Genomic DNA, 70,935 nt, shown 5'->3' on the forward strand with positions numbered 1-70,935 from the left:
ATGGGCTGTCGCTTGACTCCCCCAGCTGTTCCTCTCAGCAATTCATTGAGCGGGATCGCAATCTTAGCGAAGTCTTTAATGAATCTGCAGTAGTATCCAGCAAGCCCCAGGAATGCCCTCAGTTCCCTTAGGTTGGCGGGCGTGGGCCACTTCTGCACGGCAGCTACTTTCTCTGCAGTGGGGTGTACTCCTGCACTGGACACAATGTGCCCCAGATACTCAATTTCTCGTTTGAAGAGACGACGCTTTCGAGGCTTAATTTTCAGGCCGTGTCTCTGAAGCCGTTCTAACACTTGTTCCAATCGGCGGAGATGATCCTCAAACGTAGCGGAATAGATAATTATATTGTCCAGATATATTAAAGTGGCTTCAAAGTTGAGGTCCCCCAAGCATCTCTCCATCAGCTGTTGGAAGGTCTCTGGCGCATTTGTTAGTCCGAACGGCATCCGATTGAACTCAAACAGGCCCATAGGGAGAATAAAAGCGGTCTTCGGATGATCCTTCTCAGCTACTGGGACCTGCCAATAGCCACTGGCCAGGTCGAGGGAAGAGAAGAATTTGGCGCTCCCTAGTGCAGATAGAGACTCTTCGATTCAGGGGAGTGGATAGGAGTCCCGGACTGTACAGGCATTCAGCTTTCGATAGTCCACGCAAAATCTCAGGGTACCATCCTTCTTTCGGACCAGCACGATCGGAGCTGCCCAGGGGCTCTGACTTTCACGGATCACACCGTTCCGCAACATGTGGGCCAACAGCTCTTTCACCTCCTGGTACATTTGAGGCGGGATCTGCCGATATCTCTCTCGGATGGGAGCAGTATTTCCAGTGGGTATTTTGTGCTGAATGTCCCAAGTGCACCCGAAATCATCTTCATGCTGTGCAAACACTCCCTGATATCGCTGTAGAAGTTGTTCGATCTGCCTTACTTGTCCAGCAGAAAACTCAGTCAGATTAGCCTCCATTTCTTCCAGAAGGTGGCGTCCAGCCAAAGGTTCTCTTCCATTCTCCTGGCTGTTGAGGGACACCTCCAGGGTACATGGTTTTCCTTCCACAGGTGCCAGCCCTATAGCGTCCGCTCTAGTAAGGGCCTCTGGCATTATGTACACTCGCGCCACCTCTTGTCGGGGCAACAACTGTAAACTGGTGCCACCTAAATTGATGCAGCGCACGGGTACTCGGCCGTGCCGCACGGTGGCCAGGGTTCGAGCAATCAGGAGTCCAGAGGGCGCTTCTTCTCCTTCCATCGTTTCAGTTTGAATGTCCACGCCCTCTAAGGACACATGTGCCAGCACCGGCAACGTGAGTACAGTCTGTCCCACCGGCAGTGTCATTGTGGCTTCCGGCGGTATCGATACCTTGCCAAGGTACTGAGAGGTAGCAGGCAATTTTTGAATCTGGCTGACCCGCACGAGGTGTTGGAACACTCTCTTGCTAGCTGGGTCTCGAGTGGTGCGGGTCCAGTTGTTTTTGCTACAGCCCTCAGCCAGGAACTGTCCGACTTCTTTCAGCACATTCATGCCCAGGGTTACAATGGGCCCATCGCCTCCGGGCCCTGTGGTTAGTACGATCCCTTTTCGACCGAGGTCCTTTCCACATGCCCGCATGGACATCCATACTACTCCCACTACTGGGATAGGTAGTTGATTGACCGCCACCAATTTGACAGTGGGTTCCCGGCAGGAACGAGTGACTTCAGGAAAGTGACTTTGGAAATACGTCTCAGGCATAGTGGTCACTTGAGACCCGGTGTCCATCAAACAGCGGATCCTCTGCCTATTGAATTCAGCCCAGATGATGGGCCTCTCGGAGACAATGTCTTCAGAGCTCCCTCTTCTACTCTCTGAAGCACGAGACCCCACGGTATGTTCCACAACCGTGGGGCATTTTAGTTTAATGGCTGTCCCCTCCTCCTCCTTTCTCGGTTGGGACAGTCTTTGGAGATATGTCCCCTACCTTCGCAAGTCCAGCACTCCGGTCCTCTTTCTGCCGATAGGTCAGGTACATGCCGTGCTGGGGCCGGGTAGGAACGTCACTCTAGTTCTGGTCTCCGTCCGCGTTGAGCAGTACGGTCCGTCGGCAAGGGGGCAGTAGGGGGCTTTCTAATAGCATTCAGCTCACCCCGAATGTCTCGAATTTCCTGACGTATTTGCCATACCCAATCAGGCTCTTGGTTGGTGAATCTAGGAGCAATTGCCTCTTGACTTCTAACTGTGGCTTTGAGAACAGGAACTTCTCTCTCCAGGACTATAGCTTCAGCCCCTACCTCCAGGAAGCCCATATCAGGGCTCAATCGCAGCCGCTCCTTCAGGATCTGCCTCAGGGAAGGGTCTTTCAAGCCGGCAATCAGTTGGTCACGCAACACCTCATCCAATGGTCCCAGTCCTCGGTTCCCATCTCGAGCTTTCTTAGTGATATGGGCAGTCACTTCCTGCAACGCATTAACATACTGATTTACTGTCTCATTTTCCCTTTGGACCCGCTGGAACAACCGTAAGTGCAAGTATCCCAAATCTGTAGTGTCACCGTGCATGTCCTCTAAAATTTTTATCACTTTATCCACGGTGTCACGGTCCCCAGGTGGGCGGTACATCACAGTCTGTCGGGCCTCTCCATCAAGGGTTAGGAGGGCCAGCTCCGCCTGGGCTAGGGGATCAAGGGGGTACATCCTTAGCATACTTCTCAGTCTTTCTACCCAGTCCCACAGTGACATGCCATCCTCTGAAAACTTGGGAAGATGGCTGAGCATAGCCCCCAGGGGTATATGGGTCCGACCGGACCCAGCCACAGACTGATCCCCCATCTCTGCATCTGAATGTTGCATCCTGCCGACTACGCCAAATGTAATGCAGGTGCGGGAATGCAATGCACAGAGACACAAGACGAGAACAGTCTGAGATGAAGATAAACAATTTTATGCAACAGGTATTCTGAACAAGGGATTAGTAATAAGGGTAATGAACAGTAATTCAATATATCAGCAAAAGGCAAAATCTCTCAAAATAAGACGCAGTCTCTCAAAGTAAGGTGAAGCCTCTCAAAGTAAGGTGAAGTCTCTTAAGTAAGGTGAAGTCTCTTAAGTAAGGCGAAGTCTCTTAAGTAGGGTGATGCCCTCAGTCATGGGAGACACCACGTAAGTTCTTTAACTGTACATTTGGCCCTAGCGGGGGTCATCGGTTATTCACGCTAGGCCGTGAGTCTCTTCCGCATAAATTCAATTAGATCACGTTGTGCTCCTTTAGTCCCAACCGCTTCCCTCCCAACCTGAGTATCTAAACCCAATTGTCCCCGGTACTATGGGTGAACAGTGGAAGTGACGGCCCTGTTCACGTACGCAGCTCCTCCGCTTCCGCTGGCGTGACTTTCCTGGGGCAACCGTCTCTCAACTCCTCTCTGCTTGGCTGTTGGAGGCAGTCTCTCGAGCCTTGGATAGGGGGGTCCAGGCCTCGTCTGTCGGTGGGCGACGTCGGGTTCCGCGAACTCACTCAGCACCGCAATTAGGTTCCTAGTCTCCTCAGCAGGCACAGCACTCAGGTAACATCCGCGAGATATCCGGAGCTCTTTTACCGGTGCCCGGCTGTGGCACCTCACAGGCCTGTGGCTTAGGCCTGTCACGCGGGGTTTCTCAGGACGCAGGGAACACATCTGCTCCTTTCTGCTGCTTGGCGCCAAAGACCCCTCAGGTTTGGCGCGCTGGCCTCTTATTTTCCGGAACTCCTTCCTGGAAGTCACCTGATCAGGTCCAGCGTCTGAACTTGCTCTCCCTGCAACTTCCCTTGCATATCTTGGCTCCGCTTGACTGCGTTCGGCCAGTAGATGGCAGTCTCTTTCCATCCTTGAAACATCATGCAGAAGTTCTTTTACAAGCTCTCTTGACTGGGCTACAATCACTCATCACTCATGTCACCTGCACCTTAAAAACATCTCCAGAACCCCACATTTTCTCACCTTTGATACTGCAAAAACTCTTACTGTCGCTCTTATTCACTCTCGTCTGGACTACTGCAACTCTCTTCTAATTGGTCTCCCTCTAAACAAACTCTCTCCTCTCCAATCCATTCTGAATGCAGCAGCCAGGGTCGTATTTCTTTCAGGCCGCTTCACCAACGCCTCTAACCTGTGCCAGTCATTGCACTGGTTACCCATTCACCACAGAATACAATACAAACTCATCTCTCTCACCCATAAAGCCCTCCACAGTTCTGCACCACCCTATATCTCATCCCTCATTTCTGTCTATCACCCCTCCCGTGCCCTCCGTTCTGCAACTGATCTAAAACTAACATCCTCCTAAATCCCAACCTCGCAGGGGGAGGGGATTTTACCACCTACCTCCACCCTTTCTGAGATAAATTCCATACTGGAAATATTTTTCAAAATGCACAATATACATCTCTACATTATCTGCTAGAGGAGGTAGGCATAGTGGACCTATGGAGAATACGGCACTCTGATGTCAGACAATATTCCTGTTACTTCGCCTCCCATCATTCTTTGTCAAGAATAGACCAAGCTATTGGCTTTGAATCAATCATACTTACCATGGTACCAGCATTGTTAGCAACCCCGATGAGCTTTTTCAGCATGTGTTTCTACCTTACTATGACATTTCAATGTTACAATTCATTGATGATGAAACTGCGACCATTAACTGGAAATATGCAAAAGGCCATCATACCGTCAACAAAAACACAAACATTTTTATAGCGTGTTTTACAACCGCGTATGCCCGGCTAGAGCTCTATTCTCTGCTGGACCGGCTGCAGGAGAGGTGCCTTTATCACGACACAGATTCGGTTATTTTTGCGCAGAGGGAAGGTGAGTGGCAGCCGACTTTAGGCGATTACCTGGGCGAGCTGACCAGTGAGATACTCGATGACACTCACATCACAGAGTTTGTATCTGCGGGTCCCAAAACTTACGGATACAAACTCAACACTGGTAAAACGGTCTTAAAAGTTAAGGGCATAACACTAAATGTCGGTAACACTCAATCTATTAATTTTAGCAGTCTGAAAGATTTAGTTCTGGACTACCCGCGTAATTCTGACACAGAAACACAGAAGCGTATTGTCGTACAACAGCCGGGCATTGTGAGAAATAAAAAGTTCTGGGACATTGAAACAAGACCGCTGCGCAAAACACAAAAGTGCGTTTACACAAAGCGGCGCCTATTAGACGATCTCACCACCCTGCCATTTGGCTATTAGTTGGGGATTGTGATGGATCCGCGGCTACAACACCCATTCTCCTGTATTCTAGCCGGCCCGTCTAATTCTGGAAAGAGCTATTTTGTAAAACAGCTGTTACATAATATTGAAACTCATTTTTCTCACAAACCCAATAATATTGTTTGGTTTTATTCGTGCTGGCAAAAACTATATGATGAAATCTCCCTCTCTTTTCCCCACATCAGATTTGTGGAGGGTCTGCCGCATACATTCGTAGATGATGGTTTATTCCCTCCTGTTGACTATTGTTGATGATCTCATGGAGAGCGCTAGCGAAAACTGCGAGATAGAAAAAGCATTTACCAAGTACGTTCACCACAGAAATCTCAGCATTTTCTACCTGGTACAAAACATATTTTGTCAGGGTAAGAAAAGCCGCACAATAACTATAAACACAAAGTACATGGTGCTTATTAAAAATCCACAAGATAAATTACAAATTTTAACTCTAGCCCGTCAGAAGTACCCCGGAAAAACACGTTTTTTCTTAGAAGCTTTTGAGGATGCCACGTGGGAACCTTATGGGTATTTGCTGTTAGACTTGAGAGCTAATACCCCTGAGGAGCTTCACTTAAGGACGGGGTCGTTTCCACCAGTATTGCCTGCTGTCTATGTTCAAAAGAAAAATAGTTCTAAAAAGTGAATTTTACATGGAATCAGGCATTCTACACTGCGGCCATAGTGTTGTAAAGATGTCTGAGAGACTCCGTCGTAACTGGGCTCTTCTAAAATGCTGGTGAAGGCAACACCCGCTGTCAGAAAATCTATTTTGCGCAATGCAAGCAGATATTTAATTACAGCCATAGGTGAAATTGCTTTAAACATTTTAAAAGGCCGAATACCCCTGAAAGAGCAACAAAAAAATATACTAAAGAAGTGGTGTAAAGCTATAAGAACCCTGAGTGATAGATCGCAGCCCATAAAGAAAAAGAAACACCTACTCAAGCAGACCGGCGGGTTTAGGTTTTGCAATACCGATAATAACAAGTCTGCTCACATACAAATAATGGAGCATACAGAGAAAATGTATCTCGTTCTCAAACAGGATCTAGTCAAACTAAGACCCCCTAATACAGATAACATACGAGAGAGTGTTATTCGTCGTCTTGATGATGAAATTAGCACAGTTTTACAACGTCGTGACATACCCGATGACGTGAAAATTAAAATGTATAGTTCCGTGCTACAACGATACTTGGTACATGCGAAGCACAGCTCAAAAGAAGTAACCACTTTAAATCTCGTCAGCACTCCTGAATCTGATCAGCAACAATTGCCAAATACAGGCCCTGATAAAAATCAAGAGGTCACTGAAATTGTAAGCCATGTAAACCAACGATAGAAAAAGAAGGCTGAATTTTTACTAAACCGACTACTGCAGAATAAAAATGTTACATCCTGGAATGATAAAAGTGAATTTATTTTCAAAGGAACTGTAATACCAGGATCTAACTTGCTGGATTTGGTACGTAGTACAACACAGAGTCATGCCCTGACCAGCAGGAATCTGCCTCGGGGTTGGGATCCATTTATGCAGGCAATGGCCGAGCTAAATATTCCATCTACAGTTGTGGGCAATCCCGCTACTAGACAGCTTTTAGATGGATTAAAAATCTCCATCAGTGAAGGTAGCGATGTATCTACACCCCGGACGCCATCCACACCAACCCGCGCTATTCAATCTTTACACTCTCCATCATTAGGTATCACACAAGGAACTTCGCTGCCTAAAAAAAGGTCTCTACCATTACTACAATCCATGTGGCTCACGATGTAAGTGATGTATTGGATAAATGATCTGACTGAATTGTAACACTCTATATTAATCTGCAAGAAATGTAATGATGTATATTATTATTGTTAAGCAGAAATTTTTATATTATTCTGTAAGGATTTTTATATTATTGAAATGTCTTTGAGATGTATTTATTTTTAGAACAATAAAATCTTTTAATACTTTTACTGTGTCTTTGCTTTTTACATCCGTATAAAACACACACTTTATATACTTGGGGGTAGTTGTAACTTGGCCATATAGATAATATGCCCAAGCAATAAGATCCACACTATCAAATAAACAGTATGGGGATATAAAACTCATATAAAATGATAATTGTAACTTGGCCATATACATAATATGCCCAAGCAATAATAATCAGCCTATCAAATAAGAATAAACTCTTGGGGCTATAAAACTCATATAAAATGAGAATAAAATGTTGAGGCTATAAACTCATATAAACTCATATAAAATGAGAATCTTCATCAGTGAAATGTGATCAGTGCTTGGTGATTAGCAGTGTTGGTTTTTACAAACGTATAAAATATATGATCTAAGAATCACACTATCAAATTAGAGTAAATAATCTGATGGAATTATAAAATTCATATAAAATGAGAATTACACTATCTAATAAGAGTAAATAATCTGATAACAACAACAAACTCATATAAAATTCTGAACAAGATACAACACAGGGCCTGATAGGGAGGGGGAGGACGGGCGTGGCACCTGTCAAATTGAGTTTGACGATACACAGGACTGCTACATTACTTATATACAGTACAGACCAAAAGTTTGGACACACCTTCTCATTTAAAGATTTTTCTGTATTTTCATGACTATGAAAATTGTACATTCACACTGAAGGCATCAAAACTATGAATTAACACATGTGGAATTATATACTTAACAAAAAAGTGTGAAACAACTGAAAATATGTCTTATATTCTAGGTTCTTCAAAGGAGCCACCTTTTGCTTTGATGACTGCTTTGCACACTCTTGGCATTCTCTTGATCTGTGGGAAATCGCCACCCTAGAACGCTATCTAGCTCTTGACAGCATTCCAGCTGGATTACTGGCATCTAAACCACTGTCAGGGGATATAGGTGACCCGGATACCCTACTAGAATGGGATAACCTCTTTAAATCATTTTCAAAACAAGCGGTCTCCTTCATCATCAACAAAAGGAAACAGCATATGATGGAAAATAAAGTAAAAATTACGGAACTCTTTAATGACATTAAACCATACAAAAACATTCAGAAATCACTAGCCTCTCTAATAGTATCAGAAATAGGATTAATCAAAAAGAGATTATAGACAAAAAAACAATGCAAATTTGGACGTGACGCTATCCCTCATATTGAAACACAGTACTGCACATGAGTAGGATATGCCTATGACATCATTGATGAAATCTCACCCAGCCCCCAACCGTCAGACACTCTTTTGTCCGAAGAAGGTATCTCCATGTGCCCTACCCCAGACAGAAACTGCTCAACTCAGCAGAATGAGTACAGGACTAACACCACCAGCCCACATCCCCCGGCACGAGCCCCACCAGCAGTCAATTCATCCCCGACTCAACCCCAGTCACCATCCAGAACAAATTTGACCCACTTGACACCATCACTCTTTGATACCAGTGAACATCCACACACATCCCAAACCACAAACGTCAGAACGAGATCCCAATCTCAGCACCCACAGAAACGGAAGAGGGCTAGTAACTAATTTTTTTCAGGTGGTTCAAAAAATAAAAAAATGCCAGAGAGGCTGTAGGGGAGAGCAATTCGCCAAAAAGAAAAAGCAACCAAAAGAAATGAGTAGGAAGGATGACTCTATATTTAACCTGAGCAAATACGACCTAAAACCAAATGAAATCCACCTACTGAATAAGGGTCTAAAATATGCCCCATCAACGGGTCTCAATAAATTCCAAGATTTAATTAGTGTTAAACAATTCATGAGGAAACTGGCCTTCAAAAAATACTATCAGAAAAAAGAGACCCAACAATTAACACTAAACCCCTCAAACCCACCAAATATGTTCACACTAATCTTAAAAACAAATCCAGTTTCCATCTCCTAAATGAATACTCAGCAGCATTCGACAGCTTCAAACAAAACGTAATCAATGACTTACACAAAATCAGTGATAAAAAATTTGCTAATTTTAAAAACAACCTCAACCTTGCTGAACGGAAATCCCTCCAGAGGAACCAAAGAATAATTATACGCCCTGCTGATACAGGAGGGGGAATCATCATTTTTGACAATGAACAGCACCAAGCAGAAGCCTCCAGACTCCTCAGTGATAAACATACATATAAGCTCCTAGCCAATGATCCTACCACCAATTACTCAAACCAGATGAGATTACTTACTAAAAGGGGACTTGAAGCAGGATATATCAGCAAATCTGAATTTGACCATATCAATATCACCTCTCCAAGACTAGCGGTTTTTTACTACCTTCCCAAAATACACAAATCCCTGACAAATCCTCCGGGGAGACCCATAATCTCTGGCATCCAATGCCTCACCTCCAACCTATCAAAATACATGGATACTCATCTACATGACCTGGTCCCACTGCTGCCAGCCTACATTAAAGATAGCCAACATATCCTGCAAATACTCAAACAAATCACATGGCAGCATAATTATATTCTGGGTACCATTGACATCACATCCCTGTATATGGTAATTCCACATGATAAAGGGGGCCAAGCAGCCATTCACTTTCTACAAAAACAGAAAAAACTCCCAGATGAACAAATCTCCTTCATAAATGAATGCTTACAATTTATTCTCTCACATAACTATTTCAAATATGAGGAGCACTGCTACGCCCAGTAGTGGGGCACAGCAATGGGGACCAGGTTCGCGCCCAGCTATGCAAACCCGTACGTGGGTAGATGGGAAGAGTCCACCATCTACCCCAATGGGTCTCTGCGTGTGATCCTGGTCCTCTGGTATCACTTTATTGATGACATTGTCTTTATCTGGTCCGGTAACCAAACATCACTAGACATGTTCCTTTACAAAATCAACCAGAATGACTTCTTTCTCCAATTTACCTCCACCACCAGCACAGAACAAATGAATTTCTTGGATCTCAATATACACATATCCAACAACCAAATCCACACCCGTACCTACACTAAACCTACAGATTCCAACAGCTACATTTCCCTAGATAGCTGCCACCTCCCAAGCTGGCTTCTTAACATACCGAAAAGCCAATATATGTGTCTACATAGGAACTGCTCACAAATTGATTATTTTGAGGAGGAAGCAGACATCTTTTCTTTTCAAAATGTAAAGATTCAGATAATATGAATACCAATATAACGTAAACTGTAATACAGACAGATAAAGCAGATAAGACAACGGTGTAGCCTGTCGTAGGGATGAGGTCAGAAGAATCATGGATTGTCTACTTAGCTGTTCTCATTAGGTTAGCCTTAACTGAAAAAAAAAAGAAGAATAGATACAGTCCATTCGATATTTATAACTAACATAAGGAGGGAACTTCACACTGGGCATGGGGCTCCTTATTAGTGCGACCAAACAGATAAGTCCATCCACAGTATGCTGTGGTAGCATAGTCCAGCTTGGTGGTATTCACATTGTTTTAAAACCAGTAATAACAGAAAGTAGAGAAAAAAAAAAAAGGGGGGAGAGAAGGGAGAGAGGACAATAAAAGGGATGGCGAGAGTAGTGGGTGGTGGGGGGCACTTGGAACTGAAGTTTGTCGATGGATTGGTGTTTTTTCTTTAGAGATGTACTGTCTATGTAGTAGAGATAGACTATCCAGGGGCGCCAGATATTGATGAAGGTCGGTCTAGTGTAGTTCACATAAGCTACTATTTCGGCTACATGATATAATGAGTGGATTTTCTCCCATAGTTGTGTTTGCGTGGGTAGAATGGAAGATTTCCAATGTGTTGGGATTAGGAAGTGTTGTGCTAGTATTGAGGCCAACCTATGACTCGGCCAGGTCGGGAAGTGTAGTAAGGCCATTTCTGGACTCAATGTAAGGTCTCTTCGCAAGACTTTCTGGATGAGAGACTCCACCTGTCTCCAGTATAGAGTTAGAGTAGAACAAATCCACCACATACGGAAATAATTCCCAGTGGGTGCTCCGCATCTCCAGCAAGCTGTGGAGTGGCTGATGTTCCACGCATTAACGTGGATGGGCAAGATGTACCATCTCGTTATGATTTTGTGTGAGTTTTCTTGCGCTTTCACACATTGGGTTGGGCCATGTGAGTTTTTGTAAAACAGTATCCCAGGTCTTTTTCCCAGAGCGAGATGTGTGCCCTTTTGAGGCAGATATCTGCAGTTAGCAGGGCTTGATACACAATAGAAAATACTTTCTTAGGTCTCGTGGTTGCTGCACAAAGAGTCTCGAATACGGTTAGGTTTCTAGAGAGGTCTGAGGGTTTTAGGAGTTGGCGTAGTAAGCTCCTAATGGAATTTTGCTGTAGGAAATTCAGTGTTGAGAGGCCAGGTAATTTTTGAATTTCCTTCAAAGAGAGGAGAGCTCTCTCATGGAGAAGTTGGTCAATAGAGTAGTTAGAGAGGCTGTTATTCATGTTTAGTCCAGTATCAGGTGTTGTTATCAAATGTGCTAAGAGGTCTGATAATTTAAGCAGCGGGGAGAGGGTTGGCGACAATATTTGTGACGATTCCTGCCAAATTTTTAAAGTGGCTTTGGTATAGGGGATTGAGTGGGGTTGTTTATGTTCTGAATGAGAGGGTACTAGGAATATAGATCTGATATTTTGCGATGCAAGGGCTTCCTCCACCTCTATCCATTGCTTGTCTGCTGATCGTCTAATTACGTCCACTATTCTAGTAAGTAATGCTGCTCTGTAGTATATCTTAATGTCTGGCGCCCCCATTCCTCCCAGATTTTTAGGAAGAGTCAGAGTGCAGTAGGATATACGTGTTTTTTTTCGATTCCATATATATGTTGAGAATAGAGAGTTTACATTAGAGAGGAAGGTAGAGGGTATTGATATGGGTAACATTTGGAACAGATAGTTGAACTTGGGCAAAATTAGGCTTTTCAGTATATTCTTCCTCCCCATCCACGAGAGGTATTTATCTTTCCAAGTCTTTATAAGAGCTGATGTGGACGCAAGTAGGGGGTGGACATTAAGTTTAAATAAGTCAGCATAGCTTCTGCCCAGTTTCAGTCCTAAGTAAGTAATGTGATGTTTGGGCAAAGCGAAGGGGTATAAGTTTTTTAATTTCCAGAGGGAGGGATTTGGATCTCCAGGGCTTCTGATTTGGAAATATTGATTTTAAAGTTGGATAGGGTGCTATACTTACCCATGAGGTTCATGAGAGCAGGTAGTCCCCTCAACGGGTTCGTCATGAGTACTAAGAGGTCATCCGCAAAGGCTGCTGTGTTAAAGTGGGACTTATTTATTTCAATGCCCTCTATGTCTCGATTATGCTGGATTGCCATTAAGAGAGGCTCCATTGCCATTATGAACAACAATGGGGAAAGCGGGCAGCCCTGTCTAGTTCCATTTTTAATGGAGAATGTGTCAGTTAATGAGTCGTTTATTTTAATATGTGCCGTGGGTTCACAATACATTGCCATTATGAAGGAAACGATTGTGGGAGGTAGTTGAGTTCTATAAAGCGTCTCTTCTAAATAGGTCTAGTTCACCCTGTCAAACGCTTTTTCCGCGTCCGTTCCCAAAAGAACAAGAGGGATTTTGCGGGATTTGGCGTATTGAATAAGATGCAGTACTTTATGTGCATTATCCCTTCCCTCTCTACCCCCCACGAAGCCTGTTTGATTAATTGATATCAAGTTCGGCAGAAATTACGCTAATCTCCGAGCAATCATACTAGGCAGCAATTTCAAGTCTACTTTCAATAGAGAGATAGGCCTGTAGTTGCTGCACAGAGTCGGGTCCTTACCTTCCTTATGTATCAAAGAAATTCTGGCCTCAAGCATCTGATGAGGTAGTGGCTGGCCACCAAGAATGGCATTGCATAGTGTCAAAAGGTGTGGTAGTAGCAGAGAGGAGAAGGTCTTATAATAAAGGGCCATGAACCCGTCAGGACCGGGGGCCTTACCCTTAGGACATCTTGACAGGATGGACTGAAGCTCCTGGAGCGTAAAAGGTTTGAGTAGGTTTTGTTGGCACTTCTTCGAGAGGGTCGGGAGCCGGAGCCCTTGTAAAAAAAAACCTTACTTCCGACCGTCTCTGGAGGATATCACGCTCTGTATCTTCTGAGAGTAAGTTGTAGAGTTGCGAGTAATATTCAAGAAACACTTTTTCGATATGTGATGGGTTTTTGAAGTCACTCCATTGTTATTTTTAATCGAATAGATTTGGGTACGAGTTTGTCGTTTGCGTAAGAAAGCGAGTAGAAATTTAGAGGCCTTATCCACATGTGCATATATTTTGTGTTTCCACGTTGTGTAGTGTTTTGCAGAGTTTGAATTTAGGAGATCTTTGAGCTGTTGTCTTTTAATTGTAAGGGAATCAAAGGTTGCTTGGTCTAGTGTTTTTTTGTATTGAAGCTCCAATTCCGCTATCTCATCATATAGTGTTTGGGTTTCTGTATGTCTCCTTCTATTATGAAAGGACGAGACAGAAATCAGTTCCCCCCTGATCACAGACTTGTGAACTTCCCACAGAGATTATATGGACATTCCCTCTGTTTGGTTTTGGGAAAAATATTGTTGTAACTTCTCAAGGAGTCGCTTTTTAACGTCAGGGAGGGCCAAGATAGATTAATTTATTTGCCAAGATTGGCAGAGTGGGCGCTGTCTGGAAGTGGAGATCGTCGTTAGAACTATTGAGTGGTCCGAGTATATGTTAGGTATTATGGTAGATGCTATCAAGTCGGGAACGCTCTCCTTGACACGAACACATAGTCTAATCGATTATAAGATTTGTGCGGAATGGAATAGTAGGTATAGTCCCGCATGGAGGGATTCATGAACCTCCAAGATTCAACAAGCTGCATGGATCTCACACAGGTTTGGATCCTCGACAGATCTCTATGTGAGACAGCACTTTTTTGTTTGGTGGTGTCCAGAACAGACTCCATTGCTAGATTAAGATCACCCTCTATCAGGACTAGACCCTCTCCAAACCTCTCTATTTTTTTCAGTAGCAGTCAGCCACTTCAGTAGTTTTTTGTTTGGAGCGTAGAGGCTACCAAGTGTCATCAAGGAGCCATTAAGTAAGCCCTTGATCAGTATATTTCTATCCAGTGGGTCTACAAGGGTCTCATGGGGCTGAAATTGAATATTTCTCCTGATAGCAATTGATACACCTCTTGAGCCCGTTTGGGTGGTAGTGGAGTGATACCACTTGTCATAGATCGATCTGTCAAAATTGGGGATTTTATTTGATTTAAAATGAGTCTCCTATATGAAGAGGATGTCTTCCCCTCGTTTTTTAAGAGCATGCAGTGTTGGGTGTCTGGTGCGAGGTGAATTAAGGCCATGTGCATTTAATGAAGATATCATGAGTACCTTATTAATTAACATTTCCGGATGTAAGAGATTGCATCGGTACTGGTATTTGGCAGTAGATGCCAGCTTGGGGTTATGGAGCTTCTGTAAACAAAGGGAATCCATATAAGATTGGGGGATTAATGGTGAGCAAGCAAAAATGACTCATGTAAAGTAAGTTCAGGTGGTGTCGTCTTGTCCTTTGGAAGAAGGGGATTTGGCTGCCTTCTGTTTGAAGCGCTGTGATCTCGGTGTCAGTGCTTGCTGCCATGGCGGTGGACTCGGAAGCGAATGCAGTAGCGTTGCGGAGTGAAAAGTTTCAAGGTCCGGGTATGAGTCCAAAACAATGTCAAGGGAGGTGCAGGCCACTTTAATATCTGCAGAGGTCCTGGCTACGATTTTTTTTAGCCCTAGTGGTGATATGTATGCCAAAGGGATAAAGCCAGCGGAATTTATGTCCCTTTTTAAGGACTGCATCTGTAAAAGGTTTCAGCAACCGTCTTTTTCTCAAAGTTATAGCTGAGAGGTCTTGGAAGAGCAATATTTTCGTGCCCTCATATATGATTTCCTGCTGCTCCCTGGCTTTGCGTAGGCTCAAGTCCTTCATTCGGTAGTCAAGGAAACGGCACAGCACATCACGGGGGGACTCTCCTTGCGCTGGTTTAGGGTAAAGTGTCCTGTGCACTCGAACAAACTCAATATCATGAGGGTCGTCTTCTCTTAGTAGAGCTGCAAATATCTCCAGTGCCGCCTTGCCTAAAGCTTCAAATGCCACTGTTTCAGGGAGGCCCTTAATTCGGATGTTATTGCGGCGCTCTCTGTTCTTGTGGTCTTCGAGGGTGGCGTGGATCATATGGAGCTATTGCTCATGGGAGTTTAGGCAGTCTAATAGAGAGTTAGATTGTTGCATCATTGGCGTCTGAGTATTTTCTAATGATTCGATCCTGTGTCCCTGGAGGTTAAGATCTTGCTTGATTTCAGCCAGTTCTCTCCCTATGGGATCGAGGGCTTTAGCAAGGATATGTTTAATAAAGGACCTGGTAACAGTAGAATCTATTGCCGTGGCGCCAGTGTCGGATTCGCTCTCCATATCTGAGTCTGAGTCCTCTATGTATGGTAAGCCAGGTTGTTTGGTAGATTTTGGGGTCTCTGATGGATCACATTTCTTCCTTAGGAATTGGTCTACATCGGCCTGGGTAACAGACAGAGGTTTTGGGGGCACTTTTTGGGGCCTTATTAGTTGCTTTTCCCATGTTATATGTGGACTCCTGACAAATGAATCTATGATATACGACTTAGTCGCTCCCCCTGCTGGCAATGCGGTAGTTTAGCATGCCATGAATAGGAAAGAGGGTGAAGGGGTTAATCTGAGAAAAGGAGGAGGAGATCCTACTGATACTTTAGATGTTGTGCACCAGGCTAAATGGAGTTAATTGTAACCTGTCTCTAATACAGGTAGCTCTGAGGGCTGATGGTAGTACAGTCAATGTGTCCCTGGTTATCAAGTGCAGAGACTCCCTGCGGGTTATAGTCCATTTATGTCAATTGCCACCCGCTTATGCAAGCACCAGTATGCACTTTACAGAACTCAATTTGGGGTTCTGAATGTCCTGCCCCAGCGACCAGCACTGTATCGCTGCCTTGTGGCTCCTATTCTGTCAGACATCGCTGTTATTAGGGTCGGGACGTCAGTGAGGAGGCCCGGCTCTTCTGGCTTAAATGGCGGCGGGTACTGGAAGTAAGCGCTTTTCTCCTACTATCCCGTGCTCCGGTAGTCCTCGCTACTCGGCGGGTGGACTTTCGGGTCTCGCTTGCGCCAGCTTCCGTCGGGATAGATCTCCAATGCAAAACAGGGTACGGGTCTCGCTAAGAGCGGAGGCGCAAGCCGGCCTCCCGCTCCGCCCGTCACTATGGCGAACACATTACCGCAGCTATAGCAGGGCCTCAGTGTGGCCGCCGACGGGATTAAGCAGGATCCCGGTGAGCGGCGACCGTGGCAGGGAGGCGGGTGTCGGTCACAACAGGAGAGAGTCCGCAGCAGAAGGACAGGCAGGCGGCATATCAGGCCCAAAATGGCAGAGGCTGGGGGCACGTGAAGAACCCACCTGCAGAGTGCCAATGAGGGTGCAGTGGGCTTTCTTGTTGGAGTCTACTGGTTCTCTGGCGCTGTGCACAGTTGTTGGTGGAGGATCTATAGCAGATTGTTGGTGCTCCAAGTGTGGATGGCTTGGATGCTGCTGCTTTCACCAGGAGCTGTGTTTCATGTAGCCTCCTAGGTAAGCGGCCATCTTGGATCCCTGAACTTGACTCAGGGAGCAGACATCTTAACCAAAAAATTTTTAAACAAAGGCTATGACCACCAATTTCTCACAAAAACTAGGGACCATGTGAAAACAATGACACACGAAAATACTTCAAAAAAATTTCAACACAGGTACCCAAACATCTCAAAGTGAGATCAGCATACCAGTTATTACACCATATAATGCCAATACTAATCTATTTAGGAAAATTATTAAGAAACACTGGAGTTTTCTGGAAGGTGACAAGATCATCGGTGAAAAACTTCCAGACAACCCCCGCTTTATATATAAGAAAGCCTGTAATTTGGGCAACTTGATTGCTCCAACAGTCCAGAACCTTGCCCCCCAAAAAAGCGGCACCCTTTCCTATATGAAAGATATTTCTGTTTTTTACCCGTGTGGAAAGTGCAATGTATGTAAGAAAACATGTATGAAAAACAAAAAACCATAAAAAGAGAAGACATCATACATAAAATATCGGATTTTATTACATGCACAACTAAGGTGATAATTTATTGTATTGCCTGCCCCTGCAACAAGATGTACATAGGCAGAACAAAACGCCCCATGCACACTCGAATCAACGAACATCTACGTAACATTTCTAATAAATTTGATGAACAACCCTTGTCAAAACACGTCGCTGAAAACATGGGGGTTCTATACTGGACATCCAGATTACAGGTATTCAAAAAGTACCTAAACAATGGTGAAAGGGCGACTATCTGAAGCAAATGTCGAGAGTGGAAAGTAAATGGATTTTTATTTTTGACACCCTTAAACCTAAGGGTTTAAATTCCGAAATAGAGCAATATGCCTTTAACAATAGTGTTGAGACATACCTTCCGATATCGGGAAATATCGGATCGGATTGGATCGGACCGATACCCAAAAAGTATCGGATATCGCCGATTGCGATACCGGAAACCAATGCAAGTCAATGGGACACGAATATCGGAATAAAAATAAACCCTTTCTTTCCTTGTAGGTTAATTCTACATGAAGGAAAACAACTAAGAATGATGTAGAATGTATTACGCGAAAAGCCGGAAATTCAGCAGCGGCATACACCGGTACCCGACAATTTAGAACAGAAAGAATAGAACATCACACATAGATTAGATAGATAGAAACATGTCAGTCACATATATATGAAGTACAGTGATAGTGTTGATTACTATACTTGTCATTTAGTGTTAAAATAAAGGATTTATTAAAAAAAAAATTGGAGTGGGGTTCCCCGTAATTTTAGGCTCTAGTGGAGGTTAAGCAGACAGCTGGGGCAGATGTTTGAAGCCTGGGAAGGGGGTAATACCCACAGAGCTTCCCAGGCTACTAATATCAGCCCCCAGCTGAATACCTAGCCTTTACTAGCTATTAAAATGGGGGACCCCCCAAAAAATGACATGGGGTCCCCCCTATTTTAATAGCTAGCAAAGGCTAGGCAGACAGCTGGGGGCTGATATTAATAGCCCAGGAAGGGTGCCATGAATATTGGCCCCCTCCCAGGCTAGAAACACCAGCCGTCAGCCGTCCCAGAAATGGCGCATCCATAGGATGCGCCAATTCTGGCACTTAGCCTCGCTCTTCCCACTGCCCTGTAGCGGTGGCAGTGGGGTAATAGGGCTGAGGTTGATGTCAGCTTATAATGCCAGCTGACATCAAGCCCAGGTTAGTAATGGAGTGGCGTCTATAAGACACCCCCATTACTAACCCCATAGTCAAAGTTAAAAAAAAACACAAACACCCAGAATAAAGTCCTTTAATTGAAATAAAGACACAATTCTTTAATGTTCTAAATTAAACCATACTTACCATCACGCCCATTCCACCTGAAGCCAACGATCTCCTGCAATAAAAGTAAAATAATAAAGCAACATCATCCTTACCTTTCCATGGTTCCCACGACGGCTCCAGCTCTGCTACATTCACATGACAGGCTGGATCGCAGCAGAACGCTGCCATCCAGCTTGCCATGCTGCACACACTGAGAAGCGCAGGCATGCTTGCGCTCCTCAGTGTCTGGCTGTGACGGCATAAAGATGAGCCGAGGTCATGTCCAATGAACTCAGCTTACCTCATGCACGTCACTGACAGCGTGGGAAAATTCTCCTGCACTCAGCGCTTCAGCGTGAGAATTTTCCCACGCTGTCAGTGACGTGCATGAGGTGAGTTCATGTCCAATGAACTCAGCTGACCTCATGCACGTCACTGACAGTGTGGGAGAATTCTCGTGCTGAAGCGCTGAGTGCAGGAGAATTTTCCCACGCTGTCAGTGACGTGCATGAGGTGAGCTGAGTTCATTGGACATGAACTCGGCTCATCTGGATGCCGTCACAGCCAGACACTGAGGAGCGCAAGCATGCCTGCGCTTCTCAGTGTCTGCGGCATGGCAAGCTGGATGGCAGCTTTCGGCTGCGATTCAGCCTGTCATGTCAATGTAGCAGAGCTGAAGCTGTCATGGGAACCATGGAAAGGTAAGGATGAGGTTGCTTTATTATTTTACTTTTATTGCAGGAGATCGTTGGCTTCAGCTGGAATGGGCGTGATGGTAAATATGGTTTAATTTAGAATATTAAAGAATTGTGTGTTTATTTCAATTAAAGGACTTTATTCTGGGTGTTTGTGTTTTTTTTAAACTTTGCCTATGGGGTTAGTAATGGAGGTGTCTTATAGACACCTCTCCATTACTAACCTGGGCTTGATGTCAGCTGGCATTATAAGCTGACATCAACCCCAGCCCTATTACCCCACTGCCACTACAGGGCAGTGGGAAGAGCGAGGCTAAGTGCCAGAATTGGCACATCCTATGGATGCGCCATTTCTGGGACGGCTGACGTCTGGTGTTTCTAGCCTGGGAGGGGGCCAATATTCATGGCACCCTTCCTGGGCTATTAATATCAGCCCCCAGCTGTCTGCCTAGCCTTTGCTAGCTATTAAAATAGGGGGACCCCACGTCATTTTTTGGAGGGATCCCCCATTTTAATAGCTAGTAAAGGCTAGGTATTCAGCTGGGGGCTGATATTAGTATCCTGGGAAGCTCCGTGGGTATTACCCCCTTCTCAGGCTTCAAACATCTGCCCCAGCCGTCTGCTTAACCTCCGCTAGAGCCTAAAATTACGGGGAACCCATTGCCAATTTTTTTTTAAATAAATCCTTTATTTTAACACTAAATGACAAGTACAGTAACTAACACTGTCACTGTACTTCTTATATATGTGACTGAAATATTTCTATCTATCTAATCTATGTGTGATGCTCTATTCTTTCTGTTGTAAATTGTCGGGTACCGGTGCTGAATTGCCGGCCGGCTTTTTTAAAGAGACAGGTGCATGAAAACACTATTATTTTTTTAATAAATCCTTTACACTGACAAGTACAGTAATCAACACTGTCACTGTACTTCATATATATGTGGCTGACATGTTTCTATCTATCTAATCTATGTGTGATTCTCTATTCTTTCTATTCTAAATTGTCGGGTACCGCTGCTGAATTGCCGGCCAGCTTTTTTTAAGAGACGGTGCATGAAAACACTATTATTTTTTTAAATAAATCCTTTAACACTAAATGACAAGTACAGTAAGCTGAGCGCTACCATCCAGCTTGTCATCCTTCAGAGACACTGCAGAGCGCAGGCATTATAGGAACTTCTGATTCCGGTATTCGATATTCTAAAAGAATCGGAACTCAGTATCGGAACTCCGATACCGCGAATATCGGTCGATACCCGATATTTCAGTATCGGAATGCTCAACACTATTTAACAATGACTGATTACCCCTGATTGAGCACCTGTCAAGGATAAAGAGAAGGAAGAAAAAAAAAAGGCAAAACCATATAAAAAAGGACCCTATACAGCCTTGGAACCAACTCTGAGGAAGGAATCCGTAGAATTCCGAAATGCGTCAGTTCCTGACCCTCCTGGGCTCCCGTACTGGTACCAGACACGTGACGTCACAAAGGTCCTTAACATCTGCCATGTGTACAGCGCAGGTCCTTGCGCACCACAGAACACAGGCGCCTGGAAAAGCGGCACGGAGCAGCGGTTTCTGGCTGGGACCCTGCTCCTCCCTTCTCCCCACCAAGAACTTACCTCTGCCACAGGAGTAATCTCTCCTCTCTCCAGACCTTGACCGCCTGACCACCACATTGGTGAAGTGCATATCCTGGACTAAGCACAGCTGTGCTTTTGTATGCACCAATGAGCTTTTCTACTCAGCATACCTTATACCTTACCCAGAGATAAACGGTTTTTTAACCTTGGGCGAACCCCTATACCATTTTTATAGGATTAACCCTGCGATGCCCTCTAGGCACATACTAACATTGGTTTTCTCATTATATATAAATATATATATATTTTTTTGGGGGGCGAACTCCTATACTATTATCTGTAGGATTAACCCCTGAATGCCCTTCAGGCACATACTAACATTTACCTTTTATCATCTGTTCTTTCCAAGGAGCTCTATTTTACAATGGTTGAGTACCGCTAACCACAACAAGTACCATCTTTTTAAAAAATTAAAAAATAGGTACCATCCATACAACAGGTATTACCCATATTCAGCTCACAAAATCCTAGCCTGAAGGGACATCTCCCCAGGTAACTACTTTGGTATATCTCAAGCGTCATATATTTACCAGCTACCACAATACAGGTACCGTTACCCCAAAATCTAAACTCCCCTCCCCCCCTCATTTTTTATTTTACCGCAATAATTACTGTATAAAACTCTGTACAGATTGTCTTCAGTCAATTACCTCTATTCAACTGGTACGTGTCCTTTACCAGGCACGCCCTCCTCTCTATATCTCCCTGCACCCTGAGGAGGACCATAACCACAGAGGTATATCACCTATCCTCCAAGTCTGGTATATTCCTAATTCATCATTTAACCAGAGACCCTAAAAAAGCTAATCCAACTATCCACAGCTCCAGGGGAACTCCAACACTAAACTGGACCAAAAACTATCTTTCTACCACCAATTCAGGTAAATATACTCGCCATAAATTCGATAAATAAGAACCTAAATCCTAAACATCTACTTTGATTTTTAGAACAGAAGAAAATGCCAGGAGTGTGCAAAGCAGTCATCAAAAGGTGGCTACTTTGAAGAACCTAGAATATAAGACATATTTTCAGTTGTTTCACACTTTTTTGTTAAGTATATAATTCCACATGTGTTAATTCATAGTTTTGATGCCTTCAATGTGAATGTACAATTTTCATAGTCAAGAAAATACAGAAAAATCTTTAAATGAGTGGGTGTGTCCAAACTTTTGGTCTGTACTGTATGTATTGCGTAAAGGAGAATAATACGATAATAATATTAATAATCCTTTATGTATGGATGTAGTATCCTCCATACATCGACCACCTGCAAAGACCAGAGCACATTTAGCAAAGCTTTTGGATGGTTTAGATTGGTGACTCCAGCCCAGGGACGCGTCTAAAGAAGGATCCAAGACAATATTAAAGTCTCCTCCAATGATGGTAAGGTCCTCCGCAAAATGTTTTCATTTGTTTAAGTATTGACGGCATGTCTCACAATTAGGGAGATAGCAGTTTGCCAAAGTCAATATTTTGGAATAGATCGAGATCTTAACAAACACATACCCTCCCCTCCGTGTCAGACAGTGTTTCTACAATAGTATGCAGCAGTGATCTGTGGCGGCCGATACTCAGCACCTTAGACTTCAAAACTGCATTTGTACTGTGATGCCAAGATGAATAATATCTGTTAGTAAACTGAGGAATATGATCGCCTCTAAAGTGGTTCTCCCGAAGAAAGATAAAATGTATGTGTTGTTCATGCATATGATAAAACACTTGAACTCTTTTCTCTGGAACATTAAAGAAGTTGTCCACTACTTTGACAATGATGCCCTATCCATAGGATAGGGTATCAATGTATGATCGGCCGGGGTCCCGCATGTAACACCCCCGCCGATCATATGTCATCGGTGCCGGTGGCGGCTGCCGCCCGCCGGAAGTCCTTACCTGTGCTGCTTGGCCGTTCATCTGTAGTGTCCGCCACAGGGTACTGCACATCTGCCTTCCATTTAATTGAACGGGAGACGGATGTGCAGTTACAAGCGGCGCCCACTATAGCTTGACAGCCAAGCACCGTAGGCAAGGACTTCCGGCCAGCGGAAGCCGCCGCATACACAGATGACTGCTGATCGGCGGGGGTGCCGCGTGCGGGACCCCGGCCGATCATACATTTATGCCCTATCCTATGGATAGGGATTCAGTGTCAAAGTAGAGGACAACCCAAGTCCTCTGACATTCAATGAACCAGTTTTAAGCAGTGCCTTATTATATGAAAAATAGGGGGAGTGGAGGAGAGAAAAATTTAAGAGCAAAGTGGAAGTATAGACGGTAGATAGTAACGTCTACCTCTCAGTGTCTAAGAAGTATAGATTATGAATATATCAAAACAGTAGGAAATTGTGAAACAAGCAGATCCCAATGCAAGTCCCTAACTAGGGGTTGTCTTTACAGGTGTAAGTCAAACTTTCAGTTCTAGGATTCCTATTAGGTGGAACCATGGAATATATAGCGAGCAAAGTAATACTATTACAGTAATATAATGTGAAGTCAACTTAAATGTCATTCTAAGATATGAACAGAGACATTCTATATAGTGGAAGAGTGGCACCTAACACTCTATTTAGATATATCTAATTATATGCTTAAAGAAATAAGTAAGCATCTGCAAACTGTCTCTCATCAGGGAAGACAAGATTCATTTCAGGAGCTCATATGATTGGCAGGTTCCTTTCCCATCTGGCTGCATCACCATAAAGTTCCTGATCCATTGAACGCCTTCTGTGATGTGCTGGAACTCTCTGTGGCAATGGTGGAGCAGGTGGCCAATCAGATATATGGATTCTGGGAATGTCCAGGTACATCACAGTCTTTCAAAGTATACAATGTTCCATTTTTTCGGACTTGCAGCTGGAAAGGGTACCACAGGAGTACATCAGGCCATTTTTCCATAGAGCATCAAGTAGTGCTTTCAATACACTTCTTTTAGCAAGTGTCATTCAGGATAGATCTATGAGCAATTGTATGCGTTTTTCATTGAAATCACCAGGACCCAACTCCTCTGCTTTCCTCACAACGGCCTCTTTTACATTGAAAAAAATGTATGTGACAGATACTGTCCCTTGGACGCTCAGGATCTGGACCATGATTGCCTAATGTACGGTGCGCTCTGGCGATCTCCAGCTCCTTGTCAATAGAGTCACCAAGGATATTATTAAATAATGTCCATAGTGTTGGCATGATCGCTTGTGCATTGATGCTTTCAGGTATACCCATTATCCAGATATTATTGTGATTTTCTTGGTCATAAATCAAATTAAACAACTTGTTTATTTGCTGGCTGTGAAGATCCAGTTCTTGCTTATGAGCATTTTGATGGCCCACGACTTGTACGACATCAGCCAATAATCTCTGTACCTTGTCAGTAAGCTGTGACAGGATAGAAGTGAGGGGACGTATTTCAGTATTGTATGTGGTCTCCAGCCTCTGAATATATTGCTCCATATCTTCTTTAGTAGGGATAGACGCAATCTGATATACAAATAAGCTATGTTGTTCCCCATATCAGAATAACCTGTGGTTGGGGGGGTAAATGTCCCGGTGAAGAAAGCACTGCTCAGTATGTGGACTTTGGTGAGAGTACAGGGAGATTTGTGGAGCTGTTTTCTTGAGGCCTACATTAAGAGAGAAGTTGGTGCAGGACTTACAGACCTGAGCAGTCTGTCATCATGAGGGTTAAGACTGTTTCTTTTTCCACACTGAGGTGAGGCAGTAATAGCTCGGGAGCAGGAAGATAAGACCTTCCATAAGAAACACTGCATACCAGACATGCTGACAGAGGTGGAGGACCTCAGATTAACCTCTGATCTCTTCTTTCTTTGGCATATCGGACATCATGCTTGAGGCTGTAAATTGCTTAGAATTACCCAGGAACACAGTCTGAAGAGAGTGCTCTCAGTGTGTGCGTTCTCTCTATGCTATTTCCAGGCTATGGCCTTCCTGTTGATGTTCAATACGTCCAAAGGCGGCGTTGATTGGGAGCAGGATTGTGTGATTGTGAGTTCTCTGGTGCTTAACCAAATCTGATTTCTGGCCAAAATATTTTCCACATTCTGAACAGGAAAAAGGCTTCTCCCCTGTGTGAGTTCTCTGGTGTATAACAACATCTGATTTCCGGTTAAAACATTTCCCACATTCTGAACAAGAAAATGGCTTCTCTCCTGTGTGGGTTGTTTGGTGGTTATCAAGGTGCACTTTCTGTTTAAAACATTTCCCACATTCTGAGCAAGAAAAAGGCTTCTCCCCTGTGTGAGTTCTCTGATGTCTGATTAAACTTGATTTATTTGTAAAACATTTCCCACATTCTGAACAAGAAATAGGCTTCTCTCCTGTGTGAGATCTCTGGTGGTTAACCAAATCTGATTTCTGTTTAAAACATTTCCCACATTCTGAACAGGAAAAAGGCTTCTCCCCTGTGTGAGTTCTCTGGTGATTAACTATATTTCTTTTCTGGTTAAAACATTTCCCACATTCCGAACAGGAAAAAGGCTTCTCCCCTGTGTGAGATCTCTGGTGGTTAACCAAATCTGATTTCTGTTTAAAACATTTCCCACATTCTGAACAGGAAAAAGGCTTCTCCCCTGTGTGAGTTCTCTGGTGGTTAACCAAATCTGTTTTCTGTTTAAAACATTTCAAACATTCTGAACAAGAAAATGGCTTCTCCCCTGTGTGGGTTCTCTGGTGGTTATCAAGATGCACTTTCTGTTTAAAACATTTCACACATTCTGAGCAAGAAAAAGGCTTCTCCCCTGTGTGAGTTCTCTGATGTCTGATTAAACTTGATTTATTTGTAAAACATTTCCCACATTCTGAACAATAAAAAGGCTTCTCCCCTGTGTGACTTCTCTGGTGATTAACAAGATTTATTTTCAGGTTAAAACATTTCCCACATTCTGAACAGGAAAAAGGCTTCTCCCCTGTGTGAGTTCTCTGGTGGTTAAGCAAATCTGATTTCTGTTTAAAACATTTCCCACATTCTGAACAGGAAAAAGGCTTCTCCCCTGTGTGAGTTCTCTGATGTCTGATTAAACTTGATTTATTTGTAAAACATTTCCCACATTCTGAACAAGAAAAAGGCTTCTCCCCTGTGTGACTTCTCTGGTGATTAACAAGATTTATTTTCAGGTTAAAACATTTCCCACATTCAGAACAGGAAAAAGGCTTCTCCCCTGTGTGACTTCTCTGGTGATTAACCAAATCTGATTTCTGTTTAAAACATTTCCCACATTCTGAACAGGAAAAAAGCTTCTCCTCTGTGTGAGTTCTCTGATGTCTGATTAAACTTGATTTATTTGTAAAACATTTCCCACATTCTGAACAAGAAAAAGGCTTCTCCCCTGTATGACTTCTCTGGTGATTAACAAGATTTATTTTCAGGTTAAAACATTTCCCACATTCAGAACAGGAAAAAGGCTTCTCCCCTGTGTGAGTTCTCTGGTGATTAACCAAATCTGATTTCTGTTTAAAACATTTCCCACATTCTGAACAAGAAAAAGGCTTCTCCCCTGTGTGACTTCTCTGGTGATTAACAAGATTTGTTTTCTGGTTAAAACATTTCCCACATTCTGAACAGGAAAAAGGCTTCTCCCCTGTGTGAGCTCTCTGGTGATTAACCAAATATGATTTCTGTTTAAAACATTTCCCACATTCTGAACAGGAAAAAGGCTTCTCCCCTGTGTGAGTTCTCTGGTGATTGACCAAATCTGATTTATGGCTAAAACATTTTACACATTCTGAACAAGAAAAAGGCTTCTCTCCTGTGTGAGTTCTCTGATGATTAACCAAAGCTGATTTCTGGATAAAACATTTTCCACATTCTGAACAGGAAAAATGCTTCTCCCCTGTGTGAGTCATCTGATGTCTGATAAAACTTGAATTATCTGTAAAACATTTTCCACATTCTGAACAGAAAAATGGCTTCTCTCCTGTGTGAGTTGTCTGGTGGATATCAAGATGCACTTTCTGTTTAAAACATTTCCCACATTCTGAGCAAGAAAAAGGCTTCTCCCCTATGTGAGTTCTCTGATGTCTGATTAAACTTGAATTATCTGTGAAACATTTTCCACATTCTGAACAAGAAAATGGCTTCTTCTGCTTGTGACTTCTCTGGTGATTAACAAGATTTGATTTCTGGTTAAAACATTTCCCAAATTTGAAACAAAAAAATCTATTCTCTGCTTTGCGAATGTTTTGATGTTTAACAAAAGACTTTTCAAGGGAAAAACTATTTCCATATTCTGAACATGAAAATGGCTTCTTTGCTTTAGGAGCAATTTGTTTTTTAATGATTATTTTGTGACTTTTATTTTCCTTAGTAGTCGGTAATGAATCAGAAGACAGGATCTGTTTCAAATGATCAGATGACAGATCTTTGCTGTGAAGGGATGATGATAAATCTGGAGAAATGTCATTCATTTCAATTGTATCCTGTGGGATCTCAAGATCATCTGATTTAAAAATTGAAGATGTCAGCTGTTCCTCTGATCTCCTGGTACAGTCATCTGCCAAGAATAAAACCAAGAAACAATCAACCTTACTAACACCAAATCAGATAACAAATGCATTAGCATTTTAGTGTTGCTTGGGTGTACTGGGGTGTCTGTTTATCTGGGGTGCACTTATATAGTGCTAGGCAGCCCTCCTGATCTAATAGTATGGGCAACATCACTAGTCACTCTCCACAAGGACAAACGTTACCCCTTAGACCTCAGTCCAGAGCCTCTCACCTAGCAAAATCAGTTCTCATACTTTGCACTGACGAGGGCCAACAGCCCGAAACACCAGGTCTGCAAATTGATATTCATATTGCACGACTCGTTAAAAGGTTGATTGTGACTTGTAGGATTGGTGCTACCAGTAGGTGGCGCTATAGAGTTCAAGTCCTCTTTTTCTCTGAAGAGGCAATTTGCATATTAAATTTCCCAGAAGAGCATTGCACGGCGAATAAGCCTCCTTACCTTGACGAGCCAGAGCTGGTAAGTCACTCTCCACAAGGAGAAACATTACCCCTTAGACCTCAGTCCAGAGCCTCTCATCCATCCAAATCAGTTCTCATACTTTGCACTGACGAGGGCCAACAGCCTGAAACATCGTGTCTGCAAATTGAGATTCTGATTTGGATTTTATCCTAAGTCATATTGCATGACTTGTTAAAGGATTGATTGTGACTTGAAGGATTGCTGCTTCCAATAGGTGGCGCTATAGAGTTCAAGTCCTCTTTTTCTCTGAAGAGGCAATTTGCATATAGGCTAAGCCAGACACTGTGCATCAAACCTGCCTGTGTGACTGGCGTCCTATGCAAGCTTCATCTGTGTGCATCTTTAATACTAGGCAACCACCCCCTCCATGAATTGGTACGAATGTGAGTGGTTGCTCCACCAGTATTTTGCACCTGTGCAGCCCCCACCTTTATCATGGGGGTCTGCTGCATCCTGCTAGTGCATTTGTTATATGATTTAGTGTTGGTAAGGCTGTATCTTTTTCTGTGATTTTTTTTACATTTTGCCCTATGTTAGCCGTCATTATTCACCAAGACAATAACAGTTCACAGTCTAATAGAAAACCTCATAGGATGAACCAGTAGAGCGTGGTGTTCAACTGTTTGTTCATTCTGCCTCCAAAATATGGAATAAAAAGCCACCAAACAATGTTATGTAGGTGAATAAAATACCAATAAAAACTTCTACTCATCTCACAAAAAACAAGTCCCCACTCAGGTCCATCATCTGTCAGTGGAAAAACAGAGGTTTCCCCATTATTTGTGGCTCAAAGACTCTTGAAAAGCAACATGGCTTCCATAAACCAATCCAGCAATATCCGCTCTCCCAAAGTCAGATCTCCCCCTCGCTTCTGAGCCTTGCAGTGCGCCCACACCACATTTATCATCCATGTATTTGACATTACTATAGTGAGAAGAACCCACTTAATTTACGGTGTGTGTCTCCTGGAGCACAATCTGGACACTATGTGTTGGGTAATGAAATTATATATTAGTAATTTTCACTCTCCAACATCCACTGCGTGCTAATTTCCAGAAAAACACTGTGGAGTCAAAATAGTCACTACTCCTATAGATTATTTCACTGAGGGCTATAATTTCCAAAATGGAGTCACTTTATGGGGATTTCTACTGTTCTGGTTTTCTGCAATTTGGTCACATTAGGGCTTCTGTAAATGGTGGGTCCCATCTCCTCTGGGATCTGCTCCTGCGACGTCTGCTTCTCTCACCAGGAGCCGCCTTATTCATCCTGCAGGCGGCGCTGGTGATGGAGGAGACGTCAGAACCAGAAGCTCTGTATGGCGAAGGCTCTGTCCAGCCACTAAGATTAGGGTGCCTGGGACCTGTAGTACCATCCAGTCTGACAGTATGGGTGTGTGCTGTCCAGCTGGAGTAATCTGCTCCCTGCTTCAGCCAACTGGAAAGCACCGCACCCTACTAAAGCTGGAAGCATATTGCCGGAAGCAAAAACACAGCAAAATAGGGCAGCAGAGTTTACCTGCCCAGATCTTCATAACTAAATGCACTACCAGGGTGCAACAAACCCACATAAAGATAGTGCCTGAGGGGCCTGAGGAAAAGGCTGAAATGGATGGGAAAGTGATGAAACAGAATGGCAAGAGCCTGGAGAATGTGCCTGCATGCATTTCTGACTCACATATGGTTTCAGGGAATAAGTTTGTCGCAGTATTACGCCACTTTTACAGACACACAAGAACAACTACCAAACCTAACCTAAATTGCATTTAACAGGCCAAAAAGGTTAAGAAACAGTTTTTCCTGCACAATCACTTGTATATAAGGTTAAATAAACCAAAGAAACCAAAAAATACCCCTTTTAGCCTTTTTTCACACATACTGCTGTGGCTTTTTTTCGCTTTTTACAATTGGGAGGGTCCTGACTTATACATTTTGTAGGTCCCTCCGTCATACATCATTTTTAGTTCGCTATTCCCCAGCACTTTACAAGCACAGTTAGAAAGTACCAGTAGGTATGTTGATCTTTGACCTGAGAGGCCTCAGGTGGGTCTGTAACATGCGTTTTGGAGGGACAGCTGTTACTTAGACATTTGGGCGGTCCCTCCATCACTTACACTCAGATAGTGGAATAGACATTCAATAGCAGTTTACAATGTGCCCATTGTAGCGTTGGGCTTGACCTCCTCCTCCTCCACCACCATGTGATACTGCGGCCCTTAATTCAAATGTTCAGAGGGTCTACAGTAAGCAGGAAAGCGGAGTTTTGTGAGAGCCCTCGTGTGGCCCTGTAACATACATTTTGAAGTGCCCTCCTCTAGAAATTTTGGAGGTTCCTCTTGTGTACATTTGAGAGTGCCCTCACTTATTCATATTGTAGGGCCCTCACTATTATTTAACTAATTTAAGTGCAGAGACTACAAAGAAAATGGCCAAGAGACATGGAGTACTAGAAGGTAGCAGTGAGTGTGGACTACGACCCTCAGGTCAGCCTACAGTTGCTGTCATGGCTATGCGTGCCAACGGTCCTGGTCGGATCAGTGGACTCATCATCGACCACCTCATCTTCTATTTCATCCTCCTTCCCAGTTGATATTGTAGGCTGACCTTATGACAACTGTGTCTCATCATCATCAGCCTCCACCTCTGGAGACAAAAAATGACGTTCCCCCAAGTGGCTTTCTTCTGGTCGTAGGTCCTCAAATACTTGAGCATCAACGCACGCCACCTCCTCTTGTCCCTCTTCAATGCTGCACGGTAATAGGCCAGAGCCAACCAAAGGATAAGTACCAAACAGGTCCTCGGAGTGGCCAAGCTTGGGGTCATATGTCTTCTGTGACTGATAATGGCGGGAGGAAGGAGAACCAGCTTCAGGATTGGAAGGGCCAGCCTTCTGTGTATCCACAGTAGACTGTGTGGTCGTGGAAGTTTTGGTGCTGCTTGACAAATGCGTAGAGGCCTTGCCTGCTATCCAAGACAGAATCTGCTCTCGCTCTTCTGGCTTCCACACACGTTTACGTTCCAGACTGGGAACTTTTTCCAGGAATATAGTGGATGCATAAAGCTTCTTCTGACCTGACACAGACCACGTCCACGTCCCTTAACAACAGGTTTTTTTTTGGCATTTTTGGTTTTGTTGACAGATTTTCAGATGTTGATGGCACAAGCTAAAGTAGCTGTCACAGGCACAGCCAAAATAGTGAGTCAACCATGACTCAGCCCATAGGGCTAATTTTTACAAAACCTATGCAAATTGTGCAGTGGACAAACCAGGACAGTATTCCTACTCCAGCCTAACTACTATTTGTGATTGGTGGCCCTTGGTATGGTGACTTCCAAAATAGTGGTTAAAATGGCCTGGTGCGTGCATTGTAGGAGGCAGTAGGAAATGTATGGACTACTGCTTTGTGTAGGGCACTCAAAGATTTTTTAAGTGGACTAATATAGACAGAAGGCAGGCTGACACCCCAAAATAGCGGTTAAAATGGGCTGGTGCGTGCTTTTGTAGCAGGTTGTAGGAAATGTTTGGACTACTGCTTTGTGTAGGGCACCAAACGCCTTTTTAAGAGGACTAATGTGGACAGCAGAAGCCAGACTCTGACCCCTAAAACAGCAGGGAAAATAGACTGGTGCTAAAAAAAAAAGGCAGCACAAAATGCTACTTCTGTGTGTGCTGGAAAAATATTGCTTTGCCTCTGAAAAGAGCTGTTTTAAGATGGATACTGAAAGAACACTACCTAATTCCCTCCCTACTAGCTATTTTTGGTGGTATTATGGAGCTAGTGAGCGGCTCCTTTAAACACAGAACTAGTATACACGGCAGGTAGCCCTTAAAAGGCGTTTGTTTTATCAAGAGGCCTAAACACTCTCCCTAGCAGCCCAGCGATCTCTCCCTAGGCTATTAAAACGCAGGCTCCAGATGCAATGTGCACAAAATGGCGGCGGCAGGGCTTAAATAGACCCTATGATGCTGGGCGGCCAGCCAATCACAGTAATGCGACAACCAAGATGTCTGAGGCATTACTGTGATTAGTTAAGAAGCCCAGAATGTTAAGTGGCTGCAAAGAAGGCGCCAAAACTGCAGGGCGGGACATCCGAATATAGCGAGGCGAGTAAACAAATACTCGCAATATAACAAGTAACCCGAATACCGTACTATCCGTGCGAATAGCAAATAGTAACGAATACCCTCGCTCATCACTAGTGGTTACTACTCACCTGGGTAGTCAAAAGTAGGAATCTCCTCTTTACACCACTCATCACCCCTCAGATAAGCCTCTGTAGTATTAATATGGGTCAGATCTTCACCCTGAAACAAATATTGTAAAAGTCACAGACAGATGGAGAAGTCACATCTATGATCAGCTCTAATCCTGTTATCTCCACCGTTCTCATTACACAAGTATAAAACATAGAATACTGGTGGATAAAACAAGACTGAGCACAAGACCTTCACAGCCATCTACACATCATAGGGGAGATCTCATGATACCTCTCCATCTACCTGATGATCCTGAGGAGCATTGGGATCTTCTTGTTTACAGTGATGTTGAAGAAGAGGACGGGGACATCTCTCTGGTGTTGTCCTCTTACTGGATAGATCTGGAGGAAACACATACAGGGACTGAATTCATTCTTTACATACAGATAATTATAGGCCGTGTGTATTTAGTCCTGTCTATTACTTGGTGATGTGAGGGGCTGGGGAACCTCCATCATGATGTCTTTGTACAAATCTTTGTGTCCTTCTAAATACTCCCATTCCTCCATGGAGAAATAGACAGCGACATCTTGACATCTTATAGGAACCTGACACATACAATGATAAGGTCATCTCCCCGATTCTTTCATAGTGTTACTGTATAATGTCCCAGTATTCCCAGCAGTGTCACCTCTCCAGTCAGCAGCTCAATCATCTTGTAGGTGAGTTCTAGGATCTTCTGGTCAATGATCTTCTCATGTATCAGGGGGTGAGATGGAGGCCCGGTGATTGGGCTCTGGGGTCTTTCCCATCCCTCAGAAACAGGGTCCTGACAGCGCTCACTAGAGGTTTTCTTCACTACTGTATAATCCTGGTTATGGAGAGACACATTAATAAATCTCCCTCCAGACATTTCCAGAGTCCTCACCTCTCCAGTTCTGTCCATCTGTTATTCCCATAGATAAAAATGATGTAATGTGACACCATCAGAATCTCTCACCTCTCCAGTAAGCCGGAAGAGGATCTCTAGGGTGATGCGTAATATCTTCTCTGCCATCTTGTCTCTGTCCATATCCATCTTTGATGGGTCCATAAGGAAAATTCTCTTAAATAGAAGATCTTCACTGAGAGGATCCGATATTGTAGGGACCTGAATGAGAAGATGATGAGCCTATGTAACATAAAAATCCTGTGTAATAATACAATTACTGGATATAATAAGGGGAAACATATGAGGAGATATATTACAGTATTTAGTTTTCTTCTTTACATCTACTAATAAAACCTATATATTTTAGGCCACAGACAACAAGAAGTTTCTTCCTTGGAGTCTGCAGCTGAACACGTTTCTCAAAGACTCATCTTCCATAAAGCTAATTCTCGTCTCATTTACTGACACTGGAATCGGCATTAGCAATACTGCAGGAGATATTTTCATGTGACATGAGAAATAACTACTTCATGAATAGGACGACATCTTCATCTTCTACTACGGCTCTAGAAACATATTTGGCTAGAGTGCTTCACTGACTACATCTCCACCGGTCGTCTATATGAATGTTTCCCGTCTTCCCCGGACTGTAATCTTCTATCACGTTAGATCTCATGTCTGATTCACACACAGAAGTTTGAGGCTTTCACACATGGTAAGGTTTTTAATATTATACAGAGTAGGACTATCCCGAAGGAGTTCACCTTGCCATGGTGGGATAGCTTTCATGCTATTTTTGATCCAAAACAGTGTTGCTAAGAACCCTATTTTATTTAAATGTACTTTGGCTTTTTATTTATTTATTTACAGCAGGGTTTATGATCATTTTTCTTTATAATTTTTTTCTGATTTATGGCCATAGTAAACATGCGCCTATGTGCTGCATGGATACCAACTTAAACCAAGCTTAAAATCTGTGTTTTTTCACGGGCACCATAGTGGCCCTGTGGGCTGCTGCTATGGATGATACACCCCTAACTATCCAACTATCATATGGTAAAAATCTCGTAGGTCCTGGATTCATTAGTATCTGCACCAAGAATGGGGCTAAGTGAGTATTTATTAAAGGGAATCCACTCCACCGACTACCCCATAGCTGATTAAAGGGAATCTGTCACTCGCTGGGACTTATCTAACCTCTAATATGGGCATACAGGTGATAGAAATGTGAATCTATGCTTACCTGTATGCCTCATATTAGAGGTCTGTTTGCTGTGAAAAGGCTTTTTATTCAGTGAAGATTCCGATGCTTGCGGGCAGGTGGACAGGAAGAAATGCCCTGTGACGTGCAGTCACCATGTCCAGGTCCCGCGCACTTCACTTTTTACGGAAGGCGCAGTTGTACTGTGTATTATGCAGTCATATGCAGGGATCTTGTGCACTGGCGAATCACGGCAACTTCCCGGCGCCTGGGCTCAAGATCCCTTCAGTACTATAACTGCATAGTACACAGTACAAGTTCATCACTACCGTAAAAAGCACGCAGTCGCGGGATCTGGACATGGTGACTGCACGTCACAGGGCACTGTGACGTGCAGGGGAGGTGGGAAATATTTTAATTAACACAGTAGGTGGGGATTTCTTCCCTTCCCCCAGCCAGCAAGCATTGGAATCTTCACTGAATAATAAAAAGCCATTTCACAGCAAACAGACCTCTAATATGAGGCATAGATATATAGATTTACATTTATATCACCTGCATGCCAATATTAGAGGTCAGATAAGTCCCAGGGGGCGATAGATTCCCTTTAATCAGCCGTGGGGTAATCATAAAACCAGATATGTATCAAGGCATTGTAAGGGGGCTAATGGTTGCGTAGTCAATGGGAGGCATGTGTCACAGAGATGGCTGGTCTCTGTGATGTAACCCGGATTGTTTCTCTAGGGCACATAAGCACTAAGAGGATTGTTTGGTGCACCTGGGAGCCGGGTTACGGGTAGCTAGGAGAGAATGGGCAGGTCCAGCTACCCACATACCGCTCCTCTGGGTGTGGTTAACAGCCTATAAAATGAAGGCTGTTGTTTGGCACATGGTCTGTGTGTTTGGAGGGAGAAGGCCTCCTGTGTATGTTTGTCTTCAGACCAAACCAGGACACTGGACACTACCCCAGCTTGTGTGCCACACAGGCCTGACTGAGCAGAGACCTGCTAAGGACATTTACTTTGTTTGCCTGATCTAAAGGCTATTTGCTTTTCTGTTTGGCTTCTGGGTTTATGAAGCAATAAACCCACATGATACTTTTCAAGGAATATGCCTCATGTTATCCTCCCGTCGCATCCAAGTGAGTAAACCCCCTACAATATCTATAAAGGAAAGGGTATGATACTCAGAGAATGTTTCAATAATCCACCTCAAAGCATTTCCCCAACAGGTTCATCAGGAGGCTTGATACAGGGATGATAATTCATGATGTTCAGCATAGTGTGCCTAATAGCCAGGTGCCCATGTATAAATATCCCAATTCATCCAAAACCCCTCCCAGACTAGGAGACCCATTCCCATTCCTAGAGGTGAATTGTCACAGGATATACAGAATGGAGTCTTTCTACAATAATGTACTGCACCTACGCTACTTCTCATGAGCTAGAGGTTCGATAATGTCCATCCCCTAGTGTGCATGTCCAGAAGTGACGTGCTTTACACTGAAACGCCAGATAAACTGATTGCCGCCGCGCCACTCGTACCTGTGACTGCGCATGCCCGTAGTTATCATTCCACACTGGAGCGCATCTAGGATCATTGTCACATGCCCAGATGTCTACGTTCCATGCCGGAGTGCATATGGTATTGGATTGCATTCCACCAAATGAAAAATCCTCTCTCTGAGATCAGCGTCATGGGAGACTAAAAACAAGTATTGCACATCCTCCCATCATGTAATAGGCATGTAGATCTACTTTATCAGTACAAAAAATATGGAATGGTGGCCCACAGTAAATTCCTAAATGGTCATATTTGACCCCTTTTGCATAATTAGAGATACACAAGGATCACCACACTTGCTAGTTACTTAATAGTATAAGTGGAAATAATTCTGATATAGAAGCTCAGATATCTCAATGAAGTACAACAATATGTGAACCTCATTCACAGGAAACTGGGTAGCAATGGTTAGAGTATAAAATCCAAAAATGTAATCCAGAATGGGGCTGTATTCATACAAAACAGGGATAGGAAATTTACTCATTGAGTCCCTTAGTTGTTTATGAATCAAGTCTGGAAATCCACTTACCGTATTTTTCGGACTATAAGACACACTTTTTCCCTCCAAAATTTTGCGTCTTATGTTGGAGGTGTGTGTATTTGTATATATATATATATATATATATATATATAGGGTGTGGGGGGAGTGGTACGCATGTGAATCCGCATGTATTCCGCATGTATTCCGCATGTATTCTGCAGGAAAAACGCATGTACAATCCGCATGCGTTTTTTCTGCCAGGGAGATGCAGAAATTTTCTGCTTCATTTCTGCATCGTGGGCACATAGCCTGAAAGATGTGTTCACTGTGGTGTCATATTGCAAACAAACGCTTACTAAGCTGTCAAAGCAGGTTACTGGTGTGCAAGCAGAAATTACTAATATTAAAGCTGCCATGCAGAAAGCCGATGTCCACACAGGAGAGGTGGAGGAAAGAGTGAGCACGGCGGAGGACACCATAATATCTGTGCAAGCTGCTCAAAAAAAGCAGGACAAGCTGTTAACTGATGTTATTGCTAAAAATGACGACTTGGAAAACAGGTCGAGACATAATAATGTCAGGATAGTGGGGGTCCCGGAAAAAGCAGAAGGATCAAACCGTACAGAATTTTTTAAGAATTGGCTGTTGGAAAAATTTGGAGCTGATAAACTGTCGAAGGTCTTTGTTGTAGAGCGAGCTCATAGAGTCCCACTGAGACCCCAGCCTCCAGAAACAGCCCCCCGAGCCATGCTTGCTTCTGTAATAAGACAGACGTGGTAAAGGGATTTCGGTATGGAATGGTTGAGGGGAAGACAGCGCTGTACGCAGATGATATTTTATTATTCTTACAGGACCCTCAGGCATCATTACATGGTGCAATAGCTATCATCACTAGATTTGGTCTGTTATCTGGGTTACAAATTAATTGGGATAAATCTCATATTATGGAAATAGATACTTTGGATGGCTTAGATGTTGAACATGTAGAACGTACACAACTTAGATTAGTACGAGAGTTTACATATCTTGGAATTACAATAACACTACCAGTAAAGGAGTACCTTCAGTTGAATGTATACCCAATAATTGGGAAATTAAAAGATAAAGCATCTACATGGAGCAAAATGCGCCTCTCGGTGGTGAGACGCACCATTCTTCTTAAAATGGTGATGATGCCAAAATTGCTATATGTTTTACATAACTCCCCTGTGTGGATCCCTCGGTCGGTGTTCCAGCATATTAATTCAATATTTAGGGATCTGGTTTGCAGTGGAGGAAAACCCAGAATTAAGCTGGAGACTCTCCAGAGGCCGAAAGAAGAGGGGGGTCTCGCCTTACCAAACCCATGGATATACTTTTTGGCAGCACAGTCCCAACATACTAGAGGGTGGGCGCTCAGGGCGGTGAAAGGGACTATTCTGGCGGTTTTGGAAGCTCATCTTAAAAAAAGTCCATTGGTGGTGGGCCTAGAGTCGGGATTTTTTGGGAAGAAAGGCAGGTCATACCCGACCTGTGGCCTAGTCCATAAACTGTGGACGAGGGTGAAGAGGATTAGAGGCATAGTGGGAATGTCTATGTATACTCCTATTTGGGATAACGAAAACTTAGGTGAATTTTATAAAATAGGAGAGCTGAGAGGATGGGTGGCAAGGGATATACAATACATTTACCAACTGATGGATAATCAAAACATCAAAACCTTAGAGATGCTGAAATTTCATTTATTAGACAGACACAGCTATCAGTATACACAGGTTAAGCATGCGTTTATTAAGCAAAAGAAAATTAGGAACCTGTCTGTTCAAAAAGATATTGTTATTGACTATATTTGTATGGGGGGGATGTACAGCGGGCGTCATATCTAAGGTGTATGCTGATCTGCTTCACACCTTTCTATTGAAATACCCTGTTTTGGCGAGGGAAAGGTGGGAAGCTTATGTTGGTGCCATTGAAGATGACAGGTGGGAATCCATTTTGGAATATATCCCTAGGTTGTCTCTAAATGAACCTGCCAGAATGTCCCAACTACTTCTTGTACATAGAGCATATAGATCACCCGATTTTTTGTTCAGGATAGGGGTACGGGAGAATTCGGAATACCCGAGATGTGGGTCAGAAACTGCTGATATACTACATGTTATGTGGAGCTGCCCAAAGCTTGCAAGCTATTGGTCTGAAGTAGTTGGCCTAATTGAAGGGTGTTATCACTGTATAATTCCTAGACATCCAGTGGTTTGCTTGCTGGGATATGTAGAGGAACTTGTGGGGAATGAGGTCGCAAAATTGGCAATTGCCAGACTCTTATATGCAGCTAGGAAAGTAATAGCTAGATATTGGATGCGAATGGAACCTCCCTCTAGACAGGATTACATAAGGCAGGTGGATTATGTGGTACGGATGGAGGAAAAAATTTATTTAAAAAGGAAAAACGCCAAACTCAGTGACAATTTATGGGCACCATGGAAGGTGTGTTAATGTTAATGCTTTTGCAGGAAAGAATCCGATGATTAAATTACATTCTAAATTACATTGTAATGATTATAAGACATTGGAAAATATTTTATATAATGATAAAGGTTTGTTGTAGTCCGTAAAAGGGGAGGGGGGGTGGGTGAGGGGTTCTTTTCGATAATAAGAAAATGGGAAATTATTGTATTGAAGATGTATTTTGTTATTCTATCTTTGAATGAATAAAAATTTATCTGACCAAAAAAAAAACAAGTGATTTTCTAATTTGTCAGTACATTCTACGTACGCTGTCATTTGGCTTTGTAGTTTACAGATCTGGGCAGGTAACGTCTCCTAATCCCAGGGGGTAGGTGGATCCTCCAGGTTGTAAGTTCTATAGAAAAGGGCTTTCACAATTTCCCAAAGTAAATTGAACATTTTCGGACGGAGGAGAATGTTGTGGTCTAGCGGTAAAATGGTGATCACACGATTGTGATACGGCCAGACTATACCACTGATAAAGCAGCCACAGTCGGTGACTGAGAAGAATCTGTGACTTCTCTGCATTTAGTGGTCACTACTCACCTGGGTAGTCATATGTAGGAATCTCCTCTTTACACCGCTCATCACCCCTCACATATGTCTCTGTAGTATTAACCCCTTTGCAACCCATGCTGTATTAGTACGCACAAATTGCATCCCCCCGTTCAGTGAGGGCTGCTGCACTGAGCCCGCACTGAACCGAGCACATGTCAGCTGATTCTTACAGCTGACATGTGCCCACAACAGCCGCGGGTGGAATCGCGATCCACCCGCGGCTGTTAACCCCTTAACAACATCTGACGTACTAATATGCGTCTGTGCCCTGGGACTTAAGACCCAGACCCGTATTAGTACATCATGGCGATCGCGCGCGCACACAGGCTGTGCGGAAGCGATCGCCGCCGGGTGTCAGCTGATTGTCACAGCTGACACCCGGTACTATGTGCAGGGAGCGGTCCTGCACCGCTCCCAGCACATTAACCCCCGCTATGCTGCGATCGAAATCGATCGCGGCATTGTGGGGGCAAGGGGAGGTGATCGGCGATACTCACCTCCTCTTCCGGCTTCCAGCGCAGTCTGCAAAGGCTTCCCGGGTGTTGCCATGACGACCCGATGTCGTCATGACAACATCCGGGTCACCAGAGAGCAGGAAGATTGCTTGGACATGCGCAGTGCATCTCCAAGCAATCTTCACACTGTGCACCGCTGACAGCCTACATGGCATAGGGATGGTGCTCCGTCCCTATGCCATGCAGGCGATCAGAAAAAAAAAGTGAAAGTCCCAGAGTGGGACAAAGTAATAAAGTGTATAAAGTGTGTGAAATTGGGAAAAAAAAAAAAAACATTTGCAAAAATATAAAAAAAAAATAAAAAAAATAATCCACCAAAAATAAAAATATAATGTACCCATCAATAAATATTATTATAAAAAAAAAAAAAAACAATAAAAGTACACATATTTGGTATCGCCGCGTCCGGAACAACCTGACCTATAAAACTGTCCCACTAGTTAACCCCTTCAGTGAACACGGTAAAAAAAAATAAAAAAAAACGAAGCAAAAAACAATGCTTTATCACCATACCGCCAAACAAAAAGTGGAATAACACGCGATCAAAAAGACGCATATAAATAAAAATGGTACCGCTGAAAACGTCATCTCATCCCGCAAAAAACAAGCCGCCATACAGCTCCATCAGCCGAAAATAAAAAAGTTATAGCTCTCAGAATAAAGCGATGCTAAAAAATATTTTTTTCTATAAAATAGCTTTTATTGTGTATAAGCGCCAAAACATAGAAAAATTATACAAATGTGGTACCGCTGTAAACGTACTGACCCGAAGAATAAGGCTGCCTTATCAATTTTACCACAAGAAGAACAGAATAAAAAAAAAAAAAAAAACAATTCCTGAATTGTTGGTTTTTGTTTATTCTGCCTCCCAAAAATCGGAATAGAAAGCGATCAAAAAATGTCACGTGCCTGAAAATGGTACCAATAACAACGTCAAGTCATCCCGCGAAAAACGAGCCGTCACATGACTGTCTGCCAAAATCTGGAAAAATTATAGCTCTCAAAATATGGCGATGCAAAAACTAGATTTTACAAAAAATGCGTCTTTTAGTGTGTGACAGCTGTCAGTCATAAAAACCCCATATGATTCTGGCATTGCTGTAATCACACCGACCCGAAGAATAAAGTCGTCTAATCACTTATACCGCACAAGGAACGGCGCCAAAAATAAACTCTTGGGTTAGGATTGGGCTAGGGCTGGGTTTGGGGCTAGGGTTGTGCTGGGGCTAGGGTTGTGCTAGGGCTAGGGTTGTGCTAGGGCTAGGGTTGCGCTATGGTTAGGGTTGTGCTAGGGTTAGGGCTGGGGTTGGGATTTTTTTCAAAAGTAAGGAAAAAAGATGACGATATGGCGACTAGTGTTAAGAGCAAGTGCTCGCTACTTGAGTTTGCATCGGGTGCTCTGGTATGCATTGAGTATCGTGGGTATTTTAGTGACATGCTCGAGTCTCTGCCCCATATGCTTCGCGGCCAAAAAACTTTACGGGGATTGCCTGCCATGCATGAGCGATCCCCGCATGTTTTTTTTTGGGTGTCTAATAACCGTGAAACATGCGGAGCAGGGACTCGAGCATGTCACTCGAGCACACGCTGTACATGGTGCATACCTGAGTACCCGATGCAAACTCAAGTAGTGAGCACTTGCGCTCAAGAATAATGACAACTTATTCAATATGATCACCTAGTGTAAACAAATTCTGTGCCGTACCTCTGGGTTCAAAATGTTCACTATACACCTTAATAAAATCCTTGAGGGGTATAGTTTCCAAAATGGGGACACTTGTGGGGGAGCTCCACTTTTTAGGCACATCACGGGCTCTCCAAACGCGACATGGTGTCCGCTAACAAATTGAATGGAAAATCGGCTCAAATTGTTAGCGGATGCCATGTTGCGTTTGGAGAGCCCCTGTGTGCCCAAACATTGGAGCTCCCCCACAAGTGACCCCATTTTGGAAACTAGACCCCCCAAGGCACCTATCTAGATGCATAGTGAGCACTTGGAACCCCCAGGTGCTTCACAAATTGATTTGTAAAAATGAAAAAGTGAAAAAAAAAAACACTTTTTCATTTTTATGAATCAATTTGTGAAGCACCTGGGGTTCCAAGTGCTCACTATGAATCTAGATAGGTGCCTTGGGGGGTCTAGTTTCCAAAATGGGGTCACTTGTGGGGGAGCTCCAATGTTTGGGCACACAGGGACTCTACAAATGCAACATGATATCCGCTAACAAATTGTCAGCGGACACCATGTTGCGTTTGGCGAGCCCCTGTGTGCCCAAACTTTGGAGCTCCCCCACAAGTGACCCCATTTTGGAAACTAGATCCCCCAAGGCACCTATCTAGATTCATAGTGAGCACTTGGACCCCAGGTGCTTCACAAATTGATTCATAAAAATGAAAAAGTGTTTTTTTTTTCACTTTTTCATTTTTACGAATCAATTTGTGAAGCACCTGGGGGTTCCAAGTGCTCACTATGCATCTAGAAAGGTGCCTTGGGGGGTCTAGTTTCCAAAATGGGGTCACTTGTGGGGGAGCTCCAAAGTTTGGGCACAGAGGGGCTCTCCAAATGCAACGTGGTGTCCGCTAACAATTTGAGCCGATTTTCCATTCAATTTGTTAGCGGATATCATGTTGCATTTGGAGAGTCCCTGTGTGCCCAAAAATTGGAGCTCCCCCACAAGTGACCCCATTTTGGAAACTAGACCCCCCAAGGCACCTATCTAGATGCATAGTGAGCACTTGGAACCCCCAGGTGCTTCACAAATTGATTCGTAAAAATGAAAAAGTGAAAAAAAAAACACTTTTTCATTTTTATGAATCAATTTGTGAAGCACCTGGGGTTCCAAGTGCTCACTATGAATCTAGATAGGTGCCTTGGGGGGTCTAGTTTCCAAAATGGGGTCACTTGTGGGGGAGCTCCAATGTTTGGGCACACAAGGACTCTCCAAATGCAACATGATATCCGCTAACAAATTGTCGGCTCAAATTGTTAGCGGACACCATGTTGCGTTTGGCGAGCCCCTGTGTGCCCAAACTTTGGAGCTCCCCCACAAGTGACCCCATTTTGGAAACTAGACCCCCCAAGGCACCTATCTAGATTCATAGTGAGCACTTGGAACCCCAGGTGCTTTACAAATTGATTCATAAAAATGAAAAAGTGTTTTTTTTTCACTTTTTCATTTTTACGAATCAATTTGTGAAGCACCTGGGGGTTCCAAGTGCTCACTATGCATCTAGAAAGGTGCCTTGGGGGGTCTAGTTTCCAAAATGGGGTCACTTGTGGCGGAGCTCCAAAGTTTGGGCACAGAGGGGCTCTCCAAACGCAATGTGGTGTCCGCTAACAATTTGAGCCGATTTTCCATTCAATTTGCTAGCGGATATCATGTTGCATTTGGAGAGTCCCTGTGTGCCCAAACATTGGAGCTCTCCCACAAGTGACCCCATTTTGGAAACTAGACCCCCCAAGGCACCTATCTAGATGCATAGTGAGCACTTGGAACCCCAGGTGCTTCACAAATTGATTCATAAAAATGAAAAAGTGTTTTTTTTTTCACTTTTTCATTTTTACATTTTTACGAATCAAATTGTGAAGCACCTGGGCGTTTCAAGTGCTCACTATGCATCTAGAAAGGTGCCTTGGGGGGTCTAGTTTCCAAAATGGGGTCACTTGTGGGGGAGCTCCAAAGTTTGGGCACACATGGGCTCTCCAAACACAACATGGCGTCCGCTAATTATTCAAGCAAATTTTACAATCAAAAGTCAAATGGCGCTCCTTCCCTTCCGAGCCCTGCCGTGCGCCCAGTGTTTTTCCCCCAAATATTGGGTATCTGCGTGCCCAGGGGAAATTGCACAACAAATTTTGGGGTCCATTTTTTCTTGTTACCCCTGTGAAAATAAAAAAAATTGGGTCTAAAGTAACGTTTTTGTGAAAAAAGTTAAATGTTCATTTTTTTCTTCCACATTCAAAAAATTCCTGTGAAGCACCTGAAGGGTTAATAAAGTTCTTGAATGTGGTTTTGAGCACCTTGAGGGGTGTAGTTTTTAGAATGGCATCACTTTTTGGTATTTTCTGTCATAAAGACCTCTCAAAGTGACTTCAAATGTGATGTGGTCCCTAAAAAAATGGTTTTGTAAATTTTGTTGGAAAAATGAGAAATCGCTGGTCAACTTTTAACCCTTATAGCTCCCTAACAAAAAAAATTTTGGTTCCAAAATTGTGCTGATGTAAAGTAGACATGTGGGAAATGTTATTTATTAACTCTTTTGTGTGACATATCGCTCTGATTTCAGGGCTTAAAAATTCAAATTTTGAAAATTGCAAAATTTTCAAAATTTTCGCCAAATTTCCATTTTTTTCACAAATAAACGCAAGTGATATCGAAGAAATTTTTCCACAATCATGAAGTACAATATGTCACGAAAAAACAATCTCAGAATCTGGGGGATCCGTTGAAGCGTTGCAGAGTAATTACCTCATAAAGTGACAGTGGTCAGAATTGTAAAAATTGGCCTGGTCATTAACGTGCAAACCACCCTCGGGGCTTAAGGGGTTAACATGTTAAATGCCGCTGTCAAATGCCGCTGTCGGAGATTAACGCGCGCTTCCGGGAAGTTCGTCCTAAGCCCCGCCCATCGGCGACCCCGTCACGTGATCGCGGGTCACCGATGGGTGGGCATGACAACCCAGGGTCTGCAGCAGACGTCTGTGGTTGTCATGAGCTGGTCGCTATGAGCGCCACCTAGTGGTCGGCGCTCATAACACAGGACCAATTCTGCTATATGCAGGGGATTTCTTGATCCCTGTATGTAGCAGAGGCGATCGGATAGTTGCTGCTTCTAGTCTCCTATGGAGACTATTGAAGCAAGCAAAAAGTGAAAAAAAAAAAAAGTTTTTAAAAATATAAAAAAAATTTAAAAAATATAAAAGTTTAAATCACCCCCCTTTCGCCCCATTCAAAATAAAATATTAAAAAAAAACCTACATAGACATATTTGGTATCGCCGGGTTCAGAATCGCCCGATCTATCAATATAAGAAAAGAATTAATCCGATCGGTAAACGGCGTAACGAGAAAAAAATTTGAAATGCCAGAATTACGTTTTTTTGGTCGCCGCAACATTGCAATAAAATGCAATAACGGGCGATCAAAACATCGGATCTACCCCAAAATGTTATCAATAAAAACATCAGCCCGGCGCGCAAAAAATAAGCCCTCACCCAGCCCCAGATCCCGAAAAATGGAGACGCTACAGGTCTTAGAATATGGCGCTATTTTTTTTTTTTACCAAATTTTGGAATTTTTTTTCACCACTTAAATATAAAAGAACCTATACATCTTTGGTGTCTATGAACTCATAATGACCTGTAGAATAAGAAGGGCAGGTCAGTTTTAGCATTCAGTGAACGTGGTAAAAAAAAATAAATAAAAAACAACTGTGGTATTGCACTTTTTTTGCAATTTTACCGCACTTGGAATTTTTTTCCCATTTTCCCGTACATGATATGGTAAAACTAGTAACGGCGTTGAAAAGTACAACTCGTCCCGCAAAAAATAAGCCCTCACATGGCCATATTGACCAAAAAATAAAAACGCTATGGCTCTGGGAACAAGGGGAGCAAAAAACGAAAAAGCAAAAACAGAAAATGCTCTGGTCCTTAAGGGGTTAATATGGGTCAGATCTTCACCCTGAAACAAATATTGTAACAGTCACAGACAGATGGAGAAATCACATCTATGATCAGCTCTAATCCTGCCATCTCCACCGTTCTCATTACACAAATATAAAACATATAATACTGGTGGATAAAACAAGACTGAGCACAAGACCTTCACAGCCGTCTACACATCATAGGGGGGATCTCATGACACCTTCTATCCATCTACCTGATGATCCTGAGGAACATTGGGATCTTCTTGTTTACAGTCCTGTGGAAGAAGAGGAAGGGGACATCTCTCTGGTGTTGTCCTCTTACTGGATAGATCTGGAGGAAACACATAAGGGACTGAATTCATTCTTTACATACAGATAATTATAGGCTGTGTGTATTTAGTTCTGTCTATTACCTGGTGATGTGAGGGGCTGGGGAACCTCCATCATGACGTCCTTGTACAGATCTTTGTGTCCTTCTAAATACTCCCACTCCCCCATGGAGAAATAGACAGCGACATCCTGACACCTTATAGGAACCTGACACATCCAATGATACCATCATTTCCCCCAATCACTTCATAGCATTACTGTATAATGTCCCATGATTCCCAGCAGTGTCACCTCTCCAGTCAGCAGCTCAATCATCTTGTAGATGAGTTCTAGGATCTTCTGGTCATTGATGTCCTCATGTATCAGGTGGTGAGGTGGAGGCCTCGTGATTGGGCTCAGGGGTCTTCCCCATTCCTCAGACACAGGGTCCTGACAGCGCTCACTAGAGGTCTTCTTCACTACTGTGTAATCCTGGTTATGGAGAGACACATTAATAAATCTCATTACAGACATTTCCAGAGTCCTCACCTCTCCAGTTCTGTCCATCCATTATTCCCATAGATAAGAATGATGTAATGTGAAGCCATCAGAATCTCTCACCTCTCCAGTAAGCCGGAAGAGGATCTCTAGGGTGAGGTGTAATATCCTCTCCACCATCTTGTCCATCATTTTCCTGGATAAATCAGGAAAATGTTCTTATATAGACGACTTTCACTGAGAGGATCCGGTATTTTAGAGATCTGAATGAGAAAAAGATAAGCTGATGGATAAGACCATTTTTCTGCAAACGATGATGCGGAATCCAAAATGTACCACGAGTACCCTTCATCCCTTAATCTGGTGTTCAGGTCTATTGCCTGTATATTAAAATCTGTGACATTCGAGCAGTACCTTCTCAACCGTAATATTTGGTCCCTGGGTTTTCCTCTTTTTGTGGGGATGGGGGTGGTGGTTATCCCACTTCAATAGTTTATTAGTGCTTGAAGGTTTATGGTAGATGAGTGTCCCTATGGTCCCATTACAATCCTTCTTGATCAGTACATACAGGAAAGGCAACTGGTAATAATTGGTGTTGGTCTGCTCCTTTAAACAAAATGTACTTTTCAGGTTATCCCCCCAGTACCCTCACTTTTCTTCCCTTCTTTTGAGGTCCACACAGTCAGACTCTACCGGCCCTTCTCCCTGCCAGTGGCGGTTGTGTATTGCCCTCCGGGCCCCTCCCGTCAGTTTGTGGATCACTTTGCCACTTGGCTTCCAAACTTTCTATCCTATGACATCCCCACCCTCATCATGGGAGACTTTACCATCCTAATTGGCGATTCCCTCTCCTCATCTGCCGCTCATCTTTTATCGCTAACTTCCTCCTTCGGCCTTTCACAGCTTACTAATTCTCCTACACATGAAGATGGAAATACTCTTTGACCTGATCTTCGCCCGGCTCTGTTCAATACATGACATTACTAACTCTCCTCTTCCGCTCTCTGATCACAACCTTCTCTCATTCTCTGTCAAGAACTGTCACCCTGCGCAAGACACCCCCACTTTCCACACTTATAGAAATATACATGCCATTAACATCCAGAAATTTATGAAAACGTTGCAATGATCATTGGCCCCAATCTCCTCCCTCTCATGCCCTGACTCTGCACTGAAACATTATAACGAAACATTGCAATGCGCCCTGGATGAAGGCGCACCTCCTACACAGAGAACAACTCGGCACAGACGGCGACAACCCTGGAACACGCTGCAAACACATTTTTTCCAGTGGTGCTCCAGGTGTGCCGAACGGCTGTGGACAAAATCTTGTCTGGCCGAAGATTTCCTCCATTATAAATTTATGCTTAAAACCTATAACTCCGCCCTTCACCTCTCCCAACAAACCTACTTTAACAACCTCATCATCTCATGGTCCAATAATCCTAAACACCTGTTTGACACTTTTCACTCTCTCCTTAATCAATCCGCACAGGCCCCAACCACCGACCTCAGCACTGAAGATCTCGCCAATTATTTCAAAGAAAAAATTGACCATATCCGACAGGAAATTTTTTTCTCAATCCCCAAATGATATGCATGCTCCTCCCTCCCACATTGTATCTTGCTTATTTTCTGACTTCAAACCAGTCACGGAAGAAGAAGTGACAAGGCTCCTTGCTTCCTCTCGCTCTACCACCTGCACCAGTGACCCTATTCCTTCACATCTCCTTCAGTCCCTTTCTCAAGCTGCCACCACTCACCTAACTAATTTTCAAAATTTTAATTTTTATGCCCTTAAATCAGAGAGATATGTTACACAAAATAGTTAATAACTAAAATTTCCCACATGTCTACTTTACATCAGCGCAATTTTGGAACCAAATTTTTTTTTTGTTAGGAAGTTATAAGGGTTAAAAGTTGACCAGCGATTTCTCATTTTTCCAACAAAATTTACAAAACCATTTTTTTAGGGACCACCACATTTGAAGTGACTTTGAAGGGCCTTTATGACAGAAAATACCCAAGAGTGACACCATTCTAAAAACTGCACCCCTCATGGTGCTCAAAGCCACATTCAAGTAGTTTATTAACCCTTCAGGTTCTTCACAGGAATTTTTGGAATGTGGAAGAAAAAAATTAACATTTAACTTTTTTCACAAAAATGTTACTTTAGACACAATTTTTTTTGTTTTCGCAGGGGTAACAGGAAAAAATGGACCCCAAAATTTGTTGTGCAATTTACCCTGAGTACGCAGATACCCCATATGTGAGGAAAAAACACTGTTTGAGCGCACAGCAGGGCTCGGAAGAGAAGGAGCGCCATTTGACTTTTTGAATGTAAAATTTGCTTGAATAATTAGCGGACGCCATGTTAAGTTTGGAGAGCCCCTGATGTGCCTAAACAGTGGAAACCCCCCACAAGTGAACTCATTTTAGAAACTAGACCCCTTAGGGAACCTATCTAGATGTGTGGTGATCAACTTGAACACCCAGGTGCTTCACAGAAGTTTATAACATTGAACCGTAAAAATAAAATGTTCACATTTTTTCAGCAAAAATGTTTTTCAGCTCCCAATTTTGCATTTTCATAAGGGTAACAGGAGAAATTGCACTATGCAATTTGTTGTGCAATTTCTCCTGAGTAAGCCGATACCCCATATGTGCGAGAAAACCACTGTTTGGGCACGCGGCAGGATTCAGAAGGAGAGGAGCGCTATTTGACTTTTTGAATGTAAAATTTGCTTGAATAATTAGCGGACGCTATGTTGTGTTGGGAGAGCTCCTGATGTGCCTAAACAGTGGAAACCCCCCACAAGTGACACCATTTTGGAAACTAGACCCCTCAGGGAACTTATCTAGATGTGTGGTGAGCACCCTGAACCCCCAAGTGTTTTACAGAAGTTTATAACATGGAACCGTGAAAATAAAAAAATAAAACTTTTACCACAAAAATTATGCTTTAGCCCCAATTTTTCTTTTTCACAAGGGTAAGAGGGGAAAATGGATCCCAAAAACTGTTGTGCAATTTTTCCTGAGTACGCCAATACCCCATATGTGGAGAAAATACAGTGTTTGGGCACACGGCAGAGTTCAGAAGGGAAGGAGCACTGTGTGACTTTTTGAACACAAAATTGGCTGGAATCGAGAGCGGATGCCATGTCGCGTTTGGAGAGCCCCTGATGTGCCTACGTAGTGGAAACCCCCCCACAAGTGACCCCATTTTGGAAACTACACACCTCAAGGATTTTATCAAGGGGTATAGTGAACATTTTGAACCCAGAGGAACGACACAGAATTTGATAACATTAGGTCATCATATTCAATAAGTTGTCATTAGTCTTGAGTGCAAGTGCTCGCTATTTGAGTTTGCATCGGGTGCTCAGATATGCACCATGTATCACGGGTGCTCGAGTGACATGTTCTTGTCCCCGCCCCGCATGCTTCACGGTTATTAGACACCCAAAAAAAACCATGCGGGGATCGCTGGTGCATGGCAGGCAATCCCCGCAAGGTTTTTTTGGCTGTATAACAGCTGCAAAACATTTGGGGCGGATACTCGAGCATGTCACTTGAGCACCCGCTTTACTCAGTGCATACCCAAGCACCCGATGCAAACTCAAGTAGCGAGCACTTGCGTTCAACATTAGTCACCATATCGTAATTTTTTTTCTCTACTTCTGAAAAAATCCCAACCCCAACCCTAACCTTAGCCCAACCCTAACTCTAGCCTAACCCTAGCCCAACCCTAACCCTAGCCCAACCCCAACCCTAACCCTAGCACAACCCTAACCTTAAAGTTTATTTTTTACGCCGTTCCTCGTGCGGTATAAGTGATTAGACGACTTTATTCTTCAGGTCGGTGCAATTACAGTGATGCCAGATTCATATCGGGTTTTTATGACTGACAGCTGTCACACACTAAAAGACGGATTTTTTTGCAGACTAGTTTTTACATCGCCATATTTTGAGAGCTATAATTTTTCCATATTTTGTCCGACAGTCATGTGATGGCTTGTTTTTTGTGGGACAAGTTGACGTTTTTATTGGTACCATTTTTGGGCACGTGACATTTTTTGATCGCTTTCTATTCTGATTTTTAGAAGGCAGAATGAACAAAAACCAACAATTCAGGAATTGTTTTTTTGAGGGTTTTTTATGCCGTTCTGCGTGTAGTAAAACTGATAAGGTAGCTTTATTCTTTGGGTCAGTACGTTACAGCGGTACTACATTTATATATTTTTTTTATATTACACAATAAAAACTATTTTATAGAAAAAATAATTGTTTTTGCATCTCTTTATTCTGAGAACTATAACTTTTTTATTTTTCGGTTGTTGGAGCTGTATGGCGGCTTGTTTTTTGCGGGACAAGATGACGTTTTCAGCGATGCCATTTTTATTTACATTTGTCTTTTTGATCGCGTTTTATTCCATTTTTTGTTTGGCGGTATGATGATAAAGCATCGTTTTATGTTTCGTTTTTTATTTATTTTTTTATATCGTGTTCACTAAAGGGGTTAACTAGCAGGACAGTTTTATAAGTCAGGGAGTTCCGGATGCGGCGATACCAAATATGTGTACTTTTATTGTTTTTTGTTTTTTTTTCATAAGATTATTTATTTATGGGTACAATATATATATATATATTTTTTATTATTATTTTTCATTTTTTTATATATATATTTTTACAATTTTTTTTTTTTCCACTTTCTGACATTTTTATTACTTATTCACATTATCTCACTTATGGGACTTTCACTTTTTGCAGCCTGATTGGCTGCATGGCATAGAAAGCAGCAGCTCCATATGCCACGCAGCCTGTCAGCGCTGAACAGGGTGAAGTTACTTTGGTCGTGCACTGTGCATGACCAAAGCAACTTCTTGCCTCTTGGTGTCCCAGATGTTGTCTTGATGACATCGGGTTACCATGGCAACATCCAGGACCGGACTCAAGCCGCTGGACGCCGGCAGAGAAGGTAAGTATCGCGCTTACCTCCTCTTGCCACCGGAATGCTGCGATTGATTTAGATCGCTGCATTTCGGGGGTTAATGTGCCAGGAGCGGTGCAGGACCGCTCCCTGCACATACAGTAGCACTGGGTGTCAGCTGTAACAATCAGCTGACACCCGGCGGCGATCTCGCCCGTACCGCTTGTGTGCGGGCGAAATCGCCAGGGCGTATTAATACGTATCAGGCCTATAAGGCCCAGGGCACAGATACGTACTAATACGCCCTGGGTCATAAAGGGGTTAAACACTCCAGCATACATCCATTACTTAAAAAACCATCCCTTGACCAGAACTGTGCTGCTAACTACAGACCTGTTTCCAATCTTCCCTTTACCTCTAAACTCCTGGAACGACTGGTTCACTCCTGTCTAATCCGCCATCTCTCAGATAACTCCCTTCTTGACCCTTTACAATCTGGTTTCCGCTCTTTACATTATACTGAAACTGCACTCACTAAAATCTCTAATGATCTACTAACAGCCAAATCTGATGGTCGCTACTCCCTGCTGATTCTCCTGGATCTCTCTGCAGCTTTCGACATTGTGGATCTACCCCCCTGACCGCTCCTTAACTGTGTCTTTTGTTGGCTTCTCTTCTTCACCCCTTCCCCTTACTGTCGGGGTTCCTCAAGGATCAGTCCTAGAGGCCCTTCTTTTCTCCTTATACACAGCTCCTATTGGACAAACAATCAGCAGATTCGGTTTTCAGTACCATCTCTATGCTGATGACACCCAATTATACACCTCTTCTCCGGACATCACCCCTGCATTATTACAAAATACCAGTGATTGTCTTTCCTCTGTCTCTAACACTATGTCCTCCCTCTGTCTAAAATTGAATCTGTCAAAATCTAAACTACTCGTATTTCCACCCTCCACTAACCTACCTATGCCCGATATTGCCATCTCCGTTTGTGACTCCATCATTACTCGCGAGCAACATGCCCGCTGTCTTCGAGTCATACTTGATTCAGATCTTTCCTTCACTTCTCACATGAAATCACTCGCTCGCTCGTGTCATCTACACCTCAGAAACATCTCTAGAATCAGAAGTTTTCTTACCTTTGACTCGGTAAAAACTCTTACTGTAGTTCTTATTCATTGTAGTCTGGACTATTGCAACTCTTTACTTATCGATCTCCCTCTTTCTAAACTTTCCCCTCTCCAATCCGTCCTGAACGCAGCAGTCAGGGTCATATTCCTCACCAACCGACACAACGATGTGTCTTCCTGTGCCAGTCATTGCACTGATTGCCCATCCAATACAGAGTTCAATATAAACTTATTGCTCTTACCCACAAAGCTATCCACGATTCAGCACCGCCCTACATCTCCTCCCTCGTCTCAGTCTACCACCCGTGCCCTCCATTCTGCTAATGACTTAGAACTAAAATCCTCCGTAATCCGAACCTCTCACTCCCGTCTCCAAGATTTCTTGCATGCTGCACCAATTCTTTGGAATCTACTACCCAGGACAATTCGATTAATTCTCAATACCCACAGTTTTAAGCGTGCCATAAAACCCATTTCTTTAGACTGACCTATCACCTCAACACACTTATCTAACTGTCTCAGTTTGGCCCATATTAAAATTTTCTTCAAAATCATGCCCATACCATCCATGCACTGAATAGCCTCTGTCTGTACTGTACACATACTGGCTGGCTATCAGTTCATGTAGTGTTATGTACTTACCCTATTTAGTATATTAAGGCAGTATTATACAATATATGTACATTTTACCTTTTGTGTCTCCCCTATTTCCTTATAGGCTGTAAGCTTGCGAGCAGGGCCCTCACTCCTTTTAATATCTGAGTTATGCTTATTCTGTAAAGTCTGTATTGTCTGTATAAGTCCCCCCTAAAATTGTAAAGTGCTGTGGAGTATGTTGGCACTATAAAAATAAAAATTATTATTATAATTAAATTCAGATGTAAATCTAAGGCCCACTCTATTGATGTTGAGTTCCCCGACAAATGAAAAAGATTGTTCACTCGTCCCTGACCAGGTGATAAAAATGTAGTCAATATATTTGTACCATACCCCCACCTGATTAAGACGGCTTAGACCGTCGAAACACGTTGTGGCAGTGGTATTGGAGGAAGAATAAAGGTCAGTTATCATCTATTAAATTGTCCAGTATTCCTTTGGCGCTCCCTGAGACCGCTGCACCATTATTTACATAAGAAATATCTCCATATGGAGCCAAAGCGGCAGGAGCAGCCCGGCATATTTGGATGTTTGAGGACCTGCGGTTATCCAGCCACCGGGATAAACAACTGAGGACCTGCGGTGACGTGGCATCTGGTCCGGCAGGATCGTGTGACCATCCGAGGAGCACGGAGTTGCGATGCAAATACCGATAGGACGGTACTACAAATAGAGAGAGGTGACCCGGAGCCTCATTAATCACACGCTTAATCTTGGCTGTGTAGACGTACACAACCATCACAGGTGAGTGCACTGGCACTTTTTAATTTATATAAATAGCCCTGTGAGTCTACACATGAGCCCTTTCCTTTTTCTTTTTGCATACCCCAATATATGGATCACATCACTTATGATCATCCCTGAATATTGAGGATTCCTCCCACCAGTCCAGGGATAAGTTAGCATATAAGGGGGCACAGGGGCTCCCCAACGCAGTACCCCTAAGCTGGTGGAAGTACTTACTGTCAAAAAGAAAGAAGTTATGAGTAAGAGTGAATTTTAGAAGATCCTCCATGAAGTCATTATGTCTGCTACACTCTATTGATCTCAATTTCAAGAAATGTCTTACTCCTCTGATACCATCCTCATGTGGTATATTACTGTACAAAGCCTCGATATCTAGTAAGGCGTGCTCCCCTACATGCATGTATACATGCTCGAGAGTCTACATGTAGGGGAGCAGGCAGAGGGAATACCAACTCCAGAGGGATTATTCCAACTGCAGGACCTCAGGCGGTACTGGGGGAACATTATACTGTGGGGGGCATCATACATACTGCATAAGGGACATAATGGGGACTTTACACTGTGTGGGGCATCATACATCCTGCATAAGGGGCATAACGGGGGCATTAAACTGTGGGGGCATCATACATACTGCATAAGGGGCATAATGGGGCCATTACACTGTGTGGGGGGCATCATACATCTTGCATAAGGGGCAAAATGGGGGCATTACACATCCTGTATAAGGGGCATAATGGGGGCATTACACTGCGTGGGGGCATCATACATACTGCATAAGGGGCATAATGGGGGCATTACACTGTGTGGGGGGCATCATACATCCTGCATAAGGGGCATAATGGGGGCATTACACATCCTGTATAAGGGGCATAATGGGGGCATTACACTGTGTGGGGGCATCATACATACTGCATAAGGGGCATAATGGGGGCATTACACTACGTGGGGCCAGTAAAGGGGTCCTGTACTATGAGAACAATACGTTTCCTCCCTTCCTGTCTCCATAGTTGGGTCGTATGTATCTATTCCAGGAAACAGAACAAAAACCTTATGATTATTATAAAGGGGGAACAGAAGACCCCAAAGGAGTCTCCATGCTGAAGGGTTTAATGTCCCCTGCCGCAGTAATGGGGTCTCCACATACCTCCACCTGCAGAGCCGCCACCACATATATGGCTGCTCTGTGCGCACAGGACCTGTGATGAGGTCACAGGAGGGGAGGAGTCAGGGGTCACATGATCAGGGGCCTCAGTGGATGCAGGACTCTGCTGTGCTGGTTGTCATGGTGCTGGGTGAGGTGAAGTTTATGTGTGGGGTCAGGAGACGATGCTGAAGTTGGTTTCTTATTCGGGGCTGAAGTTGGTTTCTTATTCGGGGCTGAAGTTGGTTTCTTATTCGGCAATTTCATTTTTGCTGTTTTTTACAGGTTTAATTGCAAAAAATAGATAAATAAATGAAAAAATATATTGCAGCGAGGTGCCCTGATGTGAAAACGCTTAAAAGCAGCTACAAATGTCATAAAACTGGCACAAAAATGGGCATCAAAGTGGGCACTGAAGGGCGTTACTGAAAGGGTTAAATGACTTTGGGCCACTGATCTCACATCAACATTACATACATAGTGATGGCCCACATCAAATTCAGGTCACTCCAGCCTGGCCCAAATGGGTTCTGGGCATCAAAATGGCCATCAAAACGGGCATATAGCCTCTTTTCACAGATTTCAATAAGTAACTGGTGTTTTTAGGGGTTAAATGACTTTGGGCCACTAATCTCACACCATCACTACATACATAGTGATGGCCCACATCAAATTCAGTTCCTTCCAGCCTGGCCCAAATGGGTTCTGGGCATCGAAATGGGCATCAGAGCTGGCAATTTGCCACTTTTCGCAGATTTGAATAAGTAACTGGTGTTTTTCATTAGTTAAATGACTTTGGGCCACTGATCTCATACTAGTATTTCATACATAGTGATGGCCCACATCAAAATCAGGCCACTCCAGCCTGGCCCAAATGGACTCTGGGCATTAAAATGGTCGTCAAAGCGGGCAAATAGCCACTGTTTGTAGCATCGGCGTCTCTGCCCCGTACTAGGCAGAGACGTCGTTCCTCTCACCTCCCCGCTCCTGGCGCGGCGTCCTCCAGTGCTTCTCTCCCCGCTGCTTCCGGCACGCGCTCCTTCCCGGCCACGGTGCTTAGGGCGCGCGCGCGCTCCCCCCTCTTAAAGGGGCCGCGCGCGCCATCCTAAGGAGTCCCCGGCCAATGGCCGGAGGACTTCACCATATATAAGGCACCTCCTCCAAAATGGAGGTGCCCGAGCAATGTTGTTGCACTGTTCACTACTCTGCTTCAGCCCTCAGGTCCCGTTGCCAGTTACCTGCCAGTTTGCTGTCTGATTCCAGCCTGTTATCCGCTTACCTGCTTGCTAGCCTGAGGTCCGACGGTCTGCCTTCCAACACCTGTCAGTCTGTCTATGGACCAGCTTGCCCGCTCACCTGGGAGCGTCCTCCTGCTACCTGCTTGCTAGCCTACCTGGAGGCTCTGCCGTCACGTGCTGTGACCACCTGCCTGTCCAGTGACTCTCGCCTGCTCACCTGGGAGCGCTCATCTGTTATCCGCCTGTTAGCCTACCTGGAGGCTCTGCCGTCACGTGCTGTGACCACCTGCCAGTCCAGAGACTCTCGCCTGCTCACCTGGGGGCACTCATCTGCCATCTGCCTGCTAGCCTACCTGGAGGCTCAGTCGTCACAGGTCGTACCTGCCCGCTTGCCCAGAGACTGCCCCGGTCACTTGCCGTGACCTCCTGCCCGTTCACCCAGAGACTGTCCCGGTCACCTGCTGTGACTACCTGCCCGTCTTCCCTGGGAGCCACCCGCTTCCTTACAAGGACTGCCCCCTTGTATAGTTGCTCAGAGGTTCCACCTCCCAGACCCGTTACAGTTTGCTCGGGCCATGGAACCCGGTGGTCCCCAGATCTCCGATCTGCACCAGGAAGTCTTACGTCTGAAAACTCAGCAGGAGCTGGTACTGTCCTATCTACGGTCCGTTAACTCTCGTCTAGGCGCATTGTGTGACTCGTCTTTGTCTACCTCTGGTCCAGCCGTGCCCATTCCTGCGGTACCGCAATCCAGTCCCCTCATGGTACCCGACTATGGACCTCGGCTTCTGGCACCTCCACGCTTTGCCGGCGAACTCACCTTAGTTCGGGGTTTCATAAACCAGTGCACCCTGCACTTTGAGCTATTGGCATACCAGTTCATCTCCGACCGGGCCAAGGTGGCCTTCATCATGTCCCATCTCACTGGGGAGGCACTGGCATGGCTAAATCCCCTGTGGGAGAGAGGGGATCCCCTGGTGTCCGACCTGCCGTCTTTCCTCGCTGCTTTCCGGAAAGTCTTCGATGAACCTGGACGGAAAACCTCTTCTGCCTCCTCCCTGCTACGTCTCCGCCAAGGGAGTCTCACCGTGGCCCAATATGCCATATGGTTCCGCACCCTCGCTTCTGAGCTTTCCTGGGAAAATGAGGCTCTGGTGTCCGTCTTCTGGGAGGATCTTTCCGGTCAAATTAAGGACGAGTTAGCTGGTCGGGACATTCCTTCCACTCTGAATGACCTCGTGTCACTAGCTACCCGGATTGGCATCCGGTTCCAAGAGCGTGCCAAAGAGACTACCTGGGAGAAAGACTTTTCTTGCTCTGCTCCTACTTCCCTGAGACCTGCCTCTCAACCAGTCACTCCGCGGGCGCTCTCGCCTGAACCTATGCAGATCGACCAGACCAAGATGGTCAGATCTCGCCAAGAATCTCGCCGAGCTGAGGGAAGCTGTTTCTATTGTGGCAGTATGGAGCACTTCATCTGTTCCTGCCCAGAAAAGCCGGGAAACGCCAGTGTCTAGGACCGCTCGGAGAGGTCGTCCTAGACAAAAGTAAGCCCTCTCCGTCTCTGACTTTACCGGTCTCTATTGCTTGGGGAGAGAACCGTCACTTTGAACTCGCCCACCTGGATTCCGGAGCTGCTGGAAACCTCATCTCCCAGTCTCTGGTAGAGAGATACCATATTCCCACCAAGTCCCTGGCTGAACCATTGTCAATCGCCTCCGTGGATGGAAGACTTCTCTCGGAGACCATCCTGCTCGTCACTGAACCCATAACCCTGCAGGTGGGAATGCTGCACTCTGAGGAGATCTCATTCCATGTGCTGTCCGGACTTTCTCACTCCCTGTTGCTAGGTCTACCTTGGCTCCAGACACACGAACCCGTATTGAACTGGCGATCCGGTGAAGTACTCCGATGGGGCCCAGACTGCCATAGGACCTGCCTGGTCCCGGTCCGCCCACTTCATCCTCAGCCTACTCCTGCCAATTTACCTGGTCTCCCGGCTCCTTACTGGCCCTATGCGGACGTCTTCGGTAAGAAGGAAGCAGAGACGTTGCCACCCCATAGGCCATACGACTGCCCGATCGACCTGGTACCTGGCACCACTCCTCCCTGTGGGCGTATCTACCCGTTGTCTGCAGCCGAGACCCGGGCCATGTCTGAGTACATTGAAGATAATCTGGCTAGGGGATTTATCCGAAAATCTATCTCCCCGGCTGGAGCCGGATTCTTCTTTGTCAAAAAGAAAGACGGCTCGCTACGTCCCTGTATTGACTACAGAGGACTCAATCTCATCACAGTAAAAAACAAATACCCCCTGCCGCTCATCTCCGAATTGTTTGACCGTCTCAAGGGCGCCAGGATCTTCTCCAAGCTGGATCTACGAGGAGCATATAACCTGGTCCATATCCGTCATGGAGACGAGTGGAAGACGGCATTCACTACCCGGGACGGTCACTATGAGTACCTTGTGATGCCCTTCGGTCTTTGTAATGCTCCCGCTGTCTTTCAGGAACTAGTCAACGACATCTTCCGTGACCTCCTGTACTCCTGCGTAGTGGTATACCTGGACGATATCTTGGTCTTCTCTCCGGATCTCCCCACACACCGAAGGGATGTTCGCCAGGTCCTGCTTAGGCTTCGACAGAACCACCTCTATGCCAAATACGAGAAGTGCCTCTTCGATCAGACCTCCCTACCGTTCTTGGGCTATGTCATCTCCCAGACAGGCCTGCAAATGGATCCCGAGAAGCTCTCTTCCGTTCTAAAATGGCCTCGTCCTGAAGGTTTGAAGGCGATACAGCGATTCCTGGGCTTCGCTAATTACTATCGTCTTTTCATCCCACACTTCTCGTCTCGGACTGCTCCCATATCTGCACTTACCCGTAAGGGGGCTAACCCCAGGACATGGTCGCCTGAAGCCGAGGAGGCCTTCCTTTCCTTAAAGAAAGCCTTCGCCTCTGCTCCCGTCCTGCACCGTCCGGACTGTAATAAACAATTCTACCTGGAGGTTGATGCCTCCTCCTCCTCCTCCGGAGCGGTGCTCACCCAAAAATCTTCTACCGGGAGAATGGTAACCTGCGGTTTCTTCTCCAAGATCTTCTCCTCGTCTGAGCGCAACTACTCCATTGGAGACTGTGAATTGCTAGCCATCAAATTGGCACTGGGGGAGTGGCGCTATCTGCTTGAAGGGGCTCTCTACCTAGTAATTATCTACACGGATCACAAAAACCTGGCATATCTCCAAAATGCCCAGAGACTCAATCCTCGCCAGGCCCGGTGGTCGTTGTTTTTTGCCCGCTTCGACTTCATTCTTCATTTCCGTCCGGCGGACAAGAATGTCAAAGCTGATGCCTTGTCCCGGTCCTTCCTGTCCTCCGATCAGGAGGAGGAGCCTACGCACATCATCGACTCCTCCAAAGTGATGAATGTGGCTCCCTTGGATCTGACTCGTCTCCCACCCGGTAAGACGTTTGTAGCTGTACCAGATCGGGAGAGGGTTCTTCGCTGGGGACATTCTTCTAAACTAGCTGGCCATGCTGGCCAAAAGAAGACCTTCCAACTCATTACCCGGCATTACTGGTGGCCTACCCTGCGTAAGGACGTGGTAGACTTCGTCGCGGCCTGCTCATCCTGTGCTCGTAACAAAGTTCCCAGACATCTACCAGCCGGCCATCTCCTGCCCCTTCCCGTACCTGCTGCTCATTGGCAACACATCGCTATGGACTTTATCACCGATCTTCCTATTTCTGCCGGTTGTACTGTCATTTGGGTTGTCGCTGACCGCTTTTCTAAGATGGCCCACTTCATTCCCCTGCCTGGTCTCCCATCTGCACCCGAGCTGGCTAAAGACTTTATCCGCCACATCTTCCGTCTCCATGGCCTGCCCCTCCACATCGTGTCGGATCGTGGGGTTCAGTTCACCTCACGCTTCTGGAGAGCCACATGTAAGCTGCTAGACATTACCCTGGACTTCTCCTCCGCTTATCACCCACAGTCCAATGGTCAAGTGGAGCGGATCAATCAGATCCTGACCAGTTACCTCCGGCACTTCGTTGATGCTCACCACTCGGATTGGGTGGATCTCCTACCATGGGCCGAGTTCTCTTGCAACAACCATGAGAGCGAATCCTCTTCCAAATCCCCGTTCTTTATAGTCAGTGGCCAACATCCCCGGATTCCACTTCCTGTCTCCGTTTCTGTGGACAACCCTGCTGCGGAGTCTCTTGTCAGCGAATTTTCTACTATTTGGGAGAGTACCAGGTCCGCTCTTCTTCTGTCCTCTGAGCGGATGAAGAGATATTCTGATAAGAGACGTCTGAATCCGCCTCAATTCTGTCCGGGAGACAAGGTTTGGCTCTCGTCTAAACATGTGCGGCTCAAAGTACCCTCCTTCAAGTTGGGCCCTCGATTCATCGGTCCCTTCGAAGTCCTCAGGCAAATTAACCCTGTGGCCTACAAATTAAAACTCCCGGCCACCCTACGGATCCCCAACTCCTTCCACGTATCTCTCCTCAAACCCGTTGTCTTTAACTCTTTTTCCAAAAATCCAGGTGCCCCTCCTGCTCCGGTTTCCGCTGATGATGTCTTTGAGGTAGAGAGTATTCTGGCCTCCAAGAGGGTAAGAGGAAAAACCTTTTTTCTGGTAGATTGGAAGGGGTTTGGTCCTGAGGAGAGAACTTGGGAACCCAGGGAGAACATCAACGCCCCGCTTTTCCTTGAAAAATTTCTTTCTGGCCAAAAAAAGAGGGGGCCTAAAGGGGGGGGGGTACTGTAGCATCGGCGTCTCTGCCCCGTACTAGGCAGAGACGCCGTCCCTCTCACCTCCCCGCTCCTGGCGCGGCGTCCTCCAGCGCTTCTCTCCCCGCTGCTTCCGGCACGCGCTCCTTCCCGGCCACGGTGCTTAGGGCGCGCGCTCCCCCCCTCTTAAAGGGGCCGCGCGCGCCATCCTAAGGAGTCCCCGGCCAATGGCCGGAGGACTTCACCATATATAAGGCACCTCCTCCAAAATGGAGGTGCCCGAGCAATGTTGTTGCACTGTTCACTACTCTGCTTCAGCCCTCAAGTCCCGTTGCCAGTTACCTGCCAGTTTGCTGTCTGATTCCAGCCTGTTATCCGCTTACCTGCTTGCTAGCCTGAGGTCCGACGGTCTGCCTTCCAACACCTGTCAGTCTGTCTATGGACCAGCTTGCCCGCTCACCTGGGAGCGTCCTCCTGCTACCTGCTTGCTAGCCTACCTGGAGGCTTTGCCGTCACGTGCTGTGACCACCTGCCTGTCCAGTGACTCTTGCCCGCTCACCTGGGAGCGCTCATCTGCTACCTGCCTGTTTGCCTACCTGGAGGCTCTGCCGTCACATGCTGTGACCACCTGCTTATCCAGAGACTCTCCCCTGCTCACCTGGGAGCACTCATCTGCCATCTGCCTGCTAGCCTACCTGGAGGCTCAGCCATCACAGGTCGTACCTGCCCGCTTGCCCAGAGACTGCCCCGGTCACTTGCCGTGACCTCCTGCCCGTTTACCCAGAGACTGCCACGGTCACTTGCCGTGACCTCCTGCCCGTTCACCCAGAGACTGTCCCGGTCACCTGCTGTGACTGCCTGCCCGTCTTCCCTGGGAGCCACCCGCTTCCTTACAAGGACTGCCCCCTTGTATAGTTGCTCCTCCCAGACCCGTTACACTTTTCACACATTTGAATAAGTAACTGGTGTTTTTCATTAGTTAAATGACTTTGGGCCACTGATCTCATACTAGTATTTCATACATAGTGATGGCCCACATCAAAATCAGGCCACTCCAGCCTGGTCCAAATTGGTTCTGGGCATCAAAATGGGCATGAAAGCTGGCAAATAGCCACTTTTCACAGATTTGAATAAGTAACTGGTGTTTTTCAAGGGTTAAATGACTTTGGGCCACTGATCTCATACCAGTATTTCATACATAGTGATGGCCCACATCAAAATCAGGTCACTCCAGACAAGCCCAAATGGGATCTGGGCATCAAAATGGCCAACAAAGCGGGCAAATAGCCACTTTTCACAGATTCAAATAAGTAACTGGTGTTTTTCAGGGGTTAAATTACTTTGGGCCACTGATCTCACACCAACATTACATACATAGTGATGGCCCACATCAAATTCTGGTCACTCCAGCCTGGCCCAAATGGGTTCTGGGCATCAAAATGGGCATCACAGGACAATAAAACTTTCACACTTCTTATCTATGAACTGCTCCAATATTTACGGCCATGGCTGTTTATCTCTTCTCCTATACTGATAGTTCTGCTTTTCATCACTTGTCTCATCTATTGCATTATTTCTGTGTCCTATTGTGTATACATATGTGACTCTTCAGATTTTGTGGTATACTAGCCTGATGAAGAGACCTGAGTAGTCTAGAAAGCTGCAATTTGTTACCATCTTTTCAGTTAGCCATTAAAGGTATCAACCACTGAGGACTCTCAAATCTAAATACAAAGTTATGATAATTTTGTGAATAAAACAACAACCACATGTGCAGAGAACTTTTATTTTAACAAACTAATATTTCTTCTTAGTTATCGAGTTTATCGCCATTTTGCCTCACAAAAATAATATGTCCGGGTGTAACGCCAGGTTTTAAAAACAGTTTTCAAGAATTCTGTAGTCACAGGTTTTACGCCGTCACCTGGGTGGAAGTGTTCAGCTATTCCATTATAATACTTCCACTCCCGATTATCATCCATGCAGTGGAAACACACAAAATTATTTCCTGTGTTGTAGGTGACTGCTACAGTGTTGTACCTTTTAAAAAAAAAAAATAATTAAAATACATAATATTTGTGAACTCACATAAGGGTTTATTCACATGGCTACTTTAAGTCTATTTCATGCTGAGGCACAGCAATAAGTACACCAACTTAATTTACCTTGTAAATCTATACAGAGACATAAATATTATTATAGCAGCTTCCTTCAACAAGCACTCCCATTATTTTTTTTATTGCATATCTCACCAAATGACATCTTCCCCAGGTTTTCAGCATGGCTCTGGTTGTCTTTCGAGTCATGTGACTTCCTGGCTCATACTTGGCTTTATGTGTGAGCTGGAAATCGCTATTCCAATTTAATAATTTGAATGAAGCTCCATTTAACCCCGTAACACAACATCACATACATATACATGACTGCAGGGATGACGGCATGTGGAATGGGGTCTGGAGCTGGGCTCTCTCTACACGGAGATATGGAATATATTAAATATCTGTTTCTAACAGCCAGTAATGAGCTCCAGCAGCTGCTGTTAACCATTTAACTTCTGCTGTCAATCTCTGACAATCAGCATTTAAATGGAATGCCAGCTTCCATCTGTGATCTCTGACACGATCACTGACGGTTTACTATGACAACCTGCTTAATGCTTCCGTTTCTGCCACCCTGGTGCTCCTCCGAAACTCAGCCTAAGGCTATGTGCCCACGTTGCAGAAATGAAGCAGACATTTTCTGCTTCATTTCTGCATCTCCCTGGTTGGATAAACACATGCGTAATTTGCATGCGTTTTTCCTGCCTAAATCAAGCATTTTGGCATGTTTACCTTCCATAGGTATTGTCAAGCGTTTTTCTAAGTGATGCTAGCATCACTTGGAAAAGTGATTGACAAGTGCTGACAGGTTGGTCACACTTGTCAAGCATAGTGCTTGACAAGTGTGACCAACTTTTACTATTGATGCTGCATATGCTGCATCAATAGTAAAAAATAGAATGTAAAAAATAATAAAAAAAAAAAAAAAAAATTCATTATTCTCACCTACCGCCAGCGCGATCTCCCATCCCCGAACCTCGTACAGTCTTTTCTGAAGTGGTGAAGGACCTGTGAGGACGTTAGCTGTTCATGTGACAGGTCATGCGTCATCACAGGTCCTTCACCACTACAGAAAAGACTACGAGGTTCGGGGACGGGAGATTGCGCCGGCGGTAGGTGAGAATATTCATTTTTTTTTATTTTAATTCTTTTTTTACTACAGGTAAATGGTACCTGCGCCTGGAGGAGAGTCTCCTCTCCTCCAGACCCAGGTACCATCCGCACATTGAACGCTCAATATGCTCATCATGGGCATGTAGCCATGCGTATATTGAGTGTTTCAATACAAGTCTATGGCGGCGATTACGCTGTGCAAACGCCGAAATAATGAACATGCTGCGTATTTTTACACAAAACATTTCTGCTGCATAAAAATACGCAGCATGTGCACAGCACTTGCGTTATCCCATAGGGCAGTGTTTCTCAACTCCAGTCCTCAGGACCCCCCAACAGATCAGGTTTTCAGGATCTCCTTAGTACTGAACAGGTGAGAGAACCTGTGGCATATTTTGGTGCCTTGATAATAATTCCATCACCTGTGCAATACTAAGGAGATCCTGAAAACATGATCTGTTGGGGGTCCTGAGGACTGGAGTTGAGAAACACTGCCATAGGGGATAATGAAGTGCGTATTTACTAGTTTTTTTTAAGATTTTACGCTGCGTATTTTACGCACCGTAAACGCTTGAAAAACACTACGTGGGCACACAGCCTTAGGGCTTGCTCCCACTTGCGATGTAATGGGACTAGTGCCATCTCATAAAAAATCGCATTGCACTCGGCTGAATGTTACCCTAAGGTGCAGCTCACATCTGCGATTATTTTCTCATGCCGATTATTTTCTCATGCCGTGAATTCAGGGCATGTAAGCTTTCCATAACCTCCTGGTGGCAGCCATCCCTCGGTACTTGGTCTTCAGCTACAACTACTTCTCCCAGTGTGCCGTCTCTGCCTTACACATGCATGTGTCACATAAAATTACTGTGTCCAAAGAATTGTAGTCTTTGGAACTACCCAGCCATTTTAAGATTGCTATGGTATTGGCACGGCTCTGGAAGTGCCCACAGCCAAAAAGCTTGTTGATTGGCTGTGCCACAGCCTTTCAACAAACTTCATTCGGCATCCGAACCTGAACTGTACAACAGACTTCCATGAGAAATCTGTGTTTCGAGTTCATCAGGTACTAACCTCAAACTTTACAGTTCAGGTTTGCTCATCACTAGCCAGCGGCTGTTCCTTCTTGGCCTGTTACCTATCTCACTTGGGGCGGTACCGTTGGGCGTCCTGTTACATGACCGGTCTTTGTTCTCAACACTCAGTCCTTCTACTGCTTTCCCTTGTCTGAACTCCGGATCACGCTATCCACTGTCTCTGTCTCCACTCACGTCATCAGGGATAGGATGGGGAAGAGGCTAGACTCTGTGTCTCAAGAGGTGAGGGTCAGTTGGACCTGTGTCACCTACCAGATGAGGGTGTGGGGTAGGCACATGAACTAGTGGTGGATACTGCGTTCCAGCCCCACACCCTCATATGGCAGGTCCAACTGTCCCTCACCTCTTGAGACACGGAGTCCAGCCTCTTCCCCCTCCCATCCTTGATCTTCACAGCGGTCGGATTGCACTGATGAAGGCCATGTTGGCCGAAACGTTTGTTTTCCTGGACTGCATTTAAAATTAAAATATTGGTTCCATAATAACTATACTGAGTGCCGAGGTTTTTCTCATAGCATCTCATTACAGCATCATATTAACTGTTTCATGGGTTCAGCTCTGTACAAATCTTTGTTACTCTATTAGTTACTGAAAATCAGGCCAAACAAATATATAGCATTATGCATGTTGAACAATGAATGGGATGCTGTAGTTTTACTCCAACTAATCAAATCAATTAATTAATTATACTATGAATAGGCTTGATAGTAACTGTGATCTTTCACAAATCACATCTGTCATCAACCCCAACTACCATTACCCCATTGCCATCGCACCAGGGCATCAGGAATAAGTGAGACAGGGTGCCAGAATTGGCACATCTGATGTGATATGCTGGTTCTGGGGTGTCTGCGGGCTGGTATTTTTAGTCTGTGAAAGGCCAAATGGCCATGAAATTTCCCAGCTAATAATATCTGCGCTCTGCTTTCCTTAGTTATCAAAAATAGGGAGGAACCCCAAATCTTTTTTTAAATGTATTTGTTTAATCTAATAAATAAATGAAAAAACTATTTTGGGTTCCCCCCATTTTTGATAGCCAGTTAAGGCAAAGGAGACAGCTGATAGCTAATAAATCAGCCCGCAGCTGTCTGCTTTGCCTTAGCTGGTAATCAAAAATGGTGGGGACCCCTTGTCTTTTTTTCTTTAATTTATTTAATAAATAGCTATATCCCTGCTCTAATCTAAGCTTTCCCTCCAACATAACTCTCCCTGAACTGCTTGTACCGAGCATCACATGTGTGCTGCAGCCACCCAATCACAGTAATTCCAGTAGTCAACATGGCTACAGCATTACTGTATTGGCAGGCAATCCCTCCATGTTTATTGGCGGTCCCTGCATGTTTATTAGCTGTCTGTACTCATTGAGTACCGAACACATTCGAGCACTGAAATGCTCGAGGTTTATCCAAGCACACTCGCTCATCACTAATAAATATGCTTCTCATTAAGAATACCACTGTACATATGACAAACATAGGTTTTGAAAACATGTAATTTTAAAAATATTAAATATTGTAATACCTGTATGGAGGACACAGTATGGCATCTTACAATATGTGATTTTGCGGTTATCTGATGCAACCAGAATTAATGATTTAAGAGAACTTTATCTCTAAAAAAAGCATGGCTTTTTATTGTATCTCACTGAATGCATGTAAACATGTCTGGACCTCAATATATAGTTTGACCCATAGTGAGCACCATACAGCATTTTATTTCAACAGATTGATCGATTATGTGTACTAAACATTCAAATTTTTGAAAATGGCAATAAAGGTATAAACTTTTAAAATTGGAAAAAAAGGTTTAAATCCAATTATGTGGTATGAAAGTAATCTTTCTTGATGTAACCAAATAGGATCCAATCTTTATCTTGCTACTGAAACTATAATTTTACTTTTCACATTAGCAGTCATTGTGGTTGTCATGAATGTAGAACCTCGATATTATTTACCTTATTTGTATAAATGTAATGGTTGAAGGAAGGGTTTCTGGACTCGTTTTCAGCTTGCAAGTTGGGTCACCGACAATGTTTACAAAAAGAAGACCGGGAGATCCAGTCTTAAATTCTTTTCCTAAGCATATTGGTTTTCCTTTACAGGAATCTTTATTGCTTCTGTTAGAAAATCAATAAAGCTATTTATTGTATACATGAAAAAAGTAGTTTTTTAATGGCTGCAAAGGAATGAGTGGAATATTAAAAGGGGATTTCAAATAAAAATGTAATTTAAACAAGTGTAAATTAGTAAGTTATTCAGGTATTGCAATCTTCACCTACATACTGTACATGCTCTAGAAAGGTCCTATTTTACTTTTATCCAACACAGGACAGCTTTATATTTACATAAAGGTAATATTTAGTGTAGGTATAGCAATAAAAGCAGTACATGGTAATTATATATGTGTAGATTTTATTTTATGTGGAACAGTGATGAGGTCACATGGGCAGTCGTACCTTCACGCTTGGTCCCCCCATTCCTTTTAAACCCTTACAAGCCCCCTACTTTATCATGGGTAATTTAGAGAACAAAAGACAGTGGCTTAGCTAATACAATGAGACAGGCCATTTATGCAATTATCAAACAGGGATAGGGAGATGGCTGCCCTCTGCTTTCCAAATGATGTTGTCTGTTTAATTTTTAGAACATCTAGACAACTTTTGCGGTCTCCAAATTTATTTTATTTAGAAATGTTGATTATATTATGCAAAAGTATAAAAAGTTACAGAAATAAAAAAAAATATATCTAATTTTTAATAGGTTAAACCTGCAAAATAAACTTAAAAGGGTTGGCCATTTTGAGAAATCGTTGTTTTATAACCTTCAGTAGTTATGTTGTAATAACCAAACTGAGTATTCCACTGATCACTGTTTGTCTGCAGCGCTGACATCATGTAGATGGCACTGCAGGCGATCACTGAGCTCAGGGGCACTGCCCTTGTAGACAGAAGAACGTTTTCTGAAAGGGAACAATCCCTTTTACCTCGCCACTTATAAGATTTGGTGAACAACACCGTAAAAATAAAAGTGGAAAAAAGTAAATATTGTGACGCAGAAATGAAAGAAAATTAAGACATTTCTGATCACCAATTTTACAATAACTGAATCCTTAAGGGGTGTACTATTCAGTGTAGAAATGGTTTATGAAATATTTCTCCTGTATGTTGAAACACTATTTTATATCAAGCATGCTAGTTTATACTTTAGGAAAAATTACTGTTTTCTGTTGCAGTTATTTTGAACACCCGACGTCCATGCATTAATTGTGGCTTGAAGATTACTGACCTTTTCACAGCTAAGAAATTAGAATAAGTAATTATATACAATAAATTATTATTTATATTTCAAATAAATCAATGTTGAGGGCAAAGAGGAAATTCATTTTTTTTCTACAAATAATTTGGATGTTACTAGGAGAATCCACAATTTTATTTGTCACCCAAATCCACAACCAAACTATAATAAGGCATAATGTTGAATACAACTTATTCTTGTTTGGCATCTTGTCTTATATACTTTTTTTGCACAGGCAGTGTAACCTTGAATCATTTATTTTTATTTTTTTGTTCATAAATTTGATTTAAAGTAATGCTTTAAGAAAACTTACATCCATACACTATTTTAAGTAAGTTAGTTTCAAACCCAACACAATGGCCCCAATTTCTGAAAGCAATTATGGCAGAATTCTGGCGTAAATCACCTTGTAAATGTCTTAAATGTAATATTACCGATACAGGTCACATGCATCAGATCCTAAAGACTCTAGCATGAGAAGAATTACTAAAACCAAATATAAATGCAAAGAAAACTTTATAGAAAAACAAATAAAAACATAAAAAAGAACAGTACGAGGAATCCATGCAAGGTTTAAGGACCAGACAAAAGGAAAGATGGCAAAATGCATGAAGGAATGATCAGTAAATAAATATATATATTTTTTCCTCACTTATATAGCGCCATTAATTCCACAGCGCTTTACAGACATTATCATCGCTGTCCCCATCGGGGCTCACAATCTAGATTCCCTATCAGTATGTCTTTGGAGTGTGGGAGAAAACCGGAGAACCCGGAGAAAACCCACGCAAACATGGGGAGAACATACAAACTCCTTGCAGATGTTGTCCTTGGTGGGATTTGAACCCAGAAACTCAGCGCTGCAAGGCAACAGTGCTAACCACTTTTTTTGTTAATTTTTATATTTAATTTTTTTGTTTGTTTATTTTTTTCAAAAAATGATTTATTTATGGATACTATATATATATATATATATATATATATATATATATATATATATTTCCATTTTTAATTTTTTTTTCTATTTTTTTTTTTTTTACATTTTACTTTGTCCCACTATGAGACTTTCACTTTTTGCAGTTTGATTGCTTATAAAGTATAGGGATGTAGGAGCATTGCAATGCTTTATAAGCTGTCAGCCCTGCACTGACACACAAACTTGCTACACCATACTCTGAGCATGATGTAGCAGGTTTGCTAGCTCTGGTGACCTGGATGTGGTCATGATGACATCCGGTTACCATACCATAGCAACGATCGGCTCCTCGCAATGACATCGCGGGGGCACCAATTGGAGAGCAGGCGGGGCCCCCTCCCTCTGCATGTGTGTTAAATGCTGCGATCGAAATCAATTTCACCAGTATTTAGGGGGTTAAAATCTTGGGAGCGGTGCGTGCTCCGCTCCTGGCGCTAAGTGCTGGGTGTCAGCTGTCAGAATCAGCTGATACCCGGCAGCGATTGAGCGCGTACAGCCTCTCTGCAGGCAAAATCACCATGACGTATCTGTACATCCAAGGTCAGTAAGTACCAGCTATCCTGGACGTATGGATATGTCCAAGATCCTAAAGGGGTGAAAACAATATTGTAATTTTTTTTTTTTTTGCAAATTATTATATAGTAAAAAGGAATTGTGCCATTGAAAACTAAAAAGATTTCCTTCAAATACCGCAACAAAACTGTGTTTTAAATAACCTCTACTTACCAACTTTCAATGCTGTTTGCAGTTCTCAGAATTGAAGGGTTGGGGCAAGATGGCTCTGTGCAAGTGAATGTTGAGGTTGTGCTGTTTAGATAGCTGAGTCTGCAGACTATGAACTCTTCGTCACTGCCATACGCGTCCCATATAGCTCTTCCGTGGAACCGCTCCACTTGCTGTAGCCATGTGATCTTTCCCTTTATCCAGTCTTTCCTTTGAAAACAGCTGTGAACGTCAATGAGAAACTTTATACTCCTATCTCTTGTTTGTAGTTCTTCAAGTTCTTTCAGTAACCAATTATTTGTCTTCATCGCCAAGTGGGCAATAGAAAGGATATTGTCAATTGTACATGTATTTTTTAAAATCACTTTTCTTCTCCCAAGTCTGCCCTTTCCTGCCCAGGGTGGACAAATTGATTTCATTGCATTATCTTTTTTTTGTGGTGTTGGGGGGGTTGTAATATTTTGCCTTTTTTGGACTATTTTTTTCTTTCCTTTTTTGTCACATTTCTTTTTTACAAAATGGCTCCTCCAGTTGTGGCTTCATTTCTGGAGTCACAGATTGTATTCTCTCATTTTCTAAAAGGGTTTCTGTAATCACCTTTGTTTTTAATACATTAAGTCCAATTTCCCGTATCCTTCCAATTAGAAATGTATGCATCTGTTGCAGAAAGTCCCCCTGCCTCCTGTGTAACTTATCATTTAAAACAACTTTTTTTACAACACGAAACCAGTTTTCGGCTATAGAATTGGTG

The 70,935-nt window shown here is 43.9% G+C and overlaps 1 protein-coding gene across 1 annotated transcript; it reads right to left on the minus strand.

Annotated features, from left to right (window-relative positions):
* Nucleotides 1-23,140: 23,140 nt before the first annotated feature.
* On the minus strand, nucleotides 23,141-54,980 carry LOC141182893 (uncharacterized). Its single transcript, XM_073661009.1, has 11 exons — nucleotides 54,912-54,980; nucleotides 46,115-46,563; nucleotides 45,907-46,030; nucleotides 37,791-37,869; nucleotides 37,400-37,544; nucleotides 33,110-33,280; nucleotides 32,801-32,980; nucleotides 32,594-32,717; nucleotides 32,413-32,510; nucleotides 32,127-32,217; nucleotides 23,141-27,435 (listed from the first exon to the last, which is right to left on the minus strand). Exons 2-11 carry the CDS (start codon nucleotides 46,367-46,369, stop codon nucleotides 24,848-24,850), a joined length of 3,855 nt encoding a protein of 1,284 aa, XP_073517110.1. The 5' UTR covers nucleotides 46,370-46,563; nucleotides 54,912-54,980; the 3' UTR covers nucleotides 23,141-24,847.
* Nucleotides 54,981-70,935: the final 15,955 nt, after the last annotated feature.

The sequence above is a fragment of the Phyllobates terribilis genome, unplaced genomic scaffold (genome assembly GCF_046119375.1).
Source record: "Phyllobates terribilis strain yellow unplaced genomic scaffold, ASM4611937v1 Scaffold_36__1_contigs__length_13169755, whole genome shotgun sequence".
Classification (NCBI taxonomy): Eukaryota; Metazoa; Chordata; class Amphibia; order Anura; family Dendrobatidae; genus Phyllobates; species Phyllobates terribilis.

What these genes read in the sequence shown, in the direction of transcription:
- LOC141182893 (XM_073661009.1), bottom strand. Translation starts at nt 46,369, where the DNA reads ATGGACAGAACTGGAGAGGTGAGGACTCTGGAAATGTCTGTAATGAGA. An exon ending in TGGACTAGGCCACAGGTCGG is followed by an intron (nt 37,545 to 37,790) that starts GTATGACCTGCC and finishes ACTGCAAACCAG; the next exon opens with ATCCCTAAATATTGAATTAA. An exon ending in CCAGCCCCTCACATCACCAA is followed by an intron (nt 32,511 to 32,593) that starts GTAATAGACAGG and finishes TGTTTCCTCCAG; the next exon opens with ATCTATCCAGTAAGAGGACA.